The sequence below is a fragment of the Barbatula barbatula genome (assembly GCF_947034865.1).
Source record: "Barbatula barbatula genome assembly, chromosome: 21".
NCBI classification, from domain to species: Eukaryota; Metazoa; Chordata; class Actinopteri; order Cypriniformes; family Nemacheilidae; genus Barbatula; species Barbatula barbatula.
The window spans coordinates 19303216-19364512 of record NC_136784.1 but is presented as its reverse complement, the minus strand read 5'-3'; the positions used below and the strand labels follow the sequence as shown (position 1 = coordinate 19364512).

At 40.6% G+C, this 61297-nt stretch overlaps 4 protein-coding genes across 5 annotated transcripts; 1 reads left to right on the top strand and 3 right to left on the bottom strand.

Annotated features, from left to right (window-relative positions):
- Positions 1 to 17979: 17979 nt before the first annotated feature.
- maneal (mannosidase endo-alpha like) lies at positions 17980 to 26085 on the bottom strand. Its single transcript, XM_079485444.1, has 4 exons — positions 25076 to 26085; positions 24826 to 24935; positions 21357 to 21433; positions 17980 to 20177 (listed from the first exon to the last, which is right to left on the bottom strand). The coding sequence occupies exons 1-4, from the start codon at positions 25575 to 25577 to the stop codon at positions 19541 to 19543; spliced, it is 1326 nt and encodes a 441-aa protein (XP_079341570.1). The 5' UTR covers positions 25578 to 26085; the 3' UTR covers positions 17980 to 19540.
- Positions 26086 to 27256: 1171 nt separating this feature from the next.
- Positions 27257 to 30891, bottom strand: LOC306909904 (uncharacterized protein). Its single transcript, XM_079484034.1, has 5 exons — positions 30756 to 30891; positions 30263 to 30622; positions 29869 to 29994; positions 27965 to 28005; positions 27257 to 27876 (listed from the first exon to the last, which is right to left on the bottom strand). The coding sequence occupies exons 1-5, from the start codon at positions 30790 to 30792 to the stop codon at positions 27769 to 27771; spliced, it is 672 nt and encodes a 223-aa protein (XP_079340160.1). The 5' UTR covers positions 30793 to 30891; the 3' UTR covers positions 27257 to 27768.
- A 1822-nt stretch (positions 30892 to 32713) lies between these two features.
- On the top strand, positions 32714 to 36755 carry psmg2 (proteasome (prosome, macropain) assembly chaperone 2). Its single transcript, XM_079484033.1, has 7 exons — positions 32714 to 33106; positions 33224 to 33395; positions 33480 to 33538; positions 33621 to 33739; positions 33995 to 34168; positions 34503 to 34623; positions 36554 to 36755. Exons 1-7 carry the CDS (start codon positions 33050 to 33052, stop codon positions 36632 to 36634), a joined length of 783 nt encoding a protein of 260 aa, XP_079340159.1. The 5' UTR covers positions 32714 to 33049; the 3' UTR covers positions 36635 to 36755.
- On the bottom strand, positions 36755 to 60390 carry ptpn2b (protein tyrosine phosphatase non-receptor type 2b). Of its 2 annotated transcripts, none has more exons than XM_079484031.1 (10): positions 60185 to 60390; positions 59336 to 59426; positions 59080 to 59180; positions 56149 to 56247; positions 55220 to 55357; positions 54668 to 54877; positions 47555 to 47716; positions 47254 to 47450; positions 46762 to 46863; positions 36755 to 37809 (listed from the first exon to the last, which is right to left on the bottom strand). In XM_079484031.1, the coding sequence occupies exons 1-10, from the start codon at positions 60239 to 60241 to the stop codon at positions 37749 to 37751; spliced, it is 1218 nt and encodes a 405-aa protein (XP_079340157.1). In that variant the 5' UTR covers positions 60242 to 60390; the 3' UTR covers positions 36755 to 37748. The 2 variants fall into 2 exon arrangements, with proteins under 2 accessions (XP_079340157.1, XP_079340158.1); XM_079484032.1 differs by lacking the exon at positions 36755 to 37809 and adding an exon at positions 43037 to 43163 and having other exon boundaries at positions 60185 to 60388.
- Positions 60391 to 61297: the final 907 nt, after the last annotated feature.

Here is a 61297-nt window from a genome sequence, read left to right as displayed (position 1 = left end):
ATATAAATGTAATAAGCCAATGAGAACAGATGGGTTTTGAAAAGAGACTTAAAAGTTGTCACACTAGGAGCCATTCGGATTTCCACTGCCAAGTCATTCAAGTTTCGAGTATAACGAGTTACAATAATCGAGACATGACTTAATAAAAGCATGCACCGCCATCTCCAAAGTCTTATCAGTAAGGAAATCTTACATTTTTGCAAGTATACTGAGCTGATGAAAACCGGACACAATTTCACTAGACATTTGTCAAATTTTAATGAGTCACCCAAAATAACACCCAGATTCTGTACCTGCGAGGACCTAAAAGCCGATGGGGATCCCAAGTCAAAATCAATTGCTTTCATATTTTAAATAGAGTATCAAAATAGATATTTGAGTATCATCGGCATGAAAGTGAAACGACTGAAATAGATTCCAGAGGTAGCATATATAATAAAAAAGAAAGAGCCTTGCGGAAGTCCACGGGGAAGAGAAGCAGTGGAAGATAAGAGAACAAGGACCACAAAATCACCTGTATCAGTGGCTAAAAAAAATATTGTTTAAGTCTCTCAGAAGGGCAGATTCAGTAATGTGGACAGCCTAAAATACAGATTGAAAGTGCTCAAACTGATTATTTACAGCAAGGAAGGATTGAAGTTGGAAAAACACAATCTTTTCCTAAACCTATGTGGCGGGTGACACAAGGGCAATAAGGGGGTTTCTTAAAGTATTACCATTGATAACATTGTACCATTCACACTCCGACTACGCCATTCTGGGAATTTCACCCAAAGAATTAGAATAAACCCCAACGAAAGGCATACACAGGTTCGTATCACTCAGTGTCAGAGACATGGGTCATCGTACAAAAATATATTTTATTGACAATATTTAAAATAACAGTATAAGAAGGATATGAGGGACTTTGCTCAGGTTCAATGGACCCCTACAAGTGTTAGAACCAGGTCCAGGCAGGGACGAGGGCACAGAGGCAGAGAGTCGTGGTGCGCCACCCGCAGATGCAGGACCACTGCACATCACTGTGCACATACACACACACGCACACACACACTCAAGTGTTAATACCAAGCACTACACACTGTGAGAAAGATACCATCACCCCGATAAGAATCCTCTGCCCCTGGTGCTCAGGCCCTGCTAACACACACATAAAGGAGATACATCAAATACAGAAAACCCCTTTGATAGATTGGAGGCTCAAAGAAAAAATCTAAATAACCAATATAATATTATAACTAATAAATTGAAAAACAGTTGGTTGAAACTAAACCCAAATGTCAATGGCGACAAAATATATAAAGAAATCAATAAAAGAAACAAAGCAAACTCCAGACAAAATTATTAATCAAACAAACCAATCAAGCAATTTGAAACAAAATAGGGTTAAAGAAATAAACTTTTCAATAAAAGATAATTAGTTTTCAAAACAAGATAAAGAGATCCTGTAACTTTAGAAACAAAATTAAATACAAATGAAAAAGCAAGAAAACTCAAAATAAATTGGAATGGGAGAAGAGCAAAGATTGCGGTTTTGATTTTAGCACAATCTTTGTAGCCAATAGCAGTCCAACGAAACGGAACAGAAACAGGACCAGAACAGAAACAGGACAGCACTGCGGCCGTAAATGAACACGCAGCACCCCGACTGGAATACAGTTATCGCCTTTTACGGACCGATCGAGGAAAATGAAACGTAACTTTCTCTGGAGGGGAACTTGGGTTTTCAGAACTGAGAAAGGCTATGGATTAGGTTCTCACGATTGAGAAAGGGTATGGATTAGGTTCTCACGATTGAGAAAGGGTATGGAATAGGTTCTCATGATTGAGAAAGGGTATGGATTAGGACACCTTCTTCAGTATCCACATCCAGTAGGCCTACAAGCAAACAATAGCAATCGTAACGAGCTTGTGCAGCGGTAGACAAAAGCACGCTCCCCAAAGCAAAGCGGTGTCTCGGCTCGGGTGCTCGCATCCGGTTTCCAGGAAGCAGTGACGAAAGCGCGTTAATGACGCAGCGATTCCAAACGTGACGCCTGACAAGCGGTAAATGCGTTGCTGTTTTAAAGCCCAGGCGCACAGATGATATGCGAGAATGGCCATCAATTACAATGATGAAACACCGAAATGCCCTTCCTGCCACACCTAGGAGATAAATAGTAAAACAGACATATCGACTGAAGGCTTTCTTTAGGACAGGTGTGATAGTAGCCCCTTTCAGATAAGCAGGAACCCCCCCAGTTGAAAGACACTGTTGAGGAATTTTCTTATTCCTTAATCAAGGTGAGTCAATTTTGACAAACGCAACATACAGAGATATCAGGTACTTTGCAAAGTATTTTATTGTCGTTTAATCTGCATCATAAGCAATGAGCATGGTGCAGAGCAAAGGCACCCTTTCCTTCTGCACCCATAGTATATATATGATTAAAAACGTGACACGCCCTCCCTTTGCCCCTAACAAGAATCCCGAGCTGGTTCACGAGAAGTTCCGTTATTCCAAACAGAACATCTTGGCCTCTGCTCGAGGGCAAAGGCAGAGTGGTATGACGTGTAAAGAGAAAAACATGATAACAATAGAAAGAAAACATAGATAAACACTTCGTAAACATATAGACAGACACATCAAGAAGCTAGACTAGAAAATTTCCATTACATTCCCCCCTTTTATCATATATGATAACCAAAATCTTTATACTTTGACCATGTAAGATGAGCAACGCCCTTTCTCTTACAGGTTTCATTCTTCTATCTAAACAATTCTTAAAATCCCACTAGAATTGGTAACACCACCTGCTTCAGCCCCACTCCCCAACTTTAGGCTGTTCAGTCATATCATCCAGCTTCCTGAATGTAGAAACAACAACTGACCCTGAGCATTTTACACACACAACGCTTTTCTCTGCGGTGATCACATCTAAAACTAACCTACCCTGCAATCCTAATTCCCTACTTCCAAACTGTTCAATTCTGTACTTTACTTACCACCTGGTTCTCTGCACTCTGTCTTTTCTTCGGCCTTGTTGGTGCTGTTTGCAACTGTCAACCGGGTTGTGACTTTGCAGGGTGACCCTTCAGCCTTTTCCGGTCCTCTAATCTCAGAGGACTGACTTTCCATGCCTGCTCGAGTCGCATACACCACCAACAACTGTCATTCACTCCAACCCCTATCTTTTCCATCAGTGCCAATGCACATGCCTTATTGCCTTTGCATTGGTATATTGCCATTCTCATGTCTACCTTCTAGCTCTGCTTCTCCTGCCTCTTTTTCTGCCTGCTCTGCGGCCTGAAAATTCCTTGGCTGAAATTATGTCTGAAGCTTCTGACCTGTGTCTTTCCCCTTCGTCCACCACATCCACCAATACTGACCTGCTTAAACCTTCATCACCTTCCATATTCTTACTCTCATTTGTGGAATTGCTCCCGTTCCCTCATAATTAAAATTTTCTGAGTTAGAGCTAGTCTAAAACTTTCTCCTTTGCCTTTTTATTTGGCCGTCCCTGGGGGACATAACGGCCCACATTTTCAAAATTGATTGCCTTTTTCATCACATCACCTGAGGTACACGTACCTCTACACAAATACATATTTGTTCCCCAGTACCTAGCAGAATTGGGTCCCTCCCACACTGTCCCTCCCCATACCATTTTATTAAACTTGGAATATAGTGTTGCACAAAAACAAAATTCTATAATCTCTAATTTCTCGGGGTTCGATGCGTCCCCGACTGGAACAGTTGATTCCCTTTGTCAGCACGACCATTGCGAAGAGCCATTGTGGATGGAGTTGCCCCTCCTTGGACACCTTTTTGCTGTGGGAGGTGTGTCTTTCCCGATCACTTCCTGGAAGCTGTGTAATGATTTGTCAGCTCCATTTGCTACTGCTCCTTTGACCTGCACAAACATTTTGAGAGCAAAAACACAAAAACATGTTGCCTTGTAACATCCCCCCTTTTGACACGTGGTCTAGGCCATGCGTCAAAATCGCAAAAGCAGGGAAAAAATGTTTGGCAAACAGGTGAGGCCATTTGGGCCCCCCCAAACATTGTATGTGTATTTACATGAGCACTCCTTCCAGAGTGCACGCTCAGCTGGTTCTGCAAAATGTTTGCATCTCTGCAAGAGAAAGAGTTTTGTTAGTGATTTCTGGAGACAATCTGTCTGTCTCTGATGTTGCTTGCTTTGCTGCAAGGTCAGCTTGTCGGCTTCCTGCAAAAAAATAGTTTCAGATGCAAAAGTGTGTGTGTCACAGTCACACACAACAATGGCTGATGGGAGAAGAATGGCAGATAGCATATCAGCAACCTGTGTGTGATTAAGAATGTTTTTACCATCATCTTTTACAAAGTTTCTGTGTTTCCACAGTGTGCCAAAATCATGAGTTACACCAAATGCATATCTACTATCTGCGTGAATGTCTACATTTTTATTCTTTGCTAATTCGCATGCGTGTGTGAATGCAATGAGCTCTGCTGTCTGAGCAGAGAAATGGTCCCTAAAAATTATATCAATTGCTTCTTTGCTTTTGGACTTGCGATGTCTGAAATTGCAGACACGCTTTGCGGACAGCTGTCTGCCGCGGTCAGTAATTTCGTGACCCAAAAACCGAACAACTTGTTTTGCCAGCTGGACTTTGGAGACATTTACTTTGTGTTCTTTTCTCTTATCTTTTAAACTGGAAACAAAGACCTGCGCACCGGTAAATTTGGACATGGCACAACTATGCCTATTTTTAATCTTTTTAAACTAATTAAATATTGGCCTTATGCCATTGAGGGATTCTGGTTTGAGGCTTCTGTTTTGAGGGGGAATTGCTGTTTGCGTGGACGAAAATTACCCTTGGGCGTTATCACAACAGGCTCACAGTTCCTAATCAACCCAACATAATATTTTCCTGTTACCAACACTTGAACGGGCACCTTTCCCAAAATGTATGGTATGGCAATACTCATCATTAATCTTTTTGTGTGTGAAAACACTTCGAGTCCCCTTGTTGCTGACAGACAGACATGATTCTCACGATGGGCGTGCAACAAATTTGAATATTGCACGTCATCCCTTTTAACCCATTCTATGGCGTGCGCACAGTTGTCAGAAAAACACCCACATCTCCCCACACCATTGTAATCAACGTCATGAGGCTCTGTGAGGCAAAACTTTCTACATCGTACTTACATAATTCAATATTACATCGTACAGCTGTACGAGCGCTGCACTTGGGTCGTGTTGATATCATGCTCAATCTGTCATCATACACATTATGACTCTGCCCATTAAATTAATCGGGCAGCAGTCAGACATGAGAAACCTGTGTTGAAATTTGTCACTCCCCAACTCACATTGCACCCTTTTGACATAAATTATTTTACATTAGAGCAACTAGCATTTAGGGAAAACACAGCTAGTTTAGACTCTTGCAAATTTAAACACTTCTTGTGAATCACAGTAGGCTATTCGTTGCCCCTGAATCTATCAAAAATTCAAGCGGTTTGTTGCACACAAGCATTGTGCATTTTAGCAAAGTTCAGAAAGCGGTTTCATTCATCATGGAATGTGAGCTAAGCAGATCTTCATTGCATACAGTAGGAAAAAGCATTTCTTCATTGCATATGCTAAGGGAAATCATACTCACCACCCTCGGAATGATGCCTCACCTCCTCACTTCAATCTCCCTTTTGTTTTGACCTCAGTGGTCTCCGAGGCTCAGGACAATCTTTGTGCCAGTGCCCCAATCTTTTGCAGTTAAAACACTTTTCTGGATCATAATTACTAGAGGGTTTAAAACCTCCTCTCCCTCGCCATCTTCCTTTTCTTCCGTGTTCTCCTCCGATATTCATTAGAGCCATGTGGAGTTCTTTATCTTGTGTGTTTTTCTTCTGAAGCTCTTTCTTGCCTGTTTGTCTTTCGGCGTGTACAGCATGAAGGACGATCTCACGATCTGGCTCGATGCACGATTTTTCCACTTCTCGTCTCAGCTCTTCTCTGAGGTTCCGCAGAAAAGTGGATCTGAAATGTCCTTCGAAGGGACCAATGTCTGGTCCGTCTGCATCAGGTTGAAGTTCAGAATGTTCTTTAAATACTTCCTCCACAGGCCATTTACTCTGTAACTTTCTCAGGTCAGATGGTTTCAGTTTGACTTTCAACAGTCTCTCTAATTCTCTCGTTGAGGGTGAGAATTCTTTGCAAAATGTCAAAAGTTCTTTGTCTGTCGGTGCTGGATGCGCTCTTTCTTGCTTTGGACGCACCACCGGCTGTGGTGGAGACGGCACTGGTGCTGGTGGAGACACTGGTGGGGGCACTGGAGCTGCCTCGATCGGGTTCAGATGTCGGTGAGGAGGGACACAATCATCCTCCGGTTGGTGTTTGTAACAAGTCATAGATGGGGTAAAGAAGACAGAGGGGTTAAATCATTATACTCAAGCAAAACAGGGTACAATGGAGTTTTCGGTGGTGGCAAATCTTCCAATGCCTTTTCTTTAAAAACATAGTCACGTCTATTTGCTTCCCTCTCCCATAACCCTAAACATTTACATGCTTCATCATATTTTTCCCTTTCTTTTTTGGACATTTTAAATATGTCTTTTTTCCCCATATGTTCTCTTATTTTCTCTAATTTTGTGGTACTAAATGTACCGTTTTCTGGAAAGTTACCTTTTTCTTTTAAATAGGGTACACCTTGTAAACTTCCCGTTCCCCAATTTTTCCTCATTTCTCTGTATGTTGGTTTATCCATATTCACGATTCTGAGTAGTCCCCCCTCTAATCAGGCTGTTTAGAATCTAACACGATTCAGAGTAGTCCCCCCTTCTTAAATCAGACTGTTTAGAATCTAACACGATTCAGAGTAGTCCCCCCTTCTTAAATCAGACTGTTTAGAATCTAACACGATTCAGAGTAGTCCCCCCTTCTTAAATCAGACTGTTTAGCGCTAAGTAGTCTCCCCTTAATCAGGCTGTTTAGAATCTTTTTGACTCACCGTTTTTCACTTTTGTGCCTTGCACTGAGTTCTTTTGGGATCACGTCAGCTTGGGGTCCGGAGTAGAGTTCTCTCATCCCTGTATGGGGTTAGAGCTGGATTTGCTATGTCCAGGATGATCAGTCAACTCTAGTCCGTTCTCCGTCAGCCTTGTGATCCCATACCTCGTCGCCAAATTGTTGAGGAATTTTCTTATTCCTTAATCAAGGTGAGTCAATTTTGACAAACGCAACATACAGAGATATCAGGTACTTTGCAAAGTATTTTATTGTCGTTTAATCTGCATCATAAGCAATGAGCATGGTGCAGAGCAAAGGCACCCTTTCCTTCTGCACCCATAGTATATATATGATTAAAAACGTGACACGCCCTCCCTTTGCCCCTAACAAGAATCCCGAGCTGGTTCACGAGAAGTTCCGTTATTCCAAACAGAACATCTTGGCCTCTGCTCGAGGGCAAAGGCAGAGTGGTATGACGTGTATAGAGAAAAACATGATAACAATAGAAAGAAAACATAGATAAACACTTCGTAAACATATAGACAGACACATCAAGAAGCTAGACTAGAAAATTTCCATTACAACACTTATTTAAAAAGGCTATACACAGTCTAACCGAATCAACAATTTGCTTTAAAAACCAAGGTTGGATAACATCATATGAAGAAAAGGAAGGTTTCAGCTTGGCAATAGTGTCACTGAGTGAGTGGACGGAGACAGGTTAAAAAACATCCAAAGATGCAGACAATTGCGGGGGAGAGGCAGCTCCATAGGGGGAGTATGAGTTACCAGTCCTGGTTTAACTACTTTATCCTTAAAAAACCTAAAGAAGCTTTCACAAAGAGCACCAGAGGGAACCAACATAGTATTGACCGGGGTATTAAAGGGTGGTAACAGAAAACAAGACTTTAGGTCTAGACTGATTATGTAATATTACATTTGAAAAATAGGTTGCCTTAGCCGATTTGGCGGCTCTCTGATAAGCCAATAAACTGTCTTTGAACAACTGTAGTGAGATGTGTAAATTGTCCTTCTTCCACTTACGCTTGCCTTACAGCCGAGTCTCAGAGAGCTGAGAGTCAAGGAGTAGATGAGAACAGGACTCAGTAAAACACTGACTAAAACTTTCAGTGAACTGAAGAGAATAAACCCTGGACATAGATTAAACTTTAGTAGAGACACAAGGAAGTCTAGGAAGAGACATGGACAATAAAATAGACTTGTGATCACAGAGCATATAATCAGAAACTGTGGTGTCAAAAATAAATAACCCTGTACGAAAGAACAAGGTCAGAGTGTGACAGTGGATATGAGTGCGATCTTTAATCCACTGCATCAGGTTAAAAGCATTAACTATATTAAGAAATTCCCTTGACAGAGGGTTTGACTGACAGCAAACATGAATGTTAAAATCGCTCACCAATAAAAAACGATCAAATTGAATGACAATGCTACCAATGAAGTCAGTAAATTGTTGTAGAAAGTCCTCACCCGAATGTGGAGGACGGTAGATCACCCCTAAGCAGACAAGCCTAAAACTTGACTCACTGGGAACCAGGTCAGGGAGCAGACAGAATGGCTTAACCAACAGTCTGTTTGCCGTTTTACGTCGCAGAACACACATTATGCACAACATGCGATAATCCTTTCTCCCAAACATCATAAAATAGAGACTGTGTCTGTCCCCCGGACTAGCAAACATAAAATAATGCGTAAACCTCTCAAAGGTAATTTAATTAACGTTAAACTAACTAAACATGAACATAATACAGATAATCAACTTTTACGACTCGGATTGCTAAATATTGATCTCTCTCTAATAAAGCACTTTTTGTTAACGATATGATAACAGATCATAAAATAGACATGCTCTGTCTGACAGAAACATGGCTAAAGCAAGATGATTATATTACTTTATAATAATAATTTTGGGGGACAGACTCATTTAAACACGAGCCTCGCCTAAAAGGCAGAGGGGGAGGTGTTGCTGCACTTTACTGTAACTCTTTTAGCATTTCACAGAAGTCTAATCCTAAATACAATTCTTTTGAAGTCATGGTACGTCATGTATCAACACCTAATACTAAGGATCCTTAAAATGTATTCTGGCTACTGTATATAGGCCTCCAAGGGCACCACACAGATTTTATTAAAGAATTTGGTGGGTTCTTATCAGAACTAGTACAGGCTGTTGGTGACTTTAACATCCATGTTGATAACGATACAGATGCTTTAAGAATGGCTTTTAAAGACACTCTTAACTCCATGGGCGTTAGACAACATGTGTCAGAACCCACTCACCTAATCATACTTTAGATTTAATACTGTCTTACGGTATAATTGTGGACGACGTGAAAATCATTCAGCAGAGCGAAGACATTTCGGATCATTATCTGGTATCATGCTTGCCTCACTGGCCTATGGCTGCAAATCAAGCTCCTAGTTACAAATATGGTAGAACAATAACTTCGACTACAAAAGGTGCGTTTCTTGATAATTTGCCAGAATTGTCTCAAATCTCTGGCATGAGTAATAACTATTGAAAATTTTAACGCTACCTTCTCGGAAACGCTAGACACAGTTGCTCCTCTGCGCTTAAAGAAGATTAAAAATGACAGCCAGACACTGTGTTATAATGAACAAACTTAGGCTCTAAAGAATGCGGCATTAGAGGTATTTCATACAGCATGGAAGAATAGTATTCGAAAATACAGGAAAGCCCTAAAAACTTCTAGATCCGCCTACCTTTCATCACTAATAGAAGAAAACCAGCACAACCCTAGGTTTTTATTTATCATGTGTAAGAACTCAAAAATCATTATATCATCTAAATCAACTACATGATTGCTAGACCCTATACCTACAAATCTACTGAAAGAGATGCTCCCAGAGATCATAGATCCTCTTCTTACCATTATTAACTCATCTCTGACACTAGGACATGTGTAAATGTAAAGCATATAAGGTTGCTGTTATACGGCCCCTTGTAAAAAAAACCCATCTCAACCCTGGAGAATTACTTAAATACAGACCTATATATCCAATCTACCTTTCATATCTAAAGTTCTGGAAAAAGAAGTCTCAACTCATTTAGGTTTTTTCCTCCAATGGAATGACATCAATGAAGCTTTCCAGTCTTGATTTAGAGCACATCACAGTACAACAATACTTAATTAAAATAAACTCGTAATACATACTGTGAACAAGTCACAGAGTCATCCTATATAGCCTCACTCATCCTGGCTCTGTTAGCTCTGTTAGTAGTAACTGTTGGAAGAACAGCTATGCACAGCAGCCCGAACATCACTCGGATAAACCTATCCTATGTCAACACATACGATCATATCAGTTATACACATTTTAAAGGTGGATATAACAAAGATGCAGCTAAACACCCACCACTCATTCAGAACCGTGTTTCCTGTAAAAGGGGCAGTCCCAGTAAATTACGCATCCCAGGTAGCACAACACCACAGTCTTTTAAACACTGTGACCAGTGCCCTGATTAGCTGACAGATCTACACGACGCCCTTCGTCACCCTGCTACATTTCACCCTCACATAATAAATCGTCGCCCCGACGATAAGCCATGGCTCTGACTACGATACACAAATCTACCTATTCCATAATATCTTCAAGAGTCTCTCGAAGGCCCATCTTCTTTACCCAACAAGAAGTCTACAGGGAGCCGTGGCTCCTGACCAAACATAAAAAAATGGGGTGATTCTCCTGTAGCCTGATTCGGAGTGGTGTTGTATGAAAAGAGCACCTGAGGGAGACATGACACCCAACAACTTTCCTTAGAGACTGGCAAGGTACGCAACAGATTATGTAAGGTCCTAATGAAACGCTCGCACTGACCATTTCCAGCTGGGTGGTACGGCGTAGTGCGGGACTTCTCTACCCCATAAAGCAGGCAGAGTTGTTTGATTAGCAAGGACTCAAAATTATGGCTCAGATCAGATTGGACCCTTCCAGGGACACCAAACTTATAAAACCATTCATTCACAAGCACTTGTGCTACCGTTTCAGGTCGTTGATCTCGAGTAGGAACAGTAAGTGTAAACTTGGTGAAGACATCTGTCATTACTAGGACATTCTCCAACCCTGATCGGGAGGCTTCTAGCAGTGTAAAGTCCACAGCCAAAATTTAATTTTGACGAGATACCAATAGGTGCTCAATGAAACTACTGGCCGCTGGTTCAGTATTCTTGGCCCTCTGGCACCGCTCACACTCCTGGCACCATCGAACCACCTCTGCCGTCATTCCTGGCCAATAAAATCGCTGACGCACCAAATCATGGTGCGTTCAATGCCCTGATGCCCATGTTCTTGAGGCTGTCCCTTCAAAATATCAGACCACAACACAATTAATGCTGCCTTCGAGAGCTGCCGCCTTATTTGAGGGTCAGGATATTCTTGCTTTTTCCAGAACCCCAATATCTCCCAATATAACAGGGTCAGCTTCCTGTAGGCATTCCAAATCTGCAACAGAACAACCAGGCATAACAGTAGTCATTGCCTGAATTGCCAAGAGGATCGGTACTGCCTCCACAGCCTGCTGTACTGCCATTGGTACTGCAGTGCCTGGAAAAAGGCAACTTTCTTCCTATGGCCTAAAGGTACCTTGTCGATATGAATCTGCATTTCTATTACACCTCTCAGGTCAATACTTGATTTCAAAATCAAAGCTAGACAATTGAGCTGCCCAACGTTGTTCCGTAGGGCCCAATTTAGCTGAGGTCAAGTGGCTAAGGAGATTATTCTTATTTTTGGACTAACAGGTATTCTCTGAACTTCTCTGCCATGGCCCATTTTATCGATAAAGACTTCAATTTCATGGAACTGTAGTTCGTCATATTGCGTTCTGTAGGTCTAATGCCACGACTTGCATAAGCCTGATTCTGTGAGAGGACTGCTCCTAGTCCCCCCAAACTGGCATCTACCTCAAGAATAAAAGGAAGGCTAAAGTCTGCATATGCAAGGAAGGACTACGAGGAGCATATACGAGGAAGCAGAAATGCATCCTTCCTAGTTTTTGCATTCGATCGACGATAGTTTACACACATACGCAGACTACCTTTTTCTTAACAAGATTTATGGGGGATGCAAAAGGGCTACAACTTTCACGTATAACATTAGCCTCTAACAGAGTATTGATATGGGCCTTCACTACCTCATATTCCAATAGAGGAATTCGCCGATACCGCTGCAGGCGGCAGATCCTTTTCCTATCTAGCGCCTAAACTCTGGAACAGTCTTCCCTCCACTGTCCGGGAGGCAGACAGACACAGTTTAAATCTAGACTAAAGACGAATCTTTTTAATCTTGCATACACTACACTATCATAATATATATATTCCAAAGGTTTAGGCTGCACTAGTTAGAACAACCGGAACCAGGAACACTTCCAATAACAACTGATGCATCAAAGAGTGCAGAACATTACTCTACTCTCAGCCAGTCTTGTCTCATTGTTCCAAGGTTACTAGCGCAGGCAGGACGCAGTCCAAGGTTACCAAAGCGAGCAGGATTCAGTCCATCCCCAGACCTGACAAATGCTGTGATGATAGAGCTGGACAAAGGACTCTACAAAATTATTAATAATAATCTTAAATCTAATTATTATTTTATTTTGCCTTGTTCTGCAAGCACTGTCGAGCTCGTGCAGAGGCTGCAGCTTTTGCCAGAGGGGAACTGGAATCCCCTGGTTAGAGTTTTTTTTTTCCTCCAATGGAGTTTTGGGTTCCTCGCCACCATTTGCATACTGTTTTGCACAGTTTGCCTGGCCGGGGGGGCTGCTAGAATTTTATAGTTTTATTTAATTAACACTGCATTTAGGAATTTATAGTCTGTCTGATATTTGACCTGTGTTTTGACTTGCAAAACCTTATATGTTTTGCTTATAGTCAATGTTTTATGTACAGCTGCTTTGTAACAATGAAAATTGTCAAAAGCGCTATATAAATAAAGCTGACTTGACTTGACAAGCCCACCCCCTCGTCCATTTTGGCGAGGGGAGTTAAAAAATGTACAGTCAACGGGACCAGTTCAGAGAAAGGGGTAAGATCGCCATCCTTAATCCATGATTCAGTTATGAACATAAAAGGGAAAAAGTAATTCAGCAGGAAGATCTTGTTCACCACTGAACATGCGTTGATTAAAACCAGATTTGGTGGAGGGACGGCTCTGGAGGAGAGTGACACTGCGCAGCGGCCGCAGCACACAAGGAGCTGCTCTAGCTTTTCGGAAGAGACGGCCGGTCCGAGAAAGACCAACCCAGGGGACAGAAGGCAGGAACAAAGGTTGAAGCCACCGATGAGCCTGATCCAGGAGACGCCAGTCCACGGATTCGATATAGGACGGCTCACAAAAGGGCTTGGCACACAGCCCGCATGCAGACAGGGTTTCAGCTTGATCGTACAACCTCCCAAGACCCATGTTTCCTCCTGTGCTTAGAGGCCAGTGGCAAATTAACTCCAGGATGTCCGTTGTAGCAGTCCCATACGGTTTGTCAAAGACATACTCCACATCCGACTTGTAAAAGCTTTAAAATGTTGATCTGATATCTAAAAGAGTCTATACAAGGGCACCCTTGTACGAAGAAGCGCATCCTGACGTCTGTCAGATGTCAGGACTGGTTCATGGCCATCGACCTGAAGGACGCGTACTTTCATGTCTCGATTCTCACTCGACAACAATCCCGTCGACCTCGTCTTGGGCTCAACTGGCCATAACCGGGAGGTGTAGGGAGTCCTCAGCATCTGATGTCAGGAAGTCGCCACCCAATGTTGCAACCGAAATCTCATCCTCTGCATGCCGTGGTGTGGTTCCGCTATGGGACTGTCTGGCGATGCCCATAGGAGACGGTGAGCGTAGTCCGTGGAAATGCTGTGACGGATTTACCCCCAGCGGGACTCCAATATCACCACCGCCGCTCGCTGCCACAGCCGGCTTGTTAGCCGCTGTCGAGCAGAAAGCAAACAGTGTTGTGGCCGTGTCCAAAGTGAAACACCTATCGTGCCTGTCTGGCTTGAGGATGTGGTGGTCGTACCCAAGACTACAATGGCAAGACATGCCTGGGCGACATGTGCACGCTGTAGGATAATTTGCTCATTTAGAAATATGCTCTTTGAAGACACCTCTGACCAGCTACTGAAACGCCAGGGCAAGTTGCAAATGCCAGGACAGGTTCTGCTGTTCTGCATCGTAGTTCCAGTAGGAAAAATCGAAGATCACTCGGCATAAGCCTCGCAGGTTTCAAAGAACAAAAAGGTGAATGAATCGGTGGAGTCTGGTGTGCCATCCCATTCGCCAAGTTCATTGGCCTTAATAATAATCAGAGATGATAGGTTCTCAAGTCAAACCCCATTCTGTCAGTCTCGACATAATTGAGAGTCCGACAGGGGAACTGTATTGTTTTTATTGCAGCATTCATTACCTATTTATGATTTAAACGACTAAATTTACGAAAACAGCTCTTCTAAGTCCGTGGGGGACATGAGTGCGATTGGAATTCACATGAGGATGCGATAAAAGCGTTCAGTTTTTTGCACAGATCAACTGATTCTTTTGTAAGACGCCAGTTTAACGTCACAAGGTGCAGGGATTACTTTTGTGCTGAAAATATTAGCTTTTTTGACTTTCATTGATTTTAGTTTTATTACTTCAACCAAATATATTCATAAATATATTCTCGAAAAAACAATGCCACCCACATCTTGGATGGACTGGGAGTGAGTAAATTAACAGCAATTTTATCTTTGGGTAAACTAATGCATCAAGGAATATAAAATACAATTAAAAAGACAATATACCTTTTAATTAAATATCGTATAAAGGCACATGCAATATTTGACTGCATGTTTAAATATATGCTCAAAAAATACTACTACTACTACTAGTACTATGGCCGTTCATGTCGAGCACCACAAACTGCTTCCCGTTTTGAGCGTCTCTCTTCCAAGAATGACTTATAGGCCTCCTGAGAGTCCCTGCAGCCTTTGTTAATTGCTGCACGCCAGTTCGGTTTGTCATTTGCTAGTGTCTCCCAGTTATCCAGGTTGATGGAGAAGGCCTGAAGATCCCTCTTAATGACGTCTTTAAAACGTAGATGGGGGCGACCTTGTTTGCGGGGGGCCTTTGCCAGCTCGCCATATAGCAACATTTTTGGAAGGCGAGTGTCATTCATTCGACTAAAAATTGCCCGATCCAGCGGAGATGGCGTTCATGAAGGATGGTGTACAAGTCACTGGAACCAGTTCTCTAAAGTATCTATAAAGTATCCAGCATACACCCAGTATGGAACGCAGGCAGCGAAAATGAAAGGCATTGACGCGATGTTCGTGCCTCCTGTATGTTGTCCATGTCTAACTTGCATATAGTAAGGTGCTAAGTACACAAGCATGGTATACACGGACCTTAAGGAGTAATGAGAGGTTCTTGTTGTGCCAAACGCGCATGCTCAGTTTTCCAAACATTTCCAACACATCCCTGCTTTACCCCACACCTTATTTGTAACTCGTCAGAGCGAGTGCCTTCAGATTGTACAGTTGCCTTCATGCCCTCATGAAACTCAATGATCACCTTCAGTAACTTTGGAGGGCAGCCAAGTCTTTGTAGGATGAGAAAAAGTCCAGATCGACTAACGTAGTCAAAGGCCTTAGTCAAGTCCACAAACACCAAGAACAGAGGTTTATGCTGTTCAATACACTTTTCCTGTAGTTGATGGACACAGAACACCATGTCTGCTGTGGAGCGGCCAGCACGAAACTCACACTGACTTTCAGGGAGGATACGGTCAGCAAGGCTTTGTAGATGTGGTAGAATAGTGCGAGCAAATATCTTGCCAGCAAGACTGAGCAGAGATATTCCTCTGAAGTTGTTACAGCCTGCGCGGTCCCCCTTGTTTTAACAGATGGTGATGATGTTGGCATCTCTAAGGACATCTGGGAGATATCCACTGTTCCAGCACATCTCAACCAGATGATGTAGGACAGAGGCAAAGACATCACCACCTGCCTTATAAGCCTCAGGGGGGGAGGCCGTCAGCTCCGGGAGACTTGTTATTTTTCATTGATTTAATTGCAGATTTGACTTCCTTGAAGGTAATGTCTGCATCCAAATCAGACATGGTGGGGAGCTCAGGAACAGCAGCAGTTATTGCCAGTATGTTGGCTGTGACAGATTGAGCAAAGAGAAGGCTGTTGTGCTCTGCCCATCTTGCCAATTGAGATTCCAAATCAGTCAGAAGTTCGCCTGATAGGGAACTAAGTGGAGAGGATATTTTAGGGACTGGGCCCAGGGCTTCTTTCAGACCTTCAAAGACACCTCGGATGTTTCCAATGGATGCACTTGACTCAATACGGTCACACAGTGTTCTCCAGTAAGCCTGCATGGCTGTGCGAGTGACCCGTTGGACATTGTATTTTCACGACTGAAAATACAATCCAGTCCCCAACAGTGGCCTAAGGTGATGTCCGAAAGGGAATTTTGTACAGGTTTGTGTAAAGCATGAAAACATTAGAATAGGACTCGTCTAATACTGTTCTGTAAAATATTGATGTGTTTGTCCTTGTTGTGTTTGTCTTGACGATGTGTATGTTATGGCAGAAGCAAGTTACTGTGGTGCTGTTTTTTGTATGTTTTTGATTGCATATTGTGTGTTTTGATCACTCATACATCAACCTTATTGTTTTAAAGAAAATGTTCTTTCAAGCTTTAATACACTTATTTTGAAATGAGCTATTTTGCACATTTTGAGTGGTTTGGGACTTGTGGACTTGCCTTTGCATTGTCATTAATATTTGTGAGGACATCATGGATGCTGACAGCAGTTTAGTGTAGTGTTCCCAGCATTGTTAACATAACTAATGAAAGTTGTCAGGGCTCGGGTCTGAACCTCACGTGTGGTGTTTGTTTGTTTTGTCGATCATATGGCAGAGCTGTCAGTTCACCATGTGCTCGGTGTCTGTGTTTTGTGTCACTTATCACACACAGCTGCTGCCACTCTTCGGTTAATTTGATCACTATTTAGTCCTCACCTTTTCTTTCACCCATTGTCAGATTGTTAGTTTGTCTTGCGTTTATGACCGCACATCCTTAGAATGCTTTCGTGTTGTTGTCTTAGATTTATCGCTCCTGTCTAGGAAGTTTCTTGTCTTGGAATAATCTCTCGTGTCGTGGATCTACCTCTTGTTTAAGATTCACTCTAGTCTTGGATATTATTCGCCTTGTATCTTGGAATTAACCCCTGCCTTGGACTGTCCTTTTTTCAGACGACTAGTCGCTGTTTGAGGTCTGCTATCCTGTCTGTGTGGTGGGGCTCTCTCGTTAGCCGGTGTGCACCGTCTTGCTGTCCTGACTCCAGCGCTGTACTGTCTGCACGGTGTTTTCAGTCTGTCTCACAGCTACCCCAGAATCGCGTCCTCCTCTGCTTCATCCGCCGTACCCGGAAGTGCTGTTATTGCTTCCCTGTACCTGAATAAACGCTTTTATTCATACCCGCACCTGACTCCGGTCTCAACCCTAACAGAAAGTAATGAATGTTTTACTATTTGTACATTGTTACCATTAAAAATAGTTTCACCTCATTTTATTCTTATTTGTCTTTACTTTTTTTTTAGTTCAGCTTACTTAAAACTTTAAGGCAATCGGTTTCCTAATAGTTGCTAGTAAAGTGAACACTAAGAAGTTGACCCAACTATTGATTTTGATTTATGAGTACTTAACTATACTTGATGAATAAGTTTAGTCTACAAATATTATTAAGTCTTGCCAATTTTAAATTAATACACTACTTAACATATAAGCATAAGAAAATCTGTTTTCTCACATATTTAAGTAAAGTTAACTTATTACATTTTACATTGTACCTGCGTGACCAAGGTGATTTTTATCCAGATTTTTTAAAATATATATATGAATGATTTACAAACATTTACACAGAAATTATTTTTGTAATCATGTTATCATGTTGTGTCTATCCCACAACCATTACACAAGTACTGTTTAACTTATGTTTATTAATTTTTTTATATTAAACATGTAAATTACTGAAGCTCCAGCCCTTCCAAGACCCTGCAGAGAAAAAGCAGACTGAGAAAATAAATGGAGAGATGAAAATACAATATGCATAATTTTTCAGTATGATTTCCAGGAAATCTCTTGTCTTTTTCACACACAAAAACAAACAAACAAACCACCAGCAATCACAAGGATGTTTAAAAATGTCAAAAACATCAACCGAAAAACAGTAACAGAACTCTGGTTAAAAGTATTGTTCACTTTCAACATAAAGCTGACACCCCTGTTGTCATCCAAGATGTTTATGTACAGTATTTTTTCTTTGGTCGAAAAGAAATTAAGGTTTTTGATGAAAACATTCCAGGATTATTGTCCATATAGTGGACTTCACTGGACTCCAAGCTTCAAAGGCCTTTAAACGACGCCAGACTATGAATAAGGGTCTTATATAGTTAAAAATCTGCCATTTTCTAAAAGAAATTGAAACGTATAAGCTTTATAAACACAAATGCTCACCTTGCTCTGTTCTGCAAAGCGTGTTCAAGACTTCACATAATACATAATTACGTTGAAAAGGTCACGCTGGACGTAGGCGGATACTAAGTCAAACGGCGTTAATGGGTAAAACAACGGTGTCGGACGATTTTAAACTTGGAGAAAATGATATAGATTTTTTTCGCCCTGCCCAACCAACCTCAAGCGTGACCTTTTCGACGTGATTACGTATTACGTGAAGTCGTGAATGCGCTTTGCAGAACAGCCGGGCCAGCATTTGTGTTTATAAAGCATATACATTTAAAAAAAAAAAAAAATCATACTGATCGTTTCGCTAGATAAGACCCTAATTTATTGTCTGGTATTGTTTAAAGCCCTTTGAACCTGCACTGAAACTGGAATTTTGACCTTCAACATTTTGGAGTCCATTAAAGTCCACTATATGGACAATAATCCTGCAATGTTTTCATCAAAAACTAACTAACTAATTTATTTATTTTCTTCTAAAGAAGAAAATACATATACATCTTGGATGACAACAGGGGTGAGTAAATTATCATGAAAATGTATGTTGAAAGTGAACAATGAATTTAAAAGGCATGTCTTAAAGGCCTAATTTAACCAAAAATCATAAAGCAATTGTATTGTGAATAATATTGGTGTTAACAATCACACTTTGCCATGTTTAAATGAGCAGAAGTTTAAATGAGATTGAATTATAATGTTAATTTCTAGTGCTCAATAATCGAAATGGCTCAACAGTTTCAGTGGCCTTTTACATGTTGTGTCTTTCATGCTCAAGTTTTTGGATGGCCCCTTGAAGATTTTTTCGGCACATCTTTTAGTTTTATGAAATAATAGTGTTGAGTAAATGACTCATATTTAGATCAACTATGCCTTATAATACTTGCATCAATCTGTGAACAAAAAGATGTTCAGCGTTAATGTAGTTTGACCTTGTTGAACTAGCTGCCTTTAAAACATTTGAATCAATTAAAGGATAATTATTGGTAATGACAATGAAAAACTTGAGTAACGGGGTCCGATCACATAAGCCACTGCTCTTTCTCTTTACTAAAATGCTCCGCCCACTTTCTAGTAAGTTCCAGGTAATGGTCTGGCTGATGGGGTTTGTAGTCCAAATACAGACGAGACAGAGTCTTCTTAGGCACGGCTCTCTCAATCTGAGTTCCCTCATGCCATTCATTAAATGAGGTTATCGTGATGATATCCGGCCTCACGGACATCGCCGCCTGCAAAGACGTCTCGTAATATCGCCCGTTCACGCGGTTGCGTGTATTGTGATTGTTCCAGGGACGGACAGCCGTGTCTATGTAACCGGGCCCTGCGCTCGGCACAAACAGCAAGTTGCTCTTGTCGCAGAAAGCTTTGATGGCTTTCCAGTTCTGGTGAGAGGCCCCGAAGGAGAAACCGTTGGAGGCAAAGTAAGTGTACATGCCATCAAAACCGCTGGACAGGATGTCCTGCTTGTGGCGCTCTTCCACGATGAGCGCGACAAAGATGCCGTCGTAAGGGGTTCCTCGGAGACTGTGAGACCCTCGTGAGGTTAACAGCTCGGCCCAGGCCTCGGGTGGGGTCAGGTACGAGTCGTACACGTAGAAGAGTGGAAGGACCTTCCCAGTGCTGGACTTGAACCTGTAGAAAGCACCGTGTTTGCCGTATCTGTGAAGAGATTTCAGGAGACACACGTTTATTTATGCTGAGTGTTCTGCAGGAGTGTCTCAGTGTTTTCTAATGATAGTAAATTCAGATCTCTGCACGGGTCATACTGTCTGTTCTACTGTAGAACTGCTTGTTTATGGAAAAATCTCATTTGATTATTGCAGTTAATGGCATTAAAGTGATAGTTCACCCAAAATTCTGTTGTGGTTTACTCACCTTGCTTGTCATTTCAAACATTGTCATTTCTTTCTTCTGCAGAACATAAAAGAAGATATTTCCACAATGTTGTTAACTGGACCCCATTCACTTGCATTGGTTTTCATACAATAGAAGTGAATGGGGGCCAGTGCTGTTCGGTTACCAACTTTCTTGCAAACATCTTCTGTTGTGTTTTATGGAAGGATTAAAATGACAACAGGGTGAGTAAATCATACAGAATTTTCATTTTCGGGTGAACAATTACTTTAATATCTATATTGAGATTTTCTCCTGACACACTACAGCAATAGACATAAATGAAATGAATTTAATGTTCATTAAGAATCTCATTTTGGTAATCGCACATTTGGCTAATCTCACAATTTCTTCCCATATATTACATTTACATACACTATAGACATGGCAGGAATCACAGGGTGCTTACATAGAGCCGTGTGTACTACGATAGTCTGCCATGTAAACCTATACTTCACTTCTTATGTCCGTACAGCGTGTATTTCTATCCTGCTCTTTAGTGCTGCTAGAGCTTGATAAATATAATGGACTCAATCACATTGTTGTACAAAAAAAAGATTTACATTTACTGCTTCCCAATCTGCCTTCTTACCGTTAACTTTCAAATGAAATCACCTTCATTTATGTAATGCGTTGTACAATACAGATTGTTTTATGCAGATTTACAGTAAAGTTCATGAATATCCTATATCCTAGCATCTGTTATCCTGCAATACCATCAGGTCATGTTACATCATGTATGATTCATGAAATATAAGGCTGCTATTTTTAAAACATCACTCCCTCTTTCAGCACAGCAGGCAGGATTAAATGAGTCAGCCTGATCTCTGGAGGTAAAGTCACTCTCATCATCCGTGAGGAAAAGGGCAAAGCTTTAGTTTTAAGTTTTTATTGTTGGAAAAGTGTTGCTCTCGTGGACGTAGCGGAGAAGGGGGAGCAACATACTTGTCAATGATGTATTTGATGTTGTCATGCACACTGAGGTCCGTCCGGCCTTTGTAGGGCTGCAGGTGAAACGCAACCTGTAAAAGAGGACAGTGACAAAGCTTTCACACACACTTTTTAAAAAAGCTTGTTTATGGTAAGTAAAGATAGGTCTCAACCCAATTAACAATTGTAATGTTTTACTTGCACGGCCTGTTTTACATTTATTCGGTTTAGACCACATTTGTGGAACAAAATGGCATAGAACAGGTTCCAAAATGTCACTGGCTATAAATCCTAAAACACTAAGCATTGTATTTCAGAAATAATCTTAGAAATGTGTGGTCCATTTAAAGTGTTAATTTCCTTCATTTATACCCCCTTTTTACTTAAAGGACAAATGTGTTTTGATACTTGATACGTTTGACATTTTGGAAGACTTTCCAAACCCCTCTGCATACAGTATGCCGGTCTGTCACGCATTTATCCAAGACACTGATATAATGCTGATGGAAGACTTTCTCAAAGGCGCACAAACGTTTTTCTTTACACGGTTGGTTGAACTGTGAAGCCTTCAAACAAGAGAAAAGCAAAAGCAAACACCCAGTACTACACTGCTGGTCCAGAAGGGTTTTCTGAACAGTTTCTATGGTAACCTGCAATTGGCGTGGACAGATATGAAACTAGACATCATTAGAAACAGGTTTAAAACATCAACCCCTATTCTGCTACATCACACCAGTCTTTACAAGGAAGTAGCTGTTTAAACTAAACACAGACACTAAACATTTGGCAACATTTCTCTTCACACTCTTCACACTGCATCGACATTTTTCAGTTCTGATAGAATTTAAGTGTGAAAAAGTAGAAAGATAAAAGAAATCTAAGCTTATGCTTGTCCTGCGTCAAAACTGCTGAATCATTCACATTCAAAGTGATAGACCACACTACTGTCTATACTGCTTTTTTACTACTGTCTACACTGTACTATATACTGTTTACGCTGATGTCTATACTGTCTATTTGTGTCTTTAAAAACCAATTCAAACATGAACTGCAAAGGGGATTAATGGAGCATATTTTTGATCATGTATTAATAAAATGGTATTCTGGACGGCGTCCGCTAAGAAACAGTCCATCAAGAGATTCAAGATGAGGAGAATGGATGCACTGAAAAGATTTTTTCTTGTAAACTGGAAATAATGAAATATAGGCTACCATAAAATATGTTTTCCTGTAAAATGATAGGATATAAGGACATATTTTAAACAGTTTCCCAATGTTTGTTATTAACAGGTTTTCTTATTGTTTTTGATCGTATTTCATAAATAAACTGTAAAAAAATAAATCTTGTTAAAAAAAGACATTTTCTGGCAGCTGGGGCACCAGAAATAAACTGTTAAATAACATTTCCCATGTTTTCTTGTAAATTTGTGGTATTTTACTGTCATTTTTAGCAGTACAGGAAGCAATTTTTCTCATTCTCTTTGATTCATCAACTTCTATTTTGTTTCATAGATGCTTCCTTTAAAACAGAGAGCTACGGAATGATTAAAATATCACAGCTTAACAGTGAATATCTTCAGAGAACATTTTCGTCGATGATAAACACAAAGACACATATCTAAGTGTATTGAAGGATCCAGATGGCTGAAGAGGATTTATACATTCAGAGAGATATGGAGAAAGACAGCAACGAGTGCTAAATATGTCTACTGCTATACAGAATGAGAATTGTCCTTGAGCGTGTTTATTAAAGGGATGGTTTACCCAAGAATTCTGTCATGTTCTCACCCTCAGATTGTTCCAAACCTGTAAATAAAGATATTTGTATAAACCTATATGAAGATATTTTGAAGAATGTCAGTAACCAGACAGATATCATTGACTCGCATCATTTTTATTTCCCCTACTATGGCAGTAAATGGGGGATGAGATCTGCATGGTTACTAGCATTCTTCCAAATCTCTTCTTTTGTTTTCAGAAGAGCAAAGAAATGTATACAGGTTTTCAGTAGCAAATATTAATTCAGCCTGTAAACCTTGTAATGCCTTTAAAAAATTGGTAAAGTGAGAAGATTAACAAGTTTGAACTAGTGTGTCACATTGCACTATACACCAAGACAGTTTCAAAACAAAACAAGCAATCAAATGGATTTAGTCAAGGAAAGTAAAAAATAAATCAATGGGTGGAAAGAGGGATGAGGGAAGAGCTCACTGCTGGGCCAGACTGAAACATGACATAACAAACAGGCCACTTCTTTGTTTTCTAGAAGGGCTGGGCTGTCTCTCAGTTAACCACTGGTGATCCACAAGGGTGGGTGCTGGGTGCTCTCCTCTTCTAGATATTAACAACCTCACTCAGATCAATCACAAAAAACCATAGATGACACACAGTGTTATCTGCTGTGCAAACCTGACAAATCCACGATACAAACTCAGTGCACAAGAGAATATTTCTGATTCCAAATGCAAATACTCTGCTGACAACAGTAGCAAGACAAAATTTGAATTGACATGCAGCTACAAGCAAAATTCAAGTAAAGCACGACGTTGGTCAAAAACCAAATGATTGTTCTGTTTTTGATATAGAAGTTTTACAAGACATCAAAAGAGTTCGTGCAGGATTCACCAGAACACTGAGAATGAGCTCAGACAACCTTGTGGGAATGATCATTGTTACTGTACATAAAGTCCGGACATCATAAATTAGAATATAGGTAATTTTATAGAGAAACTTTTATTCCACATCACTGCTGAAGCATCAGAGGATTCATAATTTATTCCTGTTTCCAAACAATGTAATGTAATTGCCTTTTCTGAGCATCTTTCATTTCATTTATGCAGCAAATGGCTGACAACTAAAGCACTAATACTGTACATGGATTTATGCCACATAAATGGAACATTAGACTTCACCACACAGGAATAACACAGACTCTTAGAGACAGCAGCAGGCCTATATTGACTTATGTAACCACAGCATCCACTAGAGAATGTGACAAATCACATAGTTCACTCACAATGTCACAACCAAATGCGGTCAGATTAAAAACGTACAATTTATATAATTAAGAGAAACACAATACAAGACTGGTACTGTACAGTTACCCGTACTAGTAGCAAGATTAATCACATACTATGTCAATTTAAACCATCACCTGCCTGTGATAACCAAAGAACTTTCTGTGAAAATATAATCTTGTTATCTTTAATACAGACTGAATAATACTGAGCAACAATAATCAAACATTGTCTAAATCTTTTTGACAAAAAGTTACCATTTTTGTGGTCTATTGATATCCGAAGTACTATCACGGGCAGGGGCAAATTTATTATCTTGTACACTGGCTGTAAAGAACATCAGGTTCGAGAGAGTATCCCTCAAATATTCCTATATGAGCTCTCTCTTACATTAGTAAAAAGAAAACCTATGACCTCAGTGTTTCAGTAAGCATTAAGAGAAGTTTTACAAATCTCTCACCAGTTACCTTGATACTGTGTCTATGGGCAGCATCCAGAACAGCAGGCACTAGATCCTCTGAGGCTTTGCCATGTTCATCTGCCACACCGGGCGGGTACCAGGACAGCACCACTACACCTGACAGACGAAAACATGAACAGCAGCACATGCTGGATCTGTTACGATCCTGATTTATTTTCTGTATAGTATTTTAAAGGGAGTTACTTTTTAGAAAAGCAAAAACAATCAGCAATTTCTCAGTTTGCTGGGGGTATAACCTGCAGCTGCAGCTTCTATCTGTGCCATGTGCGACTTAATGACATCTGGATCCCTGGAGCTGTAGGGTGCCAGTTCAGGGTAATAACTGGACGCGATGTCATCCGGAGGGTTGTGTCGCCCGCCAGGGTGACTGGCAGCAATTTTAGGGTCCCAGTGCGGTACCAGTACGTGGTCCCAGTGTATGTAACCGCCGTCCATCTGTGGAGTCCCGTACCATAAATAATAGAAGATGTGGATGTCGTAGAATATGCTGTGGTCTGGACCGGAGTTGGAGAACACAATCTTTGTATCGCTTCCAATGCCGGTCCGACCCGCTGCTTCAGCCACAGGGTTGGGTCTCTGGTCCGTTCTCTCTCCAACCACAGGCATTAACTCCATTCCCGGTGCCAGGTCGGAGAAACCGTCGGTGGGTTTGAGGGTTCGTAGGCCCATCATGGTGCCGAAAATGAAGAGAGTGAAGAGAAGAAGAGCCACGCACGCTTTCCTGCGTAACCTGTTCATGGTCGCTGTCCGTGGTGCTGCCGATGAAGTTCAGAGAGAGGCTCGCGTGATGGACGCCTTCGTCGAATTCCGTCTTCCGGTTCACCCGGACTTCTGTTCGACACTTCGGATCGGTCGCCCGGTTCTGTCACGTACCCATTACGTTCAAGACGCTGTCGATTTCACGCGCGTGTAGCATGCAGTAAGGACATTAAGCTCTATTTCCCATCACAAAGTAGCACATTCGCACCCTGACATCACAAATGAAACACTGCACTGCGCATGTCCTATTCTAGACTCGAACCCTTCGCGTAAAGACTGAGCTTTCGGCCAAGACGTCGGTTTATCGACGAGCGCGAGGTCCCACGCGTCCGCGTTATATCGACGACGAGAGCTTCCGTACGATCACGCACGCATTCCTCATACGCAACGATACATCGGTCTCCATTTGATTTGCGTTGAATCCGACACGAGTGAGATGTCTTCAGCTGTGTCTCCAGTGATCACGATCAATGGTCCTTTTGTTACTGGAGGGTGGAGCTTCTGGGGTTTGTCCGTGTTCACGCATGCGCTAGCAAACAGACGGTATACCGACTTACTGCGTAATGTGCTGCGTATAGGCTTCTACATTCTGCGTACTATTGAAAGATACGGTCAAGCTGCCGAGAGGTTTCTGGCAAAAGAATCGGGAAGCTGAGAGCAGCAGACATCGTGCAATTCTAGATGTCAAATCATTAGAGAATATGGTGGAAAAGGTCAATATTTTTTGTCAATATATTATATAGATTCGTTACACATAGCGTGAAATACGTCTAGTCTTTATTTCTTGAGATTTTGATGATTATAGTGATAATGAAAACCCAAATTTCAGTGTCTCAGACAATTAGAATAGAACATAAGATCAGTAAAAAAAGTGTGTTCATTTCTATGCACTCGATATTCGGTTGGGCCTCCGTTTGCATGAATTACTGCATTAATAGATGTGGCGTGGCATGGAGGCAATCAGCCTGTGGCACTGCTCAGGTGTAATGGAAGCCCAGGTTGTTTTGATAGTGGCCTTCAGGTCATCTGCACTGTTGGGGCTGGTGTCTCTCATCTTCCTCTTGACATTACCCCATAGATTCAATGTGGGGTTCAGGTCAAGCGCACTAACACCATGGTCATTGAACCACCTTTTGGTACCTTTGGCACTGTGGGCAGGTGCCAAGTCCTCCTGGAAAATGAAATCAGCATCTCCATAAAGCTTGTCAGCAGAAGGAAGCATGAAGTGCTCTTAAATGTTCTGGTTGATGGCTGCGTTGACTGTGGACTTCAGGAAATACAGTGGACCAACACCAGCAGATGACATGGCAGCCCAAATCATCTGTGGAAACTTCACACTGGACTTCAGGCAACATGGATTCTGTGCCTCTCCACTCTTCCTCCAGACTCGAAAATAATCATACAAATTAATATCAACATAAATTAAATTGAATAAAAATAGTTGTATTATTAGACACTAGCCAAACATAAACCGGGAGTGAACTGGGGGTCAGGCGCCCGCGCGTCCTATGAAACGGTCTATAGCATATTCCTGCAGATGTATTTGAGCATCAAATGAGGAATTAACTTATTTTATAAGTACTGTAATGATGCAATAGTTCCCCCTAATGGAAACAAGCAGTGCACTCAGAACAATTACGGAAACGCAACAAAAAGGTAGGTTGGATATAGTATTTTAATAGAATGTCTTAGCTTTATATCATATGCTACATATTTAAACACAGGCAACGTAAAAAAACATTTGAATATAATAAGTAATAGTATAATATATAGGCCTACTGTAACACGTGAAACCATGGTGACACACCAAACCAACATCAAAGTAGCCTACTGTGTAGTAAGCTTTTAAACAAAGAACACTACAGCTGAAGGTCATGTACAATTTGTTATATAAAATTATTAAAAGGTAAATTTTGTCTTTGTATAAACATCATTCTTTATGTATGGTTGGTTCAACATGCTGAATTGAACAAAAAGTCAGTGATGAGGTGCAACAGATGTCAACGGTACACACTGTGATTATTATGCCGACACAAAAACAGCCCGGCAGTTGGCTTGGTGTGTCTTCACAGTTCTGGCAGTTAAGCAAGACTTAAGCAAGAAAACGTAGAGCTTGGGATAGAAAACCCTTTTTTGATATAAAGTGGATTTGATACAATCCATTGTTTAATCAGGATTTGTGATTGGCTACAGTGGAATGAGTCACATTCACTGATGCAGGAACAGCTGCTCTGGATGGCCTGATGAATCTGAGACTGGCATACTGCACATCTCCAGCCTGAAAACAACAAAATGACCCAAAATCTTCATATGCCACATTCTGTTATGTTGTTACGGTATTTCAGATCATCTGGTGTCAATCCCACCTCAGAGTTTGAGTTTTCCTTCCCACAGCTCACGCACAACTCTGTTTTAGAACAAGAAACACAAAAACAACAGTTTTTGTATTGTTGTCAACATGTCAGTATGGTTTCAGTGTACACACAGTTAATGCTGTCCATTAAAGCACTGCTAAACTTTTTATTTGCATAGTATCTTTTATAAAGTAGTTTATAGACAACGCATCAATTTACTAAACATCTGATTATATGTAATAAGCAGAACTGGAAATGGGGGAAACCGGACGTTGGATTCCAGGGAGTGACCTTTTTAGGGAGGACAGAGTTTGATCTCAAAATAAAGAGGATTTCTGTCACAAAATGGCTTGGACAGAACCCAGATGCAGGCAGACGAAGGGTTACAAAAAACTTTATTAAATCAAACACCCGCAATGGGGAAAAACAAGCACAAAAACACTAGCAACCAAACACTAGAAACAACACCTCCCACGAGGGGGATAAAAACAAAACAAGAATCCTTAGGAAAGATAAATAATAAGTTCACAAACTGTAAACAGGAACCAGGTAATCCAATAACAGGGGAAAACACCGTGCACGCAAGACATCAGTGTTGGGCATATAGATAATAGATAATAGATAATAGATAATAGATAATAGATAATAGATAATAGATAATGCACCAACACTGAACAGAGGGAAACTAAGACTATATAAAGGGAGACACTAACGAGGAGTGATTACATGGGGAGAGTGGTGACAGCTGATGGGAATAAAACCCTAATGAGGTGAATTACAAAACAGACGATGGGAATGAAACCCTAATGAAATTACAGGAGATAGGAGGGTGGGGCTGAGAGACATAACAGGAAGACACGTGGCATCAAGTAACCACATAAAGCCACATGTCTCCACACATAACACAACAGAAACCCGAAAGACGTGGCAATGTCATGACTCTGCCCAGGGAGCTTGAAAGCTCGAGACAGGAAGGACAGAGTCCTAACAATTTCCATATTTTATCCATGAAAGAGGCATTTAAAATAGAAAAATATCCCCAACTGGCATCACGGCCCTTTCCGGCACATGTAATAAAAATGAAATACACTAAGAGAACTATGGTAAAGGTCACACTAATGCTTAAATTGTTCATGTTAGTTCATTGTGCATTAACTCATTTTATTTTGACAAACAATATATGTGACCGTGGACAACAAAACCAGTCTTAAGAGTCCATTTTTTGATATTGAGATTTTGACATCATCTGAAAGCTAAAAAAATAAGCTTTCCATTGATCTACGATGGGACGATATTTAGCCGAGGTACAGAAAATCGGGAATCTAAGGGGGGGGGATAACAAATTATTGAGAAAATGGCCTTTAAAGTTGTCCAAATTGAGTCCTTAGCATAGCATATTACTCACAAAAATAAGGTTTATATATGTTTACGGTAGGAAAAAAAATCACTTTACTTAATATCCTAATGATTTTTGGCATAAAAGAAAAATCTTTAATTTTGACCCTTACAGTGTATTTTGGCTTTTACTAAAAAGCTACTTATTGATGAACAAATGAGTAAATGCTGAAATTACCATGAACTCCGATTAATACTGCAGATGTATTTTTCTTGTTAATTTATGTTAACAGATAAAACTTTATTCTAAAAGGTTATCAAATTAAAATATAAAAAGTATAACAAAATCATTAGTGATAGAAATAGTTTTAGTCAAGTAAGGGTGCTTTGAGATACTTTTTAAGTGGCACATAATAACAAAAGTCTGACTTCTCGCCCTGTTTCAGACACCAGCAAGTTGCACACGAGTGATCAGATTGAAGAACTTGTAATCATATTACTAAACTGCGTAGGCATAAAACCACATCAACTGCGTTTACAAATGATGAAGAGGATTAAGGAGCAAGTTCACAGATTCTCACCTTGTCTGCAACAGAGCACGCCAGCGCAGATAATACTGCACAACCCACATGCAGCGTAAGCACAGATCAACAGCGTGCTGCAGCCCACACCGTTTGTTGTGTGAGAAAAGCCCCCCCGCTTAGTATCTAAAACCACAGGAAGGTTTCAATGGAATAATTGATATAGAGAAAAAATAATCAACGTTGAAAAACTAGCCCACCCAGTAGCTGAAAGCATGATTTTACTTGCTAAATATATTCTGAAAGGCAGAATTTAATATGTGTTTAAATATTTTACTGTCAGAGAATGTGATTCAGGAAACACTTTTCAAATTCACTATCCCCAAAGTTGATCATTATAACTAATTTGAATATTAAGGAAAGTCATATTTTCAATAACCTGAGCAGCACTAACCTCCAAACGTGAGTCTGAAAGGCGTTCCAAAATGCATCCCCTTTCCACTGATCCGAAAAGCACAGTAATACAAGCCGATGTCAGCCTCTCCAACCCTTATTATTGTTAGGCTCAGAGTCTCGGTTGCATTTTCTACTTTTAGCTGAAAGTGATTTCTTTCCTCATTGTGTTCAACAATAAAACCTTTGGAACCAATGTTTCCTCTTATTCCATTTATTAGCAAAGTCATGTTTTCTGAGCTCAGCCGGTACCACGCCGTTGCCATGCTGGAATTAACATTACAGGTCAAAGTAACATTTTCTTCACGTTGGACTGTTACATTCACAGTGGACGCACACATCAGACATTGAGCGTTGATGCCTAGGAATGAGAAGATCAAGGTAAAACATGCAAAAGGTCTAAACTAAATATAAAAGTATAAATGTATATTCTCTTCATCAACAATGAAGTATTTATGAATCATTTTAAGTTATAAATCACATTGTATACTTACTAACTGAAAGGATCAGATTAAACATAAATTTGTTCATTTTTAATCTCTGTGTCAGATCTGGTGAAACTGCTGTCAGTTGGGAGCGGGGGTCTTACTTATGAATGCTGGCCTGATCGGGTTATTGCTTGTAAACCACAACAGTGACATGTTTCCACTGTTCTCATGTTGATTTACACTGAAAAGGGAAGGATTTGATGCATCATGCTTAAGTTTCGTTTTTGAAAAGCAAGGAAACCCAAGCTGAAGATGAGAGGCAGTAACATCATACTCATTATACTGTTAGTTTCTGTTTACATGTTACAAAACATGACCGAACGGACAGAGACAGAATTCTGGTAGCAATCATTCACTTTCATCAGCTCTTTCTGTCTGTCCAGTCTAATGGAGTTTGGTTTGCTGCTGCGGATTAACTAGAACAGTAGTTCTTAAAACTTTTTCGTTGTAAGACCCTCTTTGTTTATGGTGCATCGCTTTGCGGTTATAATCTTAAACTTAGAATTAAACCAAAAACATATTCAGTTACACTATGCTGGCATATCAATTATTTTAGTTGATGGTTTTATTTTTTATGTTTGATTGCATAAAATATATGATACATTTCTATATTTCATAAAATGGCACAAAATCTGTGCCCCCCCTAGATCCATCTTGGGGACCCCAGTTTGAGATCCAATAAATATGCCTTGTTTGGGATGTTGTTATGGATGTGGACAGAACCCAAGCGCAGGCAGACATGTGTCGAACAACAAGGCTTTAATCCAAAACAAAGACCCTCGATGGGGAAAACATGAACACAAACAAGACTGAAAACTTCCCACAAGGGGAACAAAACAAACAAGGTCTTAAGAAAAACAAACTAAGTCCACAAACTTGAGTCCAGGGAACAGGAACAAGGGTAATCCAGACAGACGAAGGGTAAATGTGCAAAGTGTGCAAAATGCAAAATGAACCGACAAGAGACAGAGGGAAACTGGGGCTAGATAAGGGGAAACACTAACAAGGACTGATGACACAGGGAGAGTGGCGGCAGGTGACATGGATGAAACACTAAGGGAAAGCTAACAGGAAGATTGCACGAGGCAGGTGAGGGGACTGAAACACTAAGGGAAAGATGGATCAGGGCTGGAGGGGGCGGGACTAAAGGACGCGACACTGGAGAGAGAGCATGGCTTCTTAAACCAAAACAATGCTCTTTCTCCACACAAAACACATGGGACTGACATGATCCTGCCACAAGACTCGAAAACCAAGACAAGGAGAGGCAGGATCATGACAGGTGTGATTTGACAAGCACACAACACTTACAAAACAAAACAAAACCATTCGTACAAAACAAACAAGAACCACGTGCTTCCAACACATAGCACAAAACACACGTTTTTAAATTTTAGATCCAGATTTTTAGGCATAAATACACAGCTGACACGATCCTGTCACAAGACTAGAAGGGATGTATATTTTGTCATGACATTTGATATTTTTGACTTTGGAATCAACTAAGGCACACTTACGTGATACCCTGTTTCCAAGTGAATAAAGGAATTGAACCAAAACAGAAATCCTATGGCTTCAATCTTCTGAACCAAAATAGACTTTTGTTCAACAGAATTTTTTTTTCTTAAATGGCATTCTGTATACATTATTGATAACGTCTGTGTATTCGTGTATTTTATGAATGCAATTACCAAATATTCACATTAGTTGCATTAGCTACTAAATAAAAAAGTGTTCATCAGATATATATTCTTACACATCTCTTTTCATTTCAAAACAATGCTAAACTCAGACTCTTCACCATGAAAGGTTTTAAATCAACCTTTTTAACTTGAAGTAAATGTATTAATTCATTCAAACCTTACCTTAATTGTCTTAAAACACGCAAGCACGTGCAGCTGGCAATTCACGTCACATAATGTGATCTTGTAGAATATAAATTAACGCTAATAAAAAATATTCATGAATATTCATTTTTATTTACATCTGGTCTGAAAGTCTGAAGGACCTTTATTTTGACACGTTTCAGTTTAAACAGGCAGTCAAACGTTCAAAGTAATACTTTCATTAGCCTCCCTAATAAAGATAAATAATATGTTAATAAATTAAAGATGTACTTTGGAAACGAATTAAGGTCACAATGTTTTTTTTTTGCATTGCGTTTCGAAGCTTTTTGTTCAGGCATTAAGGCTGCCCCCGCGAGGTCCTTTCCCACACCGTAAACTGAAAGTAAAAATCACTACAGATCCGCTACAGAGTTTTTTCTCTATTTTCATCGAAAGCAGATTCAACTCATAAAAATGTTCATTTCGACGGGAAGTGACGATCCTTGTTTTAAAGGCTTCACGCTGATTATGGTGAGTTAATGCGGCTATATTAAGTAACGTCGTCGGTGCGCGTGCGGTCATGTTTGCGTCAGTCCGTAACGTCAATCTTTTACATGCAGTATCTTTGATTATGTTACATGTTCACAGCCTGCGGTGTCTGTCGGAAATGTGGGTCAGCTCGCCGTGGATCTCATGATCTCGACACTGAACATGCCGAAAGTGGGATACCTCCACACTGACTGTCTCATTCCCATGGCGGGGAACAACCCTTACGCCACATCTGCAGAAGACGCCTCCCAGCTTTGTACAAATGCAGAGGGTATATCACATAATAAAGCTTCAGGAACATCAGTTCTTTTTGAATGCACATGAAAGCTGATGTTGTGTATTTGTTTCTGTGAAGTATACTCCCACAGTGACTTAAAACTGGTCGTATTGCAAATACGGACACCCGTCATCCAGGTAAGTGATCGCTTGTAAAGTCTTTCCAGTTCGGTGTGCTGTCTGTGCATTGCGAACCGATGTTGTTTATCGTTTGTTATAGACAAAAGTAAGATCTTTTAGAAAGTCCCTTGTTTCCTGGATCAAAAGTTGTGGATTGGTCAAAGCGGTGCTGCTGTCCAGCAGTCATGCTTATCAGAGAGATGACCGACAGCTTCTGGGGTAATAACATCACAGATTATATTTGTAGAGCAAATGAAATGTAAATGTCAACGTGTGTGTTCTTTAGAACATGATAACGGTACTCCACACACTCACGCCGTGATGCCAGTGTTGATGATGGTTGTTCTGGTGCTTTCTAGCTTGTGTTTTGCCTGTTCTGGATGGTCATTTACTGGTCCAGCAGTCTCTGTCATACTCTAGTCTACTGTATATGTTTCACCCTTTGATGTAAGTTTTTGTCTCAATGTTGAGCAGCACCTCTCTGCGGTATCTGTTGACACCGTCTCTGCAGAAGGCACAGGGCCAGATAGTAGAGGAACTGGGCTGGAAGGAGATGGAGAGAATCAGTGTGTTCCCTGACATACCTGACTCAGAGCAGCGGCTCTATATTCCTGGAGGAGGGGTGACCAAAGCCCTTTACACAGACTGGTATACACCAAAATTCACTTTTTCTCAGTGTTCGACCAAAGTTGACTTATCAATCATCAATTTATCATAAGGTATTTGTGACATGCATGTCAGGATAGGAACCGACAGGAGACCAGTGTCGGATCTGTAAATGACCCTAGCAACTTTATAAGACAAGATTTGCTGTATCTATTGCATGCCTGTGACAGTCCTTTGTGTTTGGAGTTGAAATTGACACATTGTTTCACACACTTGATGCCTCACTCATTTTAGCACACGTGAAAATAACATCCATTTCACTTTGAGGACTTTTTTTATAAACAAATGACTGATGGGAGAGGTTTTTTGTTCTCAGCTGCACCGAAGACATCTCTATGGCGGTAGTTCTGATCTTCTGTTCAGAAGGAGACAACATTGCTGATGCTTTCATGCTTATTAACCATCTCAATGAGTGGCTTCATCTGCTAGAAAAACCTGTAAGTAATTGATATCGTAAATGAGTGAACTTGCAAGTATTGGCCCAGTTTCACAGACAAGGCTCAGCTTAATGACTGTGCATTAGTTAAATTAGGATATTTAAGCCGCTTATTAAGAATGCATTTGATAACCATTAGTCTGGGGCTGGCCTTAAAGGTCCAGTGTGTCATTTTTGGGATGATGATAGAAATGTGTTCAGAGGTGTAGAAACAGGTAACACAATGAAGCGTTACGTTTTTATTAGGATTCTCGGTTAGAAAGTTGAACCGAACGGTTCGGCACCCGCTCATCTTAAATCTGACACTGCATTTATAATATGGTTTGTTAAAAAGTATAGTGCGTAAAACAGACTGTTAAAGTTCAGCTAATGTATGTTTGTCGATGGATACACATTAAATACCTACGAACACTCAAATACCGTAGACAAATTTCAATAGGATTTACGTATGCTGTAATATGACCAGTCATTTATGCTTTCATCACCCGGGTGTTGCAAGCGCTCGAGTGCAGGTGTGACCTGAACAGCACATGTTGCTGTTTAAACTAAAATCATTCAAGCCTTGCCAATTTAAACATTTTAGTGCTAGATTATGCACAAGAAAACTCACTTGCGCTGTGAGAAGATCAGAAGCGAGCACAAGGAAAGTCTCAGACATGTCGCAAATATTGAGTTGTCTTAAATTCTTGCACTTAAACGGACAAATTCACACCCGAAGTAGGTCAACATGCCCCTCGTGTCGAGTGTTTACATTTACATTTAGCAGACGCTTTTATCCAAAGCGACTTACAGATGAGGAAACATTGGAAGTAATTATAACAACATAGGCCATAAAATACATAAGTGCATCAAACTAGTCCATCAAAGTCTAGCACAGTATAAAAAGCTAAGAATAGTGAGGTTAGAAGTTTTTTTTTTTATAAAGAAGGAAAGGGAAGAGAATTAGGAAAAATCAATCAGCGACGTGTTGACGGAAGAGATGCGTTTTTTAAAGATGGCAACCGAGTCTGCTGATCTTGTAGCAGCTGGTAGATCATTCCACCAATGTGTAACAGATCCAGAGAAGGTACGGGAGAGTGACTTTTTTCCTTTTTGGGATGGTACCACTAGCCGTTGTTCCTTTGCAGACCGCAGTGATCTGGCAGGAACATAGATCTGCATTAGCGAGTGGAGATACGATGGTGCAGATCCTGTGTTGGTCTTGTAGGCCAGGAGCAAAGCTTTGAACTTTATGCGGGCGGCAACAGGGAGCCAGTGTAACCTGATGAAGAGCGGAGTTACGTGCGCTCTCTTCGGTTCATTGAAGAACACTCTTCTATAATCTATATGTATCTAAATGGCAAATTCTATAAAAGTAGAATAGAAAAAAAATAGTCTTGATATTCAGAAAATATCACAACAGTAACGATTTGATCAAACTGAACCTAACAGAGTGTTAAATAAATAAAACGTACCAGTCAAAAGTTTGGAAATGCTTGACTGAAATGTTTCTAATCATCTTAAAAATCGTTTAATCTCAATGTGTATTGTTAAATGTCTAAAATGACTTGTAGACAAGCATATAATTGTGCCAACATATACAATTCTTTCATTAGAAATATTATATTCTAAATGGATGACCCAATAATGAAGCAGCCAATCAAGAGCCCTGAATATATTGAGAACTTCAATATGGTTTAAAACACTTCTCAGGGTGAGACCTCTGGAAGCTGAGTAAATCATCTTATTTATTTTAGATGCTTTGTCACAATATAATTCCCAAAGGTACAACTGTGCTACTCTTTAGTTCTGATGAGTTTATTATTATCTTAAAAGGTGGAAATAATGTAAGAATAAATGTTTCCAAACATTTGAGTGGGAATGTATACAAACAATAAAACAGTCAGATTTTTCTCTGTAGCTTCAGCATTGTGTGTTATGTTTCCTCTCAGACACAGGGGTCTGTGCAGTGGAGGGTCCCTCCCTCATGGAGTCTGCTGTTCGGCAGCGGTATCCCACCTCTTCTCTTCTAAAGCAAAGCTGAGAAATATCTGTGGCGGCTGATCTGCTCTGCAACAGTCTAACCATTATGGACTGACATACTACCTTTACACACTCAGAAAAGAAGTTTGGCTTGTAAATAAACTGCTTTTTAACAAAAACCTTTGTGTTGTCGGATTTCCCATCATGTCATGCTGATGTGCTATTCTCATCTCGGTCCACCCATTAGTGGATGACATAATCTGCTTGGCTTTCTGCCACTTGAGTTTCCCAGCAGAGTAACAGTTCTTGTAATGTGACGCTTCTTCAAACCTGCCTGGAACAGTGTTGTGTTCATTGGCCTTTATGTGTGGGACAAAGTAAAAAAAACACTGAATGTACACGATCATGCCATCATTACATAAAAGATAGAGAAGTCATGTCCCTTCATAGCAGGAATTACAAAAACATTTATTCATTTCATCCCAAAATCAAAAGGAGAAAACTGCGTTATGAAACGAAATTAAGTTTAGCACCTTTCTGAGCACCACCGTTTGAAATAAGACGACAAAGCAGCTCATCTTTACAGAAACTAAATGATACCAGTTTTATTCATGGATCCTACTCTTGGGTAAAGAAAAGTAAGACTCTTTAATATTAGACACTGCTGGTTTTTTTGGTGTGTCTTACAACGTTCAACATTTTGTACAATTCATTTTTTACATCCCGGAAGGTACACTATGTACACAATGTGAGCACTCTACAGCATGACACATCGTCTTACAATCTCCCAAACTGAATAAAGGGGCTAAATATAGCCCTGCAAATACAATTTCAAGAGGAAATTTCAAGTAATTTCTTATAAAAATAGAGCATTTCATTTTGCCTCCGAAAAAAGGTTGTCTAAAAATACAATGTTAAACAGCGGTCGAAATGCATAGACCTACGTCAGATCCTGCTGCTTTTTCTACCAAAAACAAAAAGGCAAAGCATAAAAAAGACAAAACAGGTCCAAGGAAATAAAAACCAATTCAAACCGTGGCGATGCGCTATGCTCTTGACATTGAGTTTCCTCCACTGCAATAGTGCTGGTGTATGCTGTTGTGCCGAGTGGAGATCTTTCCTCCTAAAGTTCATGCTGTAAATGCTTTTGAAAACGTGGGGGCATTATGGGATGGAGGTCTCCTGCTGAGGTTGCCGCGAGGTCGAGTCACTGGTTGTTCTCGCTCTGTCGAGAGTCATGGAATATAAAGTCAGTTGTGTTAAATTTCTAAACAAAACAGTCATATTTACTCATGTAGTTCCAGACTGTTATGACCTTTTTTCTGTGGGTCAAAATCAATGACATTGTCAGTGATGCCAAACGCTATTGGTTCCTGTTAGGGATGCTCATTTCCGTTAATTTCCCTAACCGAGAACCGACGCTTGTTATCCGAACGTTAACCGTTACCTGATAAGATTTTAATATTAAATTGGAATTACTTAAAAATACATGCTGTGTTTCATTTCAAAGGCTGCGTCCTCCGGAAGTCGTGTTTGTCGCCTTCACATGGGACATCTGGAGGACGCAGCCTTTGAAATGAGACATGAGGGTCTGACATGTTAAAAATACAAACATTTCTTTCACAGATTTATTTAAACATACAAACAGCAGTATAACGACAATACCAACAACAGCACCTGCATTCACATATGATCAAGTTTTCACAAACCTGCAGCGTTTTGGACAATGGAGAAAAACTAAAATGATATAAATCCAAAGCAAGTTTATTTCCGTCAGAAAGTTTTTTCATCAAATAAAAATTGCCGGCCTTCCTCAATCCGAAGCATTGAGTTTTTATTTAATAAAGTAACATGTTTACTTGTGTGGGGACAATTTGGAGCCTGTTGACAGTTAGACCAGTGGCAAAAAACACCCTTTCAGAGAGCATGGATGTCCTGGGGAACGCAGACATTACGCCTCGGGAATCGCGTTACATTTGCTTTCCACCAGATTAATATCCAAAGAGGGCACTTTGCCACATAAATGTGTCTTAGCAGATATAAATCAGATCCGCTATACCCGAAAGCATGGGAAACACGGGTCGCGCCATTTTGTCCTCCTTTCCAAAGCGCACAGGAGGCTACCGATGTGAAGCATCATGAGATAAGTTTATGTAAATAAATTGATTGCTAGCACCAACATTCCCTTGCAGTATCGCTCCTATTAGCTTTGCTGAGCTTCATTTTTTTGGCGACACGCAGGGAAGACAGAGAATGTTGCGGGCGCGATTGTAGCGCATCTACATTTAACACAAGGAGCTTGAGCAAGGCTGCCATGACGCGCACTGTCCTGATAAATGTGGCCTCAACAATCAGATGAATTACACTTGTCCAGTTTCGCCAAGTGGTTAGCATGATCGGATTTATATGTGTCTCGAAAATGTTTCGTAGGGCATTTACACCCGGACGCACGCGTCTGCACGCTTCGTGAGTTACATGAATAGCATATTTTTCATTCACCATACAGAATTAAATTAGTATCCAAAAAATATTATACATACCTTTTAAATCGTTTAACTGATAGTATTAATCGGTCAAGATTTTAAATGGGTTAACAGCTAAACGGTCAATGTGAGCATCCCTAGTTCCTGTGTCATAATGCTTTAACGTGAAAAGCAAGAACTCCTTTTGTGGTCCACAGAGGAAAAGTGTTGGTTTGGAACAACATGAGGGTGAGTACCTTTCTGCGTGAAGTGCTCTTTTAAGTGAGATATTCAATTTATTCATGATCATTTCATTCATGAACTGCCTCAGAATATTAAGAATTATAGGAAGTTAATCCCCCACCATGCAACATGGACATAACCTCCTATAACCTCTTATTTCAGATGTAATAGAATTGTTTCAACATGTTTTGCTGGGTGTGTTCAAACAACTTTGTTTATCTTGATTGTCCTGATCTGACTGACTGTGTGTGTAATGTATTTAGGCAAATATTTCTTTACTACTGCAATAAACCCTACCACTTTTTTCTAAAGCCTCTGTTCTGGAAGTTGTTCCATTCATTTCCTCCATAAGCATTGCAAAACATTCTTAAATTCTCACGACGTTGCGTTCTGACATATCACATATTGCATTCTTTCTGTGATTAATCACGATTCATCGCACATGACATTCATGTTTTTAAATATACTTTTACATTCTAATAATTCCAAATTAATTTAGAAACAACAGATTTCTTAAACGGCATACATTTATGAATGAAAGCCAAAATTCTGATGTTAGTAGGCTACTGCAAATGATGTCTTCATTAAATTGATTATTATTTCTTTATTTTAACATTAATTATAGCCGTTCAACATTGAAGTACAGTATAATTGAGAGCTATCGTGTCTAACGGTAGGAAATGTACAGAAATTGAATTAAGTTCTCAAACACTTTACAGTCTTTAATGCTAAATTCTATATTAAATACAGAATTAAAGCTACAAAACACGTTGATTTTTTGATTAACATTAGTGACAGGATTCACAGCAGCAGGTTTAAGAACGCGGCCCCTTTAAGAACATTTCCATTTCCCATTTTCACAACTCTTTGCATTCTTTTAGGATTTTTTTAAATTTGTGATCATGAAATGCTAGACAAAACAAGCTTTCTTGCATAATCTTGTGTGGTTTTGCTCATTCAAGCACAAAAGAGAACTTAATACTGGTGCGCTGTCTGACAGAGATTCACCGATGCAGCCTTTAGCCTGTGACTGTAGAACTTAAACCAGATGGAATTGTCGCGTCCCACAGCTACAAGCTGTCTATCTACAGTGGGTACGGAAAGTATTCAGACCCCCTGAAATGTTTCACTCTTTGTTATATTGCAGCCATTTGCTAAAATCATTTAAGTTAATTGTTTTTCTCATTAATGTACACACAGCACCCCATATTGACATACTGCAGATTTATTAAAAAAGAAAAACTGAAATATCACATGGTCCTAAGTATTTAGACCCTTCGCTCAGTATTTAGTAGAAACACCCTTTTGATCTAATACAGCCAAGAGTATTTTTGGGAAAGATGCAACAAGTTTTTCACACTTGGATTTGGGGATCCTCTGCCATTCCTCCTTGCAGATCCTCTCCAGTTCTGTCAGGTTGGATGGTAAACGTTGGTGGACAGCCATTTTCAGGTCTCTCCAGAGATGCTAAATTGGGTTTAAGTCAGGGCTTTGGCTGGGCCATTCAAGAACAGTCACTGAGTTGTTGTGAAGCCACTCCTTTGTTATTTTGGCTGTGTGCTTAGGGTCTTTGTCTTGTTGGAAGGTGAACCTTCGGCACAGTCTGAGGTCTTGAGCACTCTGGAGAAGGTTTTCGTCCAGAATATCCCTGTACTTGGCCGCATTCATCTTTCCCTCGATTGCAACCAGTCCCTGCAGCTGAAAACACCCCCACAGCATGATGCTGCCACCACCATGCTTCACTGTTGGGACTGTATTGGACAGGTGATGAGCAGTGCCTGGTTTTCTCCACACATACCGCTTAGAATTAAGGCCAAAAAGTTCTATCTTGGTCTCATCAGAGAATCTTATTTCTCACTATCTTGGAATCCTTCAGGTGTTTTTTAGCAAACTCCATGCAGGCTTTCATGTGTCTTGCACTTAGGAGAGGCTTCCGTCGGACCACTCTGCCATAAAGCCCCGACTGGTGGATGGTTGACTTTCTACAACTTTCTCCCATCTCCCGACTGCATCTCTGGAGCTCAGCCTTCTTCTTTACCTCTCTCACCAAGGCTCTCCTCCCCCGATAGCTCAGTTTGGCCGGACGGGTTCGGCCGGACGACCAGAATCTGAAGGGTTCTGGTCGTCCCAAACGTCTTCCATTTAAGGATTATGGAGGCCACTGTGCTCTTAAGAACCTTAAGTGCAGCAGATAGGTTTTTGTAACCTTGGCCAGATGTGTGCCTTGCCACAATTCTGTCTCTGAGCTCTGTAATATATAAGCGTCAAAGCAGAGAGTCTGAATACTTAGGACCATATGATATTACGTTTTTCTTTTTTAATAAATCTGCAAAAACGTCAACAATTATGTGTTTTTCTGTCAATATGGGGTGCTGTGTGTACATTAATGAGAAAAAAAATGAACTTAAATTATTTTAGGAAATGGCTGCAATATAACAAAGAGTGACAAATTTAAGGGGGTCTGAATACTTTCTGTACCCACTGTATACTGAACGAGTCAAAGCAACAGTTTTAAATCGCGCTTAAATTGTTTAAAGGCTTTTACATGAATGAGAGCATGATTATATAATCTTAGGCTATTAGGGTAAAGGATGACCAAATAAACGGATGCTGCGTTAATTTCATTAAATATTTTAATGCGTTAATCGGAAATAAATTGAACGCATGTGTTAACGCGTTAATGTCGACAGCCTTACGTTTAACCAAATAAACCAGCAAACAAACTTAAACTTTAAAGCATATGTAGTTTGCAAAGCATTATGGGTATGGGTGGTCACAGCTCTTTATACTACCTTGTGCCATTGCCGCCATAATTTTAGCCAGCAAAAATGGCAAAGTAATTTATTATAGCAGGTTAGGTAACAAATTGCTTTGACTTGACTTTTCAGTATATGTCCTGCACCCCTTGCGCAAACAATGGTTGTTTCTCAATATGCGTTCTTCAGTGAATTTGCATCCTTGTGTTCACGCTCTTCATCATCATCAACCGTCAAAGTTCAGAGTACAGGGAATCCATAAAAGACCCGGATGTGATGCTAGGATGCCTGGCTAGACTGGTGTCCGCAAGAACGTAAGTCCAAAGAGAAACAGCCAATCTTCTGTTATTAGCACGTTGATGTGTTCTGGAGGAGGTGTGGCTTTAGTGAGAAGGGAGGGTGGGATCTTGCTATTGTTTGAGGTGTTTTTATATAATTGCTGAAAATAGTTTTTCTCTATAGAGAAGACAGATGGGATTTTAACTTACAGAACCCCATGGATGCGCTCTATAAAGTGGAAAAAATGCTGGCCAACACAGATTTGATTAAGGGGTTGAACACAAGGCAACTCATACAGTTTTAAACAAAAAAAGGTCTTGTTACACATGCATCCTTTGTGGTCAGCTCTGGCGGCACAAAACACACTCGCACCTCAGCTTTCAGAAACACACAAGTGCTATCCATCCACCGGGTTATATGAAAATAAACGTTTCTAATTCAAGCAAATTAAAGCATACCATCATGGTACATTCAAAATAAACCTATAGGCCTTAGGACCTACCTTTCACTTATTTAAATTAGTAAGGGTACAAACCTAAGATCCAGTCAATATCAACACACAGAAAAATGGAATAAAAAGCGAAAACATCACACCATGCTGAGGCTCAGTTCAAAGAGGTCAAATGAAAACATAGCGAGGGTCATGACAGCAGCAGTAAGCGTCAGACCAGCACATCACAGCACACAAGGCTTGAGTCTGGATCTCACGTACAGCCTGAGGATTCTCAGAAGCCTGGACAAGCTTTACAGAAATCCTGCTGATACACCACTGCTGCCTCATTGGGGAGGTTTCCCAACGGCCACACTCGCTGTGTCACGTACAGCAAATACAGCCCAGACTGCAACCATAACATAAGCCGGATCATAAAACAATCACACAACTATTATATACAAACTATTATATTATTTTAGTTTTTTGAGTTTTAGTAGTCCATATTTAGGAATTAAGTTTTTTCTGACAATAGTAATAATGGTCTTTTCTCCACTTTCTTACTTTCTGTAGGCCTATTTGAGTTCCGAGAACTTGAAAGTCTGTTATTTTATAGTATGCCATCTAATGGTCTGTTGATCACAATTTTAATATTTAAAATAAAGTTTACAGAACCAGTGATTGTTTAACGCAATAGACTGTATTAAGTCCATATTCAAAACTGGAAAGATTGTGATTGTTATTAAGATCATGAAATGCTTTTCAGGAAGATCCCCCTCAGTATATTTAAGATATACATTATATGTTGCGATGATACTCCAAGCAACATAAAAGGAACCATCCCCCGTGTCTCTACAATATTCTGATGCAGAGATATTTGCCTTGCTAAACCATTGCTAAGGTTCTCTGTTTGGTTGCCAGGGAGTGTCTAGGCATCTTCCAATTGATGGTACTTCTAACCATAAGTGAAATTAACCCACACCTATATCTCTCTATTACACTGCGCTGCAAAGGTATATATCTAGGCCTTTTATAATAGCGGTCTATAGGATCGGTTGCAAAGGTGCTCTAAATGGTTAGTAGGCCGTGGCTTGATGGCTTAATGGTGATCCTGAGAGACTGATTGGTTCCCTGAGTCAAATGAGCTGGTGCTGGTCTCTATGACAATGTGCCGCGAAGATATCCCACTTGGGCCATTTATAATTGCAGTCTATGGGCATTTTCTTCACCATTATATGTCTATGGAGCAATTTCAGCCGGCTCTTACGCCCCAGGGGTACAAATTACAGCCTATTGTGAAGTATGTTTTTACCTGCCAGCCTCTTCAAACGTGGTAACTCACATGTTTTGACAAAATCCTCGCTAGGAAACATGACCCTTCAAAGTTTGTCACAATGTTAAATCTATGGGATTAACAGAGAACGATGGATTCCAATACCTGTTTGTGACAGTCAGTAAATTAAAAAACAATTCTGTATTGTATTTTGGCCATTATTCCAATAGGATTTAATGGTGTTCTATTGGTTCCCATCTGCCAGTAATATCCCTGCTGACTAAAAACATAGAACCCCAATTGAAACCATTACAGAAATTCTGAAGGTTTCCATTAGAATACCCTTACAACCAAATAGCTTTTTCCATTGTAACCATCACAAAATTCCTTTTGTAGTGTGTTTTGGGCAATATTCCAATAGGATTTAACATCCCTCCAATATAATCCATCAAATACCAGTAGAACCATTACGGTATACATTAAAGTCAGTACAAATCCTGTTAAAACCATGAAAATCACTAAACCATCTCTTTAATGGTTTCTATAGTTTTTTTCAGGAATCATTTAAATCCATCACATACCAGTAGACACCGTTAAAACCAATACAATTGCCATTATCACCATTAAATCCAATCCAAAAATCCACAAAATATTCTGTTGTGTTTTGGGCAAAGTTCTATTGTTTTTTTTAGAAGGGGTAACACACTAAATTAAACAGCATCATATTTTTTCCATTGCAACGTATTGCATTGAATCGCATCGTGTTATATCGAATCAAATCGTATCGAGATGCATATTGCATCGGCCTCAGTATGGACATGCACAGCCCTACAGGATATATATTGTACCAGGGCTGTACAGTGCCATATGCAAGTCGCATGTGGCACGAAAAAAATCAGTCTGTGTGAAGAATACATTTCCCAGTGTAGCACATATGCGATAAGGTTTGTCAGGTGCATTTACACTACGTTCACACTGCCACCAAAATCAGATTTTTTTGCCCATATGTGACCCAGACTGGTTTACTGCAAAGCAGTGTGAACAGGACAAACCACATGGAATCTAATCTTTTTACAGTTGAAAGAAAAAGTATGTGAACCCTTTGGGCTTACTTGGATTTCTTCATAAATTGGTCATAAAATGTGTTCTGATCTTCATCTAAATCACAACAATAGAGAAACACAGTCTGCTTAAACTAATACCGCACAAGCATTATACGTTTTCATGTTTTTATTGAACACAACATGTAAACATTCATAGTATGCGGTACCGTTTTTCAGCCTTCCATAGCACATAAAGCGCAGGCACCCTCTCAACAAAATGTATGTCAGCCATTTCGCAACGAGACTGGAGCTGCCTGGCAGAAGTCCCTCCCAACCCCAACGCGAGTAAACTCAAAATGTTCAAGCATCCAACTACGTGCGAATAGCGCGATTTATTCGCACAAGCTGAGTCTGGTGTGAACTCTCAGTTTGACAGAGCTGCGTATTTGTCATTGTGCTTGTTTGTGTGTGACGTTAATCAGTGGCACTCCGCTATTTTACTTAGTTTTAATCTAACTAAGCTGCATTGAGTCCATATAATTAGATGCAGACTCACGGATGCGGAATGCTGTTATTTACATATATCATCTGGCTGCTCTGTCTGTGTGAGTGAATGAGTTTCACAGTTTAATGAGCTGCGTCTTACTGCAAGGACACGAACACACGAACTTCATCTCAAGAGTTTCTCTGAGAATTTATTTTATGGCTTTCTAACGATCTAGCACCAGTGCTATGAGCAAAAAAAGTTAACTTACAGCCCTGTATCATAGACAGCGATTATAAATTGGTCTGTAAATTTCCAACGAAAGGTCTAAATTACTCATAACACCTGTTGGGAACCTTGAGCAATTTATAAGTTTCAGTTCCAAAATCGGTTCTGGTGCGAACCGTTGCCAAGCGCTCTGAGCAGCTTTGCACCACTGTTTCCCATAAAGGATGTCACAAACAAAACAGAAACACAGCGGACTCAGGGCTGCTTGATTATGACAAAAATCATAAAGTAACTTGGCTTTTAAACTCTGAATTTAACTGAAAAGGTGCACTATGGATTTATACTACAAGAAAAGAGAAGATCTTGCAAAATGGAAAAATCATTTACCTCAATTGAAGGCCAAAGTTAACGATTACGATTCATTTTCAATTAATTGCAGAGCCCTAGCGAAAACAAAGTTTTCAATGACTGAACTCACTCCACAGATGCAGCGCAGCTCCTGCCACCACTAAATTACATTATACTGAGGGTTAACCTAGTCTACAGCTATTTTCAAGATCGATAAACAAAGTGATGGAAAATACTTATTTTCATGCATTTTAAATGTAAAAAATGTGGAAAGAACTCACTGCATCTCACCCTGTCCTGGACTGCTTTATTATTTGTAAAATAGAGACTTTATGGAATGTGTGCATACATGGAATGTGTATCGTTACTTAATATCTTACAGTCAGCCACACTACATTCAATTAAGGTAAATTCGATAAAAATTATATTTAATTTAAATGAACCGGAATTGGAACCAGGAATCGTTTCGTACGATACCCAACTCTATTCATAACCCATGAGAGTATTGGAGCTCATGCATCAGATCTAAGACACTTACTTAAATACTCAGAGCAGTTTGGATTGAGACATCTGCGGGATCATATGACATAAACACAACTAGACATATACACACTCAATGAATCAGTTTTACCTTTTTCGTTTCTTGTCAGGGTCATTGATCCTGGATTTCGTCTGCTTCTGACTCTTTTGTGTTGGGTTGGGCAGCTTCTCATTCCTTTTTCTCTTGCAAGCACTGGAGAGAGAAAACAAACAAACAAATCAGACAAATCTATTTTATGTTTAATCCAACCATTTGAAGTGTGGTCCAAGAACAATGTGGACCAAGAAATCAAGCGAATGACAAAATGTGTTGTCACATGGGGCTTTTCCACTGCAGGGTACTGTCAGGTTTAGTACGATTCGGGTACCCAGTGGTAAACCTCCCATAAGTAAGCTGTACCCAACAGTTCCGTGCAGTACTATGTTGTGGAAAAGCCCCAACAGATGGTTCAAACCTCAAGGTAACAATGAAAAGATTTACTGATGCACACATGCTAAGTACGCATAGTCTCAAGGATGATTCTTGAGAAAAACTCTCAGGCTGTATAAAGAACTGATGAATGTAAGGACACTGGATACGTACTATGTTCCTGCATCTTTCTCTGGTTCCTTATTGGGAGTTTCTAGAGCCGTTTTCTTTGTTGTCTTCGTGTCTATGCTGTCGTCCAGATGAGACAGCTTGCTGCCGTTGTGGCGTTCTGTGAATTTAGGAGGCTGCTGTGGTGGGGGGGACTCTGACACAGGCTCCTGGTCCTCTCTGGAGAGCTCTCGCCAATGTTTCTGAATGACAACAATATTCATACAGTGAGAGAAGACAAAAGTCCAGTATTTGGTGATTCAGCTGGGATTAGCTCCCTGTCGTGATCTTGATCACTATCATATACCTGCATAGAGGAGTCTCCCATAATGTACTTGGCACCTTCCAGCACAGCCATGTAAGAGAAACGCAGCTGGTCGGGGGTCTGGATCAGACCCATCCGGTACTTCCTCATGTCCAGCAGAATCTTTTTGATGTCCACTGCCAATGGGTCTTTCCTTTTGTCCATCTGTCAAACATCAGTGATGACATAAATTAGAAACAAGGATATGTAAAAGTCTATGCATCACAGGAACTGTAGGAACAGGAAAAGTAAAGCATGAAATCCAGTAAAGCATTAAAACAAACGGGAGAAGAAATTTGTCTGCCTAGCCAGCTATAGCTGAAGTGAATTTACTGATGGCTTGAACTGGAATTGTAGCTGTTTGTTAGCAAAGGACTATTGCACTTTCTGCACTGCTTTTAAAGTAAACTGTTGTGTGTCAAGTACCTATTGATAGCACCTAGCCATCTAGCTTGAGTTTTCACCTAGCACTTGAAGTCATTTTGAAGCCTTGAGCTGTTAATAGAGCTGTGAAGCATCACTGACTCATTGAGCAATCAGGGACCCTGTATTATATTAGCATTGATTAGACTAGACATTCAGACTGTCCACCGTAGATAGACTTACAAACGTGCACAGCAGAGACCTCAGCACCATCTTCGGTCACTCTGCACTAGCCTGCCATAGTCTGCTTGTCTGGCTGTAGGGCTCTGGAACTGACAGTCATCTGTCAACAAGGCAGACTTCATCCCGGCCTTCGCCAGTCTGTCTAATCTCAATGTTCTTGCACCGACTTAAACATAGATATGTAATGAAAACACTGCCACCCCATCGGCCCTCTCCAACAACTTCAACTTCACCCACACTCCTCATCCATGTGGGCGAGGAGGGGGAAAAGTTTGCTTGTTTCCACACATGGAAATTCACTCCTCTGCCTCTTCCTTGCAGCAACAGCTCATCCAAATAACATTCAATCACCATCACTTATCCATCAAAATATACATTGTGTTGTCAACTATCACCCTCCAGGTCACCTGGGAAACTTCTTATAAGAGCTTGACACGCTGCTGTCCACTATCCCTGAAGAAGGCACTCCACTGGTTATGCTAGGCGACTTCAACATACAACTAGATTTAACACAAGCAGCTGACTTCTTAGCTCTCCTCTGCTCGTTTTTCCTCCGCTGGGCCAACACCCCTCCCAATCAACAGAGGAGGACAACAGCTAGGTCTTGTTCTGACTCGTAACCGCACCACTTATAATATTCTAGTTACTCACCTGAGTGTCTCGGGCCATTTCTTTATAATGTTCACGATAACCATCCTTGTAATCTCACCTCTACCCCCTAACCCCGTTTCTTTCTGTCGTAATTTCTGTTTCCTCTCTCCACCTGCTTTCGTCCATGATGTCTTCCTCCCTACCAGCACAATACTTTATAATTCTCTTAACGTTGAGGGAGCTAGTCTCTGTACAACCTCAACATCTTGTCTTGACAATCTCTGCCCTCTTACCTCTAGGCCTGCAAGTCCTATACCCTCTTGCCCCTGGCTTTCTGAGACTCAACGTGACCATAGGACCAAGCGAAGGGCTGCAGAGAGGAAGTGGCGCAAGTCTCGAGACCCTGCTGATCTCTCAAAGTATCAACATCTTCTTGACTCCTTCGATACTGATTTTTCTGCAGCCAAAACAAAGTACTTTCAAAATCCAAACTGCATCTAACCCACGTCTCAACTTTCCTCAACCTTCTCCTCTCTTTTCTGTCCCTCTTCACCTGCTGCCAATACCTCGCTGACTGCTGATGGTCTCCACTTTATCAGTGAAGAAGTTGACAAAGTCATCAGCAGTCAGCGAGATAATTCTCTGCTCAACGCATCCGTGATCTCTTTCTTACTCATTGCTATCATCAACTCTCCCCTCGGCAAGACTAATGTCTCCAAAATTGTCCTTTGAACCCTGCCTACTACCTGTCCCCTCGACCCAATCCCTTCCCATCTCCTACAGCCTATCTCTCCATCACTACTGCCTCAACTTCGCAAACATTAAAAACACCTCAATCACCACTGGTACTGTCCCCAGCTTGTTTAAACCAGCCCTTGTAACACCTTTACTCAAGAAACTGACACTCAACCCCTCAGTGGTTAGCAACTAAAGACCAATCTTACTCCTGCCTGTCCTTTCCAAGGCCCTTGAAGGGGTAGTATTTAACCAACTGTCTGCCTATCTCTCACAGCACGACCTTCTGGACAATTAGCAATCCGTCTTAAGGAAAGAACATTCTATGGAGACCGCTCTCCTCTCTATCGTTGAGAACCTACGGCAAGCAAATGACCAAGATGGCGGCGCGTGAACATCGCGAGGCTCAGCGTCTCTCCAGTTTTAGCATTTATATAGTGTATTTCTTGCTCATCTCGGGTCTGTTCGTCCAGAACAGTTGTGCATTTACATCGTACACCCGGCAGAAGCTTTTGGATATCAGTTTACGCATGTCCGGAAGTTGTATCAGCAACATTCAACTCGTCCCTGAGATCGTCAGAACATCCGATGCTACGCACCCTACACGGCCGGGCGGAACTGCTTGTCGGCGGCGTCGAGATCGTAAACAAAGGCGGGGGAAGCGCGGAGGGCTAAGAGCTAGGCTAAAGCTAACACCACACCGGCTCTCTTTACCCAGCATTTTGCTTGGTAATGTTCGATCACTAGTGAACAAAATGGACGAGATTAGACTCCGCATCACCAACAGCAAAAGACTTTTGAACTGCAATGTCATAATCTTTACGGAAACATGGCTACACAGCGGTATACCGGACAACGCTATTGAGTTAGCGGGCTACAACACACACCGGGCGGATAGAACGGCAGAGGAATCCGGTAAGACAAAAGGAGGTGGATTGTGCATTTACATCAACAATACTTGGTGCACGAACTCTGTTATTGTCGGGAGACACTGCTCGGCTAACCTTGAGTTTCTCATGGTTAAATGTAGACCGTTTTATCTGCCACAGGAATTCACTTCCACCATTATAACAGCAGCTTATATTCCACCGGATGCTGATGCCAAAATTGCTATGAAAGAACTCCATGCAGCCATCAGTAAACAACAGACTGCTCACCCGGAGGCTGCATTTATTGTTGCGGGAGATTTTAATCACTCAAACTTAAAGACAGTGCTCCCTAAATTTCATCAGCATGTTTCCTGCCACACAAGAGGAAACAAAACTTTGGATCATGTCACACAAACATGGCTGAAGCTTACGCCGCGACCCCCCTCCCCCACCTGGGTCAATCTGATCACCTTTCTTTGTTCCTCACCCCCAAGTACATTAATCTCATTAATCGTGTGAAGCAATCAGTGAAGACCATCAAGGTGTGGCCTGCGGGGGCAGACTTTTCACTCCAGGAAAGGTTTCTACACACAGACTGGAGTCTGTTTGCTTCTCAGGCCACCAGTGGCTCTCACACGGACATCGACAGTTACACCTCCTCTGTATTGGACTACATCAATTCCACCATTGATAGTGTCACAACCCAGAAGCAGATCACCACGTACCCTAATCAGAAGCCATGGATGAACAAGGAAGTGCGTCTCCTGTTGAAAGCACGTAACACTGCCTTCCGATCGGATGATGCACAGGCCTATAGTACTTCTAGAGCAAATCTGAAGAGGGGCATCAAAAAGCCCAAGCACTGCTACAAGCTGAAACTAGAGGAGCATTTTTCCAATTCTGACCCTCGACGCATGTGGCAGGGCACCAGGCCATCAGTGATTACAAACCCAAACACTCCACCCCCATAGCCACAGATGCCGTCTTCCTGAACGAGCTTAATGACTTTTATGCTCGCTTTGAGAGAGACAACAAGGAAACCGCTACCAAGCTCACACCCTCTGCTGACCACCCAATCATCACACTTAACGCCACTGATGTTCACAATGCACTAAGTCAGATCAACGCGCGCAAGGCTGCTGGCCCAGATGGGATCCCTGGTCGCGTAATCCGGGCATGTTCAGAGCAGCTCGCTGGGGTCTTCACGGACATCTTCAACCTGTCCCTCGCCCAAGCAGTGGTTCCAGCATGTTTTAAATCAACCTCCATTGTGCCCATTCCAAAAAATTCTAACCCGACGTGCCTGAACGACTACCGCCCTGTAGCACTCACACCCATTGTCATGAAGTGCTTTGAGCGGCTGGTCCTGGCACACCTAAAGGACTCTCTACCACCCACACTGGACCCATACCAATTTGCAACAATCGCAACAATAGGAGCACAGATGATGCAGTGTCCATGGCGCTGCACTCCATGCTCACAAATCTGGACAATAAGGACACTTATGCACGTATGCTGTTCGTAGACTTCAGTTCTGCTTTCAATACCGTCATCCCTTCCAAGCTAATCGTCAAACTTGGAAACCTAGGCATCAACAACCCTACCTGCAACTGGATTATGGACTTCCTGACGAACAGGCCTCAGCTTGTTAGGTTAGGCCCCATCTGCTCCACCACCACCACCCTCAACACTGGTGTACCACAGGGCTGCATACTGAGCCCCTTTCTCTACTCCCTTTTCACACTCGACTGCAGGCCTGTGAACGGATCTAACTCCTTCATCAAGTTTGAAGATGATACAACAGTGATTGGTCTCATCAGCAACAACGATGAGACTGCATACATGGAGGAGGTCCGGCACCTGGCCACATGGTGCACCGACAACAACCTGCTCCTTAACACCTCCAAGACAAAGGAGATCATCGTGGACTTCAGGAAGGCGAAAGGAGGCACACACGACCCCATCCACATTAATGGGATGGCTGTTGAACGTGTTTCCAGTTTTAAATTCCTGGGGACTCATATTTCGGAGGACCTGTCCTGGACCACCAACACCTCATGCCTGGTCAAGAAGCCTCACCAGCGTCTCTTCTTTCTGAGGACACTGAAGAAGAACCAACTGTCTTCAACTATCCTGGTGAACTTCTATCGCTGCACGATAGAGAGCATCCTGACCAACTGTGTCACAGTCTGGTACGGGAACTGTTCTGTTGCTGAGCGCAAGGCACTGCAGCGGGTGGTGAAAACAGCCCGGCGCATCACAGGGATTACACTTTCTGCCATTGAGGACATCCAGAAGAAACACTGTTTGCGTCGAGCTCGCAGCATTCTCAAGGTTCGCTGCTATAACATTGTTTACATTGCACTACAGAGCTGCATGCATGACTGAACTGTACACACCAGTACTTCATGTTATCTGCTCTACCGGACTGTTTACACACACAGCATCATTTGCACTCTGTATTGCTCACTTGCACACAATATTTAACTGAATGCTCATTTGCACTAATGGACCACTTCCATAACTGCACTAACCTACCTACTGCACTGTAATTATATGAACTGCATCTACTCATCTATTGCACGGTAACTTCAATAACTGCATTAACTTATCTACTGCTCTGTAACCTATAAACTGCATTAACTCATCTTCTGGACTGCAAACTATTAACTGCATTAACTCGTATACTCCACCGTAACTTTAATAACAGCATTAACTTCAACAACTGCATTAACTCACCTATTGCACTGCAACTTTAATAGCCAATGCTAAGTCACTTGCACTATTTAAGTCTAAATTATTATCTGTTCATATCCACCTGTACATTAATGTAAATAGTATATAGCCGTCTGTATATATTATTCATAGTATATACCTACTGTCAAATTTTCATAGAACTTTCCTACTGCAAAATATTTTTATAGTCCATGCCCACTGTATTATATTCTCTCATATTGTATTCTGTATTTATTCTAACTGTATATCCTGCACTTGCTAACTGCACTTCTGGTTAGACCTAAACTACATTTCGTTACACTGTACTTGTATATGTGTAATGACAATAAAGTTGAATCTAATCTAATCTAATCAAGGGCTAAAACTTTGTCATCTGTCCTTATTCTGCTTGATCTCTCTTATGCTTTCGACACTGTGAACCACCAGATCCTGCTGTCCACTCTCTCCAAACTGTGTATCTCACTCAACTGGTTAGACACTCATCTCACAGGCAGATTCTTTAAGTTATCCTCTCCTCTTTTCTATATATAGAATATTATTAAGCCACATGGGTTCTCATACCATTTTTATGCAGATGATATGCAGCTTTATTTCTCTTTTCAGCCAGATGATCCAACCATCTCTACCCGTGTCTCTGCCTGCCTTCTGGACATCTCTTCTTGGATGAAAGAGCATCACCTAAAACTCAAACTCTCCAAGATAGAACTCCTGGTTATACCGGCCCACCCATCAATTGAACACCACCTTTCAATTCAGCTGGGATCCCAAACTTTAACACCCACAAAGTCTGAGGAATCTTGGGGTGTTTCTGAAGACAAGCTGAAATTCACCTCTCACATCGCAGCAACCTCTCTGCCTTGCATGTATGTTCTCTACAATATTAGGAAAATCAGGCAGTTCCTGTAGGAGCATGCCTCTCAGCTGCTACTCCAAGCTAGAGTCATATCAAGATTGGACTACTGCAATTCTCTACTGGCCGGCCTTCCAATCAATGCAATCAAGCCCTCGCAAATTATCCAGAATGCAGATGCACCTTTTGTTTTTAATTAGACTAAAATAGCCCCTCCGGAGTTAACTTCACTGGCTGCCAGTTGCCGCCTGCATCAAGTTTAAATCGCAGACACTGGCCTTCTAACCCACTGCTCCAGGTCTAGATCCTCTCCAGTCACCTTCAGTCTAAAAATTTGTGCTGCCTGGTTATTCCATCACAGTGAGGCACCAAATCGCTTGCAAAAACCTTTACTCATTCGGTTCCCCTGTGGTGGAATGAACTACCCGTCTCCACCTGAACTGCAGCATGCTTCACAACTTTAAAAAAAACACCTCAAAAGAAAACTGTTCCGCATTTATTTGAATAACCAATAACTGTATTTGGTTCATTCTCTGCTTTGCTTACTCCAGTTTTAATCCTCCTAGTAGCATGGCTTTGTAAACTAACGGTACTGTTTAGTGTGTTGACAAAATGTTAGTCTGGATAAAAGCGTCTGCCAAATGAATAAATGTAATGTAAAATCATTAAGAACAAATAAGAATTCAAGTATGGGAAATGAAAAAAAATATTAGCTGAGACCAAGCTCACCAAGACAAGACAGGTGTCGACCAGAGAGAATGTTCCGGAGCGTCCAATTCCAGCACTGCAGTGGACCACGGCCGGACCTTGGTCCATCCCAAGCGAGCCAGACTCGCGCACCTTAAACAGGAAGTTCAGGAAGCTGGCAGGGGATTCTGGGACACCAAAATCAGGCCATGTGGTGTAATGAAAGTGGTAGATCTCTCTTGTCTCCCCTGTCTGAGTGAGTAAAATAATTATTTTAAAAAACAGACAACGATTCTAAATATTTCTGCAGCATTGAATAAATTGCAAGTAGAACGCACTTAAAGGAGAACAAACTAATATAATATAAACTTTCCTGTAGCTCAGTGGTAAGAGGGGTGCGGCACTAGCAAGGTCATGGGTTTGATCCCAGGGGATTGCACATACTTAGAAACAAATATATAGTATAATGCAATGTAAGTCGCTTTTGATAAAAGCGTCTGCCAAATGCATAAATGTAAATGTAATATCCATGTAAAGGTTAATGTAAATGGGGATTTTGTGAGCATATTTCTGTGATGAATTTGAAAAACTTACATTTGCATTCTGGAGTTCCAGCACTCGGGTGGTGTAATATGACTTCACATCCTCTGACACTAGTGTTACCACAAAGCGGGTGTCACGGAACGACATCTGACGCTCTTCTTGTGTGGGCCAGTACTGTGCACACTTTTCCTAGATTTAAGGAATGTGTAAACACACATTCATAATACATTACAAAACGTTACAACCCTGTTTGTTATTACAACAAAGATGCATAGAGGCCATAGAATATTGACCATCATACAACCCTTCTCAAAAGTTTTTTAAAACTCTTATGATCATTCAATATTTCAAATGAGAATTCCATGTCTGAAACACAAAACTCTCTAGATCAGAGGTTCTCAACCTTTTTAACTTCAATGACCCCAATGTATTTAACAACCATATTAAAAGCCCCATTCTGTTCACAAAACACCAAAGAGGCGAGACTTAGCGCTCAGATGTTTATTTAAAGCGCAGCCTAAAATGCAGAGGTCTCGCACTTTTGAGTTGTCATGCCAACTTGCTACTGTAAACAGAAGCTTGCAATCTTCTGATTGGTTCAATGCTTTTGGAACTGACATTGATGAGCAGCGCTGCATGTAAAAGTTGATTTTACTTGACACGTCTTAAAAACACGGCGCTTGTGTGTGAGGCGCTTCATAAGACACAAGCGTAACGGTCACGCACGTCCATCAAACACGTGTTTACATTGAAAAACAATGGAAATGTAGCATTTTGGAATGAAAAAAAGGTGTTCTGTCTTAATGGCCCCTTAGGTTGTCAAATTGTAGTGGAACATATTCAAATTTAATGTGATGATCTTCAACCTTTATAGTGTTTAGTAAGTTACTCTTCTGCTGTTTGAACTTGAGGGAAGCATGTTTCATGCTCTCATACATGTTTTTGAAGAAAAATTAAAGGTTTGGACCAGTGAAACTTACCGAGCCTTTCTCTATGACTCTGTTGAGCATGATAATTGCTTTGGTCTTCTGCTCCCAGATCATCAGCCAGAAGTGACCACATGTGTTTCTCAAAGGACCCTGACAACAAACAAACACAAAAAAGCCTGATGTTTGCTGGGATAGGTTAAATTGGTCAACTAGTCATCTGACAGAAAACTAGTATACATATAGACTTATATATAGAAGGTTTCCAGAAATTACATTTGCCAAAATTTTACTCACCCTCAATTTACCCTTCGGTTAGCCAAAGTTCACAAAGTTCTACTATTTGAACGTGGATAATATTCAGGATAACAGCGTGTGCACAATAGCTCAGTGAGATCAGCGAATAATGTCAGAATTTAATCAGTTATTAATACCACTGCAATAAATAAATCCAGAGAGATCGACTGAATTCTGCAAGTAGCAAATAATTTCAAATATATATATTTTAGTAGATTTTGTTGTAGTACATTTTAATAAAATCAAATTAAACCACACAATACATCCAAATAGTAATAAAAAATATCTTATGACGTAATAAGACTAGGGATGCACCGATATGTAAATTGTGGCCGATATCTGATGATTCTTTAACATTGGAAGCCTGCTGTACTATATCGGCCGATACCGATATGGCCGATAATTAATCCTGTATTAAAAGGCTAAATACAGTTCACAAAGTTATTTTCATTTCTATTTTTACCCACTTTAAAAATAGCAAATGCAAAAATTGTCACTGGCTCAAGCACAAAATTATAAATAAAATGTACCTCTTGCATTTTACAAGTACAGTTATGATACGATTATGATATGATAAATATTGTCAAAGACACCTAATCAGTAAGTAATAAAATAAGTACTATTAATCAAATTATAAAAAATAGTTAAGAACGCAAACATACAAATGAAATAAACCGTGCAAAGTAATCAAATGTAAAATAACATCATAGTCTTCACTGTAGAACCTAAATATAGATGAGACCATTTAAAGTTACACAAGTTAATCAGTCGTTTTTTGTCTTTGTTAATTTGTTTGACTGGCATTAAAAACAGATCAGAATAATTTATTAATTAATAACTAAATCAATGTTATGTTATATTTTATCACCCTTAGTGTAGTCATCCTTTGTTTAGAATGTGCAGAGATGTTCTCTTGGGGTTTTATAAAGCAGCGTCTTGAGGTCTCGCGCCTTTTAAGAACTTAAATTAAGACAACTGCATGCGGATCCATCTAGCTGTTGTTGTAGGCAGAAAACATATTAAAACACACCTCTGATCAGGGTCCATAGTATAGTTATTCAGGTACCGGCTAGTAGATTTAAAAAATATGTTTTACACATTCAGAACAGCCAGCTATGTAAATCACTTAATGTCAAAATGTCTGGCAAACCTACACATGAGCAATAGCAAACCAAAACCTCTCTGAAGGGCTGACTCAAGGTATTTAATAGCTTTTGACCTTTAAAAAGCATCCTTCAACCCACAGATGTTACTTGCTAATAGACAAACATCCCCCTTCCTGCCTACATCATCCTTCAGCAAAATCTCACTGCGAAATCTACTGTCAGAAACAGATTAACTGCAGACTAATAGTTAAGAATCTATGCCGTCTAAAGATATGGGTTGTCAAAGGCTTTACTAAGAGCTGCTAAATTCTCACACCTGAACAAATGCATCACAGACCTTTTCAGGGGGAGTTCCGATAACACTCGTGACTTCACATGAAAAGTGATTCTGTTCTCTGCAGAACACAAAGGAAGATATTTCAAAGAATGTTGAAAAAACATTGAGCCCCTTGACTTCCCCTGTATGGAAGCAAAACCACGGAGCCATTTATTAAAATATCTTCTGTTGTGTTCTATATAAAGAAAGAGGTTTTAAAAGACATGACGTTGAAGAAATGATGAGAGAATTTTATTTTTAGGTGAAGCTTTTTAAAATACTGGAAACAATTATGATATTAACTGGAAGATTTTTGTGTGGGGCAAGTTGTTGTTCATGCTCTCTTATAGCTCCTATACACACCATGATGTGAAATGCTCCTGTCATGAATTCTGAGCCATTAAATACACACTCTCAAGTAGTTTAACATCTGCATGGCCTCCATTTTTCCCAAAAATGCTAATTAAGGTAGTTTTGGGAGCTTTTGGACTCTTACCATATCAGATTTTCCAACCACAGGGCAAAACTTAATATAATCTAAACCACTTTGACAAAAAAAAAACAGGTAGGGTGATTTCACGATGCAGAATACCAGATAGTCCTACCAATTCTAAATAATCACATAAAATACATTTACAGAGTTAAACCCTGTCAGATTATCCTACCAGCATAAAAGAAACATGTAGGATTAATTTACAGTGCAACACCCATCAAATTGTACTATAGGTATTACATAATACTGTATGTAGATTGATTTAACAACGAAAATCATATTTCCGCAGAAATCCGAAACAATAATGGAGGACAAAATCATCGTCGCTATATTTGGATACCCTTAGCTGTACGATACATCTTCTTACTCTTATCGAAACCGGAATAAAAAGCATCCTGCTTGGAAGAAAGGGAGTGAGGAGGTCAAACAATCTGGTAAATATCAACAAAAACCATGTCAGACATTTCGCAATGAGACTGGCAAATTTGCATCTGTTGTGAAGTGAATTTCACGTGCGAATGAAGCAAGTAAAGTCAAAATGTTCAAGTGTCCAACTACACGCGAATAGCGCGATTTACTTTATTCAAATGATCGCTTGGTGTGAACGTCCAAGTTAGGAGGATTCAGAAAGCATCCAAAACTACCTTCATTTGCGTTTTAGGGACAAATGGAGGTTAGAGTTTTTCGTCAGAGTTACACTTCAACGCTACAGTACACTCACTGCATGTTAGGAGCTCCAGATCAGTTGAGCGGATAAAAAGCTGTTCACTCACCTGGGTAAGTATGTATCTTCTCTGGGCTTCTTCCATTACCACCAGGCTGGCATTGATGTAGTCGTTTTCTGTGTTTTCTAATTTCACCCGACTGTGGTCAACTTATTGTAGAATCGTAGAAAATAAAGGTTAATCCACACACACTGAATACACAATGTGACAAACACGACTAGTTCCATCAATGCAAGTTAGACGTTGTGGAGTGCGTGAATACTTCATCTCGTTCAGCTTGTGCGTTTAAATCGGTTTTACTTACATGGGTTAACATCTCTGTATCTGTTGCGGTTGCGATTCTCTGGATTCTTGGCCACTTTGAAAGCACATTCGTGGGACTGGTTGCGTATCTCCTGAGGGAAAATGACATAAAGAGCTTGAAATAAATGTGTTTTTTATCAACAACACATAATGATGCACTGGCTTCATGAAGTTTCGTTTCAGCTTCAAGTAACGTTATACTGCCCAAGTTAGAAAACACACAAAAAAGCTCGTAAGAATCATGTTGATCACATCACTTGAGACTGAACAGCTTCCAGAAATAGTAACTTGAATAAGTAAGTAACTTTACTGTTAATTGGTCGATGGCAGAATCATAATAAGCCTGTAACAGTTCTCTCACCGTTTACAGTAAATAAACGCGTATAGATAAATCATACGCAGTAACTGTTATTCTTATACACTATGGCAATGTTACACTGCTGTCACAAATCCAGACGGCATTATTTTAGTAATAGACCACTAACTAGGTTTGACAGTCTCTTAAGTTGTCACATGTAAAACATTCAACCATGTGATCTAGTTACAACGTCAAAGAACCTTTTGTTACAGCGCACCAAACGATACGCGTATGACTAAACAGCTTCTGATATCCTGCGTGCTATCTAGTAAAAGCATTTTGAGATCCAGTCATTGTTTCACTCACTTAACGTTAGTTTCAACATATGACAACAAGCCTCAAAACATCAGCTTCGCTTTCACTATCTCACCAGATAAACAGCCAAAAAGAGAATAAGAGTTAGAGGACACCGAAATGAAAGAGCTCAAGAAAAGACAGAAAACAGGAGATTGCGTGGCTCATTAGCATGCTAGCTCTCTTAGCCTTACTTACTAAATAAATGTTCTGCCAGCGGCTCTCTGAATCAATATCCTCGAACTCCTCTTCCATGTCTCCTTTTGCTTTAATGTCCTTTATTGTGCAGAGTGTATGGCGGAGCTGGAGATATCACTCATTTCTCGTCTTCACACTAAGCCGAAGAAAGAAACTCTGTCAGTGTTGGTCCGCGTCGCTGACACTTGGGACGAGAAGCCGAGCGTTTTGCGCATGCGCCGGAGAGGGCTTTGGAGCGGTAGAGCGGAGTTGCTTTGCGCCTGCGCAGCGAGGAAGCGTTTACAAGCTGTCAACGGGCAACGGTGTCAAAATATGTGTACTGTACTGTACTCTACTGATTATTATTTTTTACTTTAAGCTAATATTTGTGATGCCACAGTGATTATAAAATAAAAGACTTTATGTAATTTCGATGTGATGATAATAGACGTACACACAGATGTGACACAACCACAATATTTGATTTGACATTATATTTCATTTTTTTTATTTAATAGTCTGAGTAACAGGAAGTGTGGTCTGGCCAGAGCATGTTTTACAATATTTTCTTTTCATTGCCCCTCATGTCAAAATATGAGGAGTGTGGTACAGAATGGACAAAACAATAATTTGTCAAAAAGGCAAACGGGAATGCATGTTTAATTTAAATATACAGTAGATACAAGTAAACAAAAAGCTGAAAGGAAATAATGCATTCATGTTGTATCTTCTATTATTAATATTTGTTGATCCTCTGGTGTAGTAGGTGTAGTTTGAACATTTGAACAAGCCTCCTTACACTCTTCCCAAAGCTGAGCTTCGAAAAAACACACAAACTTTACTTTCATCTCAATGGTTCAATTATGTTTTACTTTAATAATGAGCTGCCGTGACTTAACAACAACAAACTAAACACCACTGCCTATACGTATGTAGTACATCACTATATTATATGCAGAATCCTAGTTTAGTTATACCTGGATCACGCAGTTTTACTGTAGAACGGTAAACGGTGCATTCAAACCCAGGATAGAGAGGTTGAGTAAAAGTGGATGAGGGTCGTTGTGTCAGAGATGCTGTGGAAGGACAGAATACCTTCACTGTGATCCACACCCCTATTCTAGTGGATCTGCA

Excerpts from the sequence above, each read along its gene's own strand:
- LOC306909904 (XM_079484034.1), bottom strand. The coding sequence starts at position 30,792 with ATGAACAAATTTATGTTTAATCTGATCCTTTCAGTTA. Across the intron at positions 30,623-30,755 it reads TAATCTGATCCTTTCAGTTA|GCATCAACGCTCAATGTCTG; the intron begins GTAAGTATACAA and ends TCTCATTCCTAG. Across the intron at positions 29,995-30,262 it reads TTTCAGACTCACGTTTGGAG|ATACTAAGCGGGGGGGCTTT; the intron begins GTTAGTGCTGCT and ends CTGTGGTTTTAG.
- psmg2 (XM_079484033.1), top strand. The coding sequence starts at position 33,050 with ATGTTCATTTCGACGGGAAGTGACGATCCTTGTTTTAAAGGCTTCACG. Across the intron at positions 33,396-33,479 it reads GCTTTGTACAAATGCAGAGG|TATACTCCCACAGTGACTTA; the intron begins GTATATCACATA and ends GTTTCTGTGAAG. Across the intron at positions 33,539-33,620 it reads TACGGACACCCGTCATCCAG|ACAAAAGTAAGATCTTTTAG; the intron begins GTAAGTGATCGC and ends CGTTTGTTATAG.
- maneal (XM_079485444.1), bottom strand. The coding sequence starts at position 25,577 with ATGAACAGGTTACGCAGGAAAGCGTGCGTGGCTCTTCTTCTCTTCACT. Across the intron at positions 24,936-25,075 it reads GATAGAAGCTGCAGCTGCAG|GTGTAGTGGTGCTGTCCTGG; the intron begins GTTATACCCCCA and ends TTCGTCTGTCAG. Across the intron at positions 21,434-24,825 it reads CCCATAGACACAGTATCAAG|GTTGCGTTTCACCTGCAGCC; the intron begins GTAACTGGTGAG and ends CCTCTTTTACAG.
- ptpn2b (XM_079484031.1), bottom strand. The coding sequence starts at position 60,241 with ATGGAAGAGGAGTTCGAGGATATTGATTCAGAGAGCCGCTGGCAGAAC. Across the intron at positions 47,451-47,554 it reads TGGGAGACTCCTCTATGCAG|AAACATTGGCGAGAGCTCTC; the intron begins GTATATGATAGT and ends GTTGTCATTCAG. Across the intron at positions 37,810-46,761 it reads CCTGACAAGAAACGAAAAAG|AGCGAGAACAACCAGTGACT; the intron begins GTAAAACTGATT and ends GACTCTCGACAG.